General features: G+C 37.5%; 1 protein-coding gene and 1 long non-coding RNA gene across 3 annotated transcripts; one reads left to right on the top strand and one right to left on the bottom strand.

Moving 5' to 3' along the window:
* Positions 1-702: 702 nt before the first annotated feature.
* On the bottom strand, positions 703-6,683 carry LOC134537658 (uncharacterized). Its single transcript, XR_010076021.1, has 3 exons — positions 6,578-6,683; positions 4,774-5,530; positions 703-2,361 (listed from the first exon to the last, which is right to left on the bottom strand). It is a non-coding gene; the product is annotated as an uncharacterized LOC134537658 (long non-coding RNA).
* A 437-nt stretch (positions 6,684-7,120) lies between these two features.
* LOC134537660 (death domain-containing protein CRADD-like) lies at positions 7,121-21,803 on the top strand. 2 transcript variants are annotated; one of them, XM_063378341.1, is made up of 4 exons: positions 7,137-7,552; positions 10,449-10,792; positions 11,537-11,788; positions 15,236-21,803. In XM_063378341.1, exons 2-4 carry the CDS (start codon positions 10,462-10,464, stop codon positions 15,259-15,261), a joined length of 609 nt encoding a protein of 202 aa, XP_063234411.1. In that variant the 5' UTR covers positions 7,137-7,552; positions 10,449-10,461; the 3' UTR covers positions 15,262-21,803. The 2 variants fall into 2 exon arrangements, with proteins under 2 accessions (XP_063234410.1, XP_063234411.1); XM_063378340.1 differs by lacking the exon at positions 15,236-21,803 and having other exon boundaries at positions 7,121-7,552; positions 11,537-12,659.
* Positions 21,804-72,089: the final 50,286 nt, after the last annotated feature.

The raw sequence follows: 72,089 nt of genomic DNA on the forward strand, positions 1-72,089 counted from the left end.
TTTTTGACATTGTTTGACACTTGGAAGTTACTGTAGTAACGGGTGAAACGACTAGTGTAGTGTGGTAACGAAGGAACGGATTGGACGAGGCGATCGTGTGGAACGGTGGAACAATGAATACTGTAAGCGTGGGGACGTACATGTGTTTTGTAATAGTAGTGTGAAATAAAGAGATACAACAGTTACCAATACTAAAATTTTATTGACGTACATCTCAACCCTTTCAGTATATTCATCAACTGAAGTGGACAATTTACATCTTAATGATACGTGTATTAATTAAACTTTGAATGTGTGGATCATGGTGTAGCCTACATTCTGGTCATCATTTTTTAGGCCAATGAAAGAAAACAAATGTTAAGTTGTTAATACACAGAAAATGTTATATGTATTATTAGAGCTTTAGATTATTACTACATAACATATAAAAATAGTTTAAAAAATAATTAATACATCTTAGTGAATGACTGAAAAGGTTAATGTAAATTGTCTTTATACAAAATATCATATAACTGTAATAATACCAATTGAAATTATATAACTAGTTTTGGTTGCCTGAAATTAGATTGATAAACCAGAAAGCTTTTATCAGAAATTATTCTCCAATAGTTAAAAGCTAAATCCTGTGGTAATGTAGTAACCTCTACTTTTGAACCAACTGAACATTAAATTTTCATAATTATTTTTGTTTGAACCCTGAGAATTAAGAATGATATCAAGCATATAATGTTAATAAATTACTTAATTCATGAAATCTATTAACCAACCTTTGAACTTTTGAATACCAGCGTAATTTATTAGCATAGGAATCACTATTTTCTTGATTTTATTAATGTGGAAAGTATTGTTTTCTAACTATCAAAAAATACTAATAACTCAAGACCCCTAAACATATCTGATGTTTTCCACTCGCACATGTAACTTCGTTGTCTAATACAATAAAACATTTTTGCACAAATTTTATCAATTTTCCAATTTCAGAGTACACCTGCTACTCTAAGTAACTGTTCGATTTACACACTTTTTAAGTGCCAATGCCTGTATATTACTTGTGTTTTATAAACAACAGTGTCTGGAATTCATTCACAGGTTAAATAATCTTTCTTGTTAATAGAAAACTATCTTAGGGGTCGTCCATTAATCACGTGATGTTATTTTAGCAAATTTTTAACCCCCCCTCCCCCCTAGTGATTTGTGGTGAGGTTTTAGACTAACCCCCCCCCCCCCCCCCCCCCCAAATAAATCACGTGTAATTTTTTTGTACAAAATATTTTTAAAATTTCAGAATATTATTTTTAAATATAGGTATAGTTTAATTTAATTCTGGAAAATTAAGCACAGTGATAAAAATGTCCAGACACACATTAGGTCTTTTACAGATCTCCTAGTTTAGACATCGTCGCATTGTTTTAAAGCATAACATTCGTGGCAACGATTTACGCATGTATTCGGCGCCAAAATCACAGTCTTACTGGCGACTGGCAAGCTGAGCCGGGTGGTTCATGTTGTGGCGGGCGGGGATATTGTTGCCAGGCTACGGCAAGTCAAGGTCACGCGTCGCTTTTCGGTTTAGTAGAAATCGCGCGAAAAAATAAATACACGTGATATTTCTCTACACCCCCCTCCCCCCTTGTGATATTTCGTGATTTTTCCCGACACCCCCCCCCCCCCCCCCCCCCTTTTCGAGCCTCGCGTGATTAATGGACAATCCCTTAATAACATTATTTCGTAACTCAGAAATTGTGTTAGTACCTATTTAGACATGAAATAAATACTTAAAAAGAGCATGTATTGATTAAAATAGTAGTCAACATGCACACTTCTGTGATTGGAAACCAATAATTTTGATTAATTTTATGGTTAAAACATATTTGATAAGTGATTGGTTTTCCTGAAACAAATTAGGGCATTTCTTCGAGGGGCAGGTTTATTTTAAATGTGTCTGACCTAGCATCTGTATGAACCAGAATCTATGAGCTCACCGAGGCTAAAATACCACTTTCTGTCGGGAAGGTAGATAGTAGAGCAGTGTGAAGTGAAAATTGTCCGATTCATTTAATTAAGGTGGGGATGTTAAAGAACTTCAATCTGTCCACACAAACGTTTAGGCCATACAAGAATTGAATATCTGCGCAGACAAATAGCTCAGAAAATTTTAACATATTCCGGACTGTTCACAATTTTTCATGCCTACCTTCCTAGCAGCCTCTGCTACAGTGACGAAGGTTTTGCGTTCCGATGGGCATCACCATAGCAATCTTGCGTAGCAGGGCTCAGCGCTCAAGTTGGCACCCGATTTGTTGTCAGAGATGAGGTAGCAGTGATGGTGCCAATGGTTGCTCACCCTCAAGGTCATCTGTACTGCACAGGCACACCCGTTCACCATTACATCTTCAATCTGTTTCTTAAAGGGCTACCTTACCTTCTCTGCCAACAGTGACACATTACTGGGCAGTTTAAAACCATTTGGGCAGATTTCAGGCCAATTGCAAAATTTTTTAAAAAGCTAGTGCCTCACAACCAACTTACAAGCACACTCATAGAAAAACATAGTTATACATACAATAAAACATGTATAAAACTAACACGATAAAGTATACACCAAATGCTAAACCCTAAAATAAAATAAAATAAAAAAATTAGCACTCTCTCGTATACTGGTACATGAACAATCCAAAAAAAATATTTTAAAAATTACAGGTTTGCAAAAAAATTATATTATTCAAAAAGCTGATAAAGTTCTTCGGCTTATGTTTACTTGAGCTACTTTATAATTTGTTTACTTTCTTACTGAATGATCGAATTGAGCTAGTGATAGTTATTGAATGTATCATGTTCCTAGGTTTCTGTAATAAATAATGAATCGTAGTTCCACATTTGGATGTTTAATTCTGTAATAATTAACCATTTGAACTCCTATTTTGAGTCATGTTTGTCAATTTTTAAAATCCTGTTCCGATTCTTTGTTGAATGTAGTGCACCAATTCCTTAAATCATTTTAAAAATGGCTTTATGCAATGTATTTCAAGGAAGTGGAGAGCTAGACTCGACAAAGGATTGGATAAGGAAATTTAAGATGCCAAACCTGGCTCCACTTGGCAGTTCAAAGGTTTCAGGAAAATCTATAATACTTGTCAGCACCGCTAGTGGGTTAATGTTTCTAGCATCAACACCAAACCATTCCTCGCCAAACGTTACTGCATCAGTAAAATAACAGCAGGCAATTAATATAATTTTATAAAATTGTGATTGTTTGGTATCAATTTATCAGCCGAGTAATGATTTCCTGTCGATGTGTCGGCCACTGTTCGAGACTTGCGGGCCAAAAAGAGCCTGCGAGCCATTGGCTCCTGTAAATTTATTATGATACCTCTTGTGTGAAAAGTCACAAATTTTCTTACCAGATACGTATATAAGTACTTAATGTTATTTTTGAGCTTGCAAGTACATAATTATAATTTTAACACTTGCAAAACTTTTTCAAGTTTTTAGATAATGTTTAATGTGGCGTGGATAGCTTTTATAAGCACACATGTTCTGGACCATGGCCATATCGGATTATCAAATGGGAATATAGTTTGAATGAGAATACAAAGAAAAATGTTCATTCAGTATAATGGTATCTAAAACCAGATTGATTAACTATCAAAAGAAAATACACATATGAGTGTAATGTTTAAAAAAACTGATAACACATTGCAGCTATGATTCAGACCTCATCTTAAAAATTATTAGGGAAGAAAACCTAGAAACACTACCCTATTCATATGAAAACCAACAGTAACAATAAAATCAGTGTATAAACTCTGGGAGCCAGTCAACATCCGAAATCAACCTGAAAGCAAGCAATTCAATTGGTGCCAAATTACAAGCTATGTTGAACCATAGAATGTTGGATTAAAGACATGTAGAGCATATAATATACTAGGTTGTCGGCATCTTAAAATAGTATAGGATATTCAAATTAATAGTAGCTTACATTTTTTACAAAGCTATACATGTGCAATTTAATTTATATGAATATTTTTTAAACAATCAAAAAGTTAGAATAATTAAAAAATATTAAAAATAAGGCTTTCTTCAGGTTTTACAAGGGGAGGACATTGACTTCAGGGTTGCCGATTTTGACGTCCCTTAGTCAGAGTAAAGTACTTCCCAATATCAATCCACACTGTAAAAGAGAAAACCCAACTAACAATTTTTTTCAAGAAATAGCTAAAAGAAAAACGAGGCATCACTTTTATACCCATACATAAGTTTGCATACTCAATCACTAAGGTAGCATAGCCCAGCGGGTAGAGCGTCTGACTACCATGCTGACAAATCGGGTTGAATTCCACTTTGGATACTTATGGTAGCATTTTTCATCGATAACATGAAAATTCAAGTTTGTTTATTGAAAATACAAGAAATAAAGATTAATTTACCACAGTACGAACCATTAGTATGATATTTTATGCATTGTAAATTTTTCTATGTTATTTAAAACTGACATTTCTCTAAGTTCTCTTTGCATTTAATTGATATACTTGAAGTGCCTATTTTTCTCCCTTTTCTCCCTTTTACCCCCACCCTCTATGAAGACCCTTTTGTACCATGGGAAGCTACCTTGTTTCCGAGAACGGAGACTTTCCAGAATACTTCGAATCAACAATACAACATGACCCACGTCTGTGATAGTACATACGAGCAGTAAAAACTAATTTTCAACTGAAAGACGTCATGCTCATCTTTGTCTGCATTATTGCCTTCGATGGCAATGGCGTCTGGTACCTCCATGTAGGTAGTTGATTGTGGATGTCCATTGGGCGAAAAAAGTGGCGGATCTCCAAGCCTGTGGCCCGACGGCAGGCGTCCGGGTGTTGGGTGCGACCTGTTGCCATGGGTAGTCGGCAAACATTGCCCACATCACATCCAGGATATGGGGCTGCCACAGCTCGTCGAGCGTTGGCCACAGCATGTCCAGGACAGATGGTTGTGCGATCTGCAGGCCCAATGCCCTCAGATGGCCCTGGATGAATTCTTTCGTTGACATACCTGACCACATCGCAAGGAAGAATTACTTTAGACTGTGGTGGAATATGATGCGCTGCACAGTTACACAATAGGGTGCATCGTCGACAGATGATGTCCGCAAACGGTACCGAACTGGTAATGACTATGGTGAGTGTCATCACTTGTCTCTCTCCTAGTACTGGCTACCATCGGCTGCAGCCCTCGACTCTTCACAGAGCACTGGATTGATGTTGATATAATGCTAGTCATGAATGTGTCTGCAAGCTCCCGACACATGTTGTTTATAACTGCGCTGATGGCCATCACGGTGTGATGAACAATGTCCATGTCTATAGGTACCGTCGTACCCAGCCGCAATCTCGACGATATATTTGTTTAGTTGCTTAGGTGTCACTCAGTCCGGTGCTGGGAACTTGTATGTGACTCCTCGCTTCCCGGAGGCTTTCACATTTCCTACGGCGGAGTTTTGAACTTGTCACTCGGTAACAAACTAGTACTGGGCGGGAAACTGCTGCTGCAAACAGAAAGGTTCCAGGCCAGCGATCAGTATTTATGGCATAAACGAAGGGTGAGGTGGTGAGAAAAAAATTTGAAAATAGACAAAGGTATGGTCTCAAAGATGAAGGGGAGACCATAGCAATTAATAAAATGATAGCCAATAAGGAATAGGTATAGTAAGGGGTATAGTTGCGAGAATAAAGTAATTTCTGGAATTTCTGGGTAAGGAAGGGTAAGGAAGAGTGTAGGTGTTGGATGGAAGATGAAGGGGGGGGGGGGGGAAGAGTAAATAAAATAAAGTAATTTCTGGGGGGGAAAAAGGAAGGGGGTAATGTAAGTTCACATATGCATTGGAAAAAGTGGTGGTTATCTGTCTCCCAGTTGCCACCATGAGAGGAATTTTTTTTTTTACCCAGCTGGCTTCGAACCCAGGACTCCAAGCTCCATAATGTAAGTTTTGTTATTACAATTTTTTTACAAATTCAAACCTGTTTCTTAGTTTTTTTGGCATAATTATTACAGATTTTCTATATGGCAGACGTGATGTCGTGATTCAAAATGACAAAAGTTTTATAAAACAAAATGGCAGATTCCAAGATGGCGGACATCGTCTCCAGCTCCTCGCACCGGCACCAGGCACAGAAGCCCCGTATGTATTGTGTGGTGGTTTGTGTGTGTGTGTGTGTTTTTTTCGGGGGGGGGGGGGGGGGGCGTGGGGGAGGGTTAATATCTTTAATGTTGCTACCGTAACCTATCCAACCATTTACACCAATTTATAGTCTTTTAAATATAAATTACATAACATAACCAAACATTCACACTATTTTACAGAGTTTCAAATACGACTCTCCTAATCCAACCAGTCATCCATACGATCTAACAGTACTTTAAATACACTAAACAAACCTAACCAAACATTAAAATGATTTGAAGTATTGTAGCTAAACTAATGTAATTCAAAAATCTAATAAAAAAACTACTTGAAATACCTAAATGCCAATTTACAGAAACATCAAATATCATGGAGGAAACTCGTAAATACGATTTTCGAATCTTTGATTACCTTTATTTCCCTATGCCTTGCCCGGGACTCAAACCCAGAGCCCCTCGCACCTGTGCCGGTGTGCATCCAACTACGCCACGGAAATTGGCAAATTTCGTAATTTCAAACTAACATTAAAACTCGAGCTAGATTAGCGCCAATACCGTCTGCAGTATCTCCAACATGACGTGTGTGCGCAGAACAATAAAAAAAAAAATTCCCTTGGATCAGGCAGGCTGTATACTACTTATGCCATGTTGGAAATCGAATTGGCGCCGTGTAGACAACCGATTTGATTCAACTGGCAATTGAATTTGACACCTAATCAAACAATGTTTACATTGCCAATGAAATCGAGTCGTGTTGGATTCTGGACGTACTTGTTTGTAGATTCTCATTATTCATTAATAGCATCACTTCTGTAAATCGATTTTTTTTTTTATCAGTGGCTATTGTTAACTTTGCGAACACTTTATTTATTAAATGGCCGTACGTAATGGCCTTTGATAATTTAATGTGTGGTTTAAAAACTGTTTAAATTGTTATGGTTTATTTTGTTCCTATTTATAAGAAAATAAATTTTGGTTTATGTCAAATGTAGCTTGTAACCATATTGCAATCCATTTCTAAGTCTCGTGATAATGAGTTTGAAAAACATATGGCCTCCCCTTGTGGCCTCCTACTATGTTATAGCCTGACCTCTAGTAACAATATCCTCAACTGCGAAACGTCCTTGGCTGTCGCGCCAGTTGCCTGCCGTCATATTGTTTTTGTTTTGTGTGTGTTGCTTTCTTGAATGGGGATTGAAACAAGTTTATATTAAGTGAAAAAAGTTCGGGGAAGGTGAAAAGTGGAATTCAGTTGTAATTAATGTTCAGTACTTAAACGTGATTTTGAACAGATCATAACAAGCACGTGTCAACCTAACCTGACAGTATTTTGTAGCTTTCGACTTGCGACGTTTTTGGAATTTGTGGTACAAAAAATTAAATACAGGTAGGTGTCCCGACTAACATTTAGTGATTTTCAGTTGGTAAGGAAAGTAGTGGATCTGGGAATCTGTTAATATTTTGTATAGTGAATTTTGTTTCATTCAAATAATGTAAACACTGATTTTTTTTTATAATAGCTTCGGAATTCCCTATTATATGACAAATAAAAATTGTCTAATAAAAATGCAAGGAAAATCCACAAAACTAGAAAAAAAAATGTCACTTTCCATTTCTCACATTTTTGCTTGAATGTTCCACACTTACAATATTGGGAATTTTGGAAATTGTTTTTAAAATGCAAGGTTTTACTTATGGAAGGTAAAAGTTTTTATTAATGGTTATGATTTTCTTGTGTTACGCCCACGTACCATGATAGAGCCAGTTTTCAAGTAGTTGTAGTTTTTTTCTTTGTACTACCCTATTCTGTGATGTTTGACTCAACAGCATTTAATATATTTGTTTATTTACATTACAGAGTAGTTTTATTGTGATTGTTATTTTAATATATATTAACAGATCAAACAGTTATGAATCGGAAGAGTAAAAGAAAAAAAGAAAACCCTGTTCATACTAAAATATATATTTTATCGTGCTGGGCATCAAACACTTCAAAAGAGTTGATACAGAAAGTATGATGGGATACCCCCTCCTGCTGTAATTTACTTAAAATTTTTACAATTTTGTGCCTTATAAATCTTAAGAAATGTTTTGTCAAACTTAAATTATATTGACACCATATGTATTACTGTCTATAGATTGTCACTTCTTAGGCTTAACATGATCAATGCAATAATGTAATTAAAAAAACATACCCCCATAGTTTTCTTTTGTTTACAGTTTTTTTTTTTTTTTAATTCATTACCTTGACATTTATTTAATCAGTAAGGAAAATACCAAACCCTTTGGCCTACAGCCATCTGACTTACATTCCCACCTTGTGTAGGAAGTTTGCACACAACAATAGTGCAAATGGCCAGTGGTTTAGTAAAGCTTCCATAGTAAATTCCACACTAATAACCATGGGAGCTTGATTATGATCTCCAGAAAATAAATTTCTGCATCACTTTTTTAGTACCACATTCCACCTTGCACCTCTGGAAATTACAGTACATATCTAAACTAGGCCAAAGGCCTACTATCATAATATAATATAGTGGTAGCAGCATGTACCTATTGCTAGTGTTGGAGAGTTATTAATTTCAAGTAATTCATTTAGGCTACCTGAATTGATACTTTCCCATATTTTTAATTATTACTTATAATGTTTTGTTTTTTTTCGATTTGATTGATTGTTACCCTTGCGATTGGGATTTTTATGCTAAGAACTGCATTATAATAAACAAAATCTTAATATCCTCGTCAACTAATAAAATACTGGCCTTGGAGGAAAAACTTTCATTTGGTAACCAGCCATGAAATCACTGGAAAATTTTGCTGTTGTAAATTGAAAAAACCCATCCATAAGAGCAGTAGGGGTACATGCTTATTTGGAAAGTTAGAGCACCAGAAAGCACTTGACCAGAGCCAGATAATTTGTTAAAAAGCTGTCAACACTGTTGCAAATAAATTCTTTAGTTATGGGCAGTACGTGTTAGTATGTATGTCATTTTTGAAAACACCGGACACTTACGAGAATTTATGCTTGTTAAGTACTTTTTAACTTTGAATGATGCCAGATTAGTAGATCACATCCGTGCAAAGCCGGGATGGGTCGCTTTATCTGTATCAATATAGAATTGTAAGTGAATCGTTCTAAAAAAACCCAAGAATAATTTTTAGTTCCAGGCCTCAACTGTTTAAAAGGCCCTGAGTACATGGTTCAGTAGTTAGGGGGTGTGAAGAGGGCTCAAAAAAGATGCTTGTTTTTAAATTTCTTGTTTTGTTTTCTCTCCTAGATTGTTCGATAAAAATATAAATTTTAGTGTGTGTTAATTTTTGTTTATTTAATCTGTGATACATGTAATAGATAGGCCTACATCTTTAGTTTGCATTGTAATAGTTAACCATACATTTTATTTATCTACACAAGAAATATGCCCATAAGTTAGTTTCTTTTTCAGATGCACGATAAGCGTGCTAGTTTTCACAGAATTATTTCTCTATAACATGCTTTCTGTAAAGATTACAATCTGTGTAAATTGAGATGAGACTTTTTTGACAGGTTACGCAAGGAACATTCCGACTGACAGCTGAATATTAATACATAATAATAGTAACGTAAAATTTTACAAGTACAGTTAACTCCCTATTATCTGCAGGCGGATGATCCGCGGTGCGGTTTATCCGCACATGCTACGAAAAAATACAGCAAATATGTAAATCTGTATTTTATTACAAGTGAGCAAATTTGCACTCTACTGACGAGTGTATTGTGTGCAGTATACAGTAAAACACCATAGGCCTTCTCGGAACTCACATAGTAGGCTGGCATACATATGTAATTATTCAGTAAAATACAAAAATTTTAGCATCATTAAAAAAATTTTACTGTTAATTGTAACGTTTACTGTACATACATTTTTAGATTTTTAAGTTGAAATTAATGTTTCCTTTTTTGTTTCCCATTTTCGGCTCTTTGCGGATTTATCCGCGATTTTCACTATCAGCGGTGGCTCTGCCACTTAATTTCGCGGATAATCGGGAGTGTACTGTAGTATAAAACATAATGGAGGATGAATACTTTACATGTATAAAGACTACAACATGGAAATATTTTACTATTACTTATCTTATTATATTAACCTATCTTCAATTATGTATATCTGTATTGGTATTGCAAAAAAAAAAAAAAAAAAAAAAGGAACATTTCTGGATAAAACCTTGTTATACATTTGCTCAAAATTCTCCCTCTCGCATGTTTATGATAGCACCACTAAGGAAAGGCACTGACTTGATTGAAGGGTGTCGGTCGAGATGGACGCCACGCACGTCGCCAAGCTGCGGGCGGTGGGGCACGACCTCCGGAGCCAGCTGATCTTCGAGCACATCGCGACGCTGCTGCTGCAGGAGGAGCTGCTCAGCCGGGAGGAGTACCAGCGCGTCTCCGGCAAGGTGACCGACCCGGAGAGGATCGACGCGCTGCTGGAGCTGCTGCCGTCCAAGGGCCCCGACAGCTTCGACAAGTTTGTGTACGTGCTGGCGCAGGACTACCGCTGGCTGGCCGACAGGTTGCGGGCGGCCCAGCCGGAGCGGCTGGACAGTGGCACTCGGCCTGCGGTGCCCAACATCACCAGCTTAAATAAAGGTTAATAATAGTATGTACCTAACTTAACTTCTTATAGTTTTTAGGACACATGACAGGTAGGGACAAGATTTATGATTTTATTTTTAGGTCAATTTAGTTTTCAAATATTCCTTTGTTTTGGGACATAATATTTTTTTGATTTTTAAATAATACTAGTGTTCAGGCACCACCATTTCTTATCTAAAGTTCTTCACATCACCTTCCGCATATCCTTTCATGTCATGTCATGCCATGCTATCTTAATAGCTTCAGAATAGTGGTAAGTTGTGTGACAAGATGTGCTGCTGAACACGATTTCCTTTTTTCTTGGTGTGTTGCATATCATAATCTTTGTGCTTTGAATTATTTTAAGAATTTTTCTTTAATTTACTGAACCTTCAGTAGGCAATTTTTCGGTCATTGAATTTCTTAAACGTAAATTTGTGCCCACCATGTACACACACACACACACAAACACACACACGTGTTTAACATTTATAAAGGTATATCATACATGTATAATATATACATGAATATCTAATATGTCCATTATAAACAGTGGCGGATCCAGGATTTTGTTTTGGGAGGGGCTTGACCCAGCCGAGGCTAGGCTTCATCGAGGCAAACACTAAAACAATAGTGGACCCAGATGCTTTTGCAGAGGGCTTGAGCCCCTTAGCCCCCCTCTCTGGATCCGCTACTGATTACAAACATGGTTGTTGTGAAGCTGTGACAGAAGGGTCAAACGGGGCGGGCGGGTTGCAGTGGTGACCCCGGAGATGATGGCCGCGGTGCGGGAGAACCACCGGGTGGTGAGGAGCTGGACCACGCTGGCCCACGCCCTGGGCATGTCGTGCAAGGTGCACGGCATCCGCACCAAGGTGCTGGTGTACGGGGAGGACCTGGAGCTGTGCGTGGTGTACCTGCTGCAGGAGTGGGTGGGCAGCGCTGCCGGCGAGGCCACCCTCAGCAGCCTGCTAGACGCCCTCCGGCGCGAGCACTACAACGACGTGGCAGGTCCGTTCCCCCTCCGCGGCGGGGGCGAACCAGGGGGAATCCTGGAACTGTCAGATGTTTTTTTTTTGGAAAATCAGGAGATAGTCAGGGAAATGCATGTTAAGGGCTCCACCTATCTGGGCAATATCAATATAACAGATGGGTGTCTGTTAATGGAAAAATGGATGAGTAGTTCGGGTGCCATATTTTGTTATTAAACTGAATACTCAGAAGAGTGAAAATGGCTAAAACGCATGTTTAAAATTATTATTATTAACAAGGGAAACCTGGAACTGTCAAATAATTTTATTTTTTTTGGAAAATCAGGAAATAGGGAAATGTATGTTAAGGGCTCCACCTATCTGGGCAATTTCAATATAAATGATTGGTGTCTGTTAATGAAAAAAATGGATGAGTAGTTCTGATTCCATATTTTGTTGTTAAACTGAATACTCAGAAGATTGAAAAATGGCTAAAACGCGTGTTTCAAAATATTATTTGTATGCCCGGTGCTGATTCTTGAAAGCACTCGAGGTACACTCGTCATGGAAAACTTCTCCCCTCGATTACTCCTGAACGAGGGTCTGCCAGGATGAGCAAGCTGCAGGGTGTTACACTCGGGACCCAACCCTACAAGTCTGTATAGGTCTCGTCAAAAAAGTCCATCCCGACGTTTAGAGACCTCCCCTTGTCAAGAGGCGATACAGTGCTTGAAGCACCAGCGAGCGTCACACATACCGTCAGTTGGGGTGAAGGTGACCAGATTTCATCTTCATAATGAATTTTTGCTAACAAATTTTAATATGTTTATTTATCTAACTATGTACGTGTATAGATCTATGCTTGTTTTCTGAAATGCTGTCATTGAAATAAAAAATTACTAATATTTTAATGATGTTTTTAATTTTTTTATGTAATTGGTCATGTTCACCCCCAGTGGGGTGAATGTGACCATTAAGTTTATTTTTATTGTAATTTTCACCTTGCTAGTATTAGGGTTAAGTTGACTACATTATATGTAAGAGAAACACCAAAAAAAATATTTTGAGAAAAAAAAAATCTTATTTTGAATTTTTACTCTTTAATAAAAAATATATAAACAATTTAGAACAAAATAAAGTGTTATTTATTTAGACTGCCAATAATGAAAACTCAAGTGAACAGATTTATTTACCAACCTATCAATAGTTAAGGTGACTTCACTTAAACTACTTGTGCGCAAAACTGGAAAATAATTGAATTGATATTTTACAAACATTATCATTTAGGCTATCCCAGAATATGACTGATGGTTATTTCCTAAAATAGAGGAACCTACAAGTTATGAAAACAGCCAATAACCAAAAAATATATTTTTATTAGTATAATAAAACATTTAACTGATATGTGAAGTAAACCTTCAATAATAGAAAAAATAGACCTAACGACAGGTAAGCTACTGGAAATAATTGAAACTATATGTTAGTAAACATTGAACTGCATTTCCATTCTAGTTCATTCTGCTATCACTTTTTCTTGGAACACATAATGGCCTCTTTTGTTTAGTTTATAAGGAGGCAGAACTGTTTTCTGAATTAGACACTTCTCAACATAAATTACTAGACATTGGGGTGAACATGACCATGTGGTCATCTTCACCCCAAAATGCTAAATAAACTGCACAGTTTCAATAAAATTAGTTTACCTTAGACATTTTAATTTATTTGGCAATTTTTATTATTTACTTACTCTTCTATCCTCTCAAATCAGCAAACATAGCAATTTTATTTGCAATTATTTTTTTATTATACCCGGCAGCAATAAAGTATTAACAACATTATTAATCATAACAAATAGTTTTTGGTTTTTATTTGTTTCTAAATTTCTGTCTAAAATTGTAATTTCAGTCCCAAAATCACTTCTTTTAAGAGAAACTCTCCTAGATTTTAAAACATAACCACATAATTCTTTATCTTCATTGCCTGGATTGTGTCAGGCCAACAAAACAAATTTCATAAAAATGGTCAACTTCACCCCACTGGTCAACTTCACCCCAACTGACGGTACCCATCCTGCCTCGCTAACACAATACACTCCTGGGTAGATGGACTCCTTTAAATCAGGGAATCTAAATTAAAAAATGTTATACAAAGGCTTATTCTGTCTCGCTAATTCATCAGCTGTGCCATGTGTATTGTAATTTGGTTCCAGTCCTTGTTGCAATGCTGCTATATTTCTGAGAGCAGTGGTTTATGTTTATTGGCATGTGAGGCTGAATTCCATCTGTGATGTTGTCGCCAAGCGTGATGTAAGAATTATCACTTTTATGTAGTTTTCATCCAAATTTTATGTTACTGTGTAAGCATTGCTTTGAGGAACTAGAATCACAAGTACATATTTGGTCAGTGAAAAATTATAAAAGACCTGGAGAAGTCAAAGAATTCTGTTAGTGGGTTTGATGGACATCCTGTTGGCCAGCATATCAATGTAAAAAGTAAGAATGTTCCGATTTTTTGCCTTCCGTACAGGTCTTATGCATTTTTTAAAATTACTTGACCAAAATTAAGAGAAAATTTACTGTTAAGTTTTTTTAAATTTAAAACTTATGTAAACAAAACTACGTAGTAAAAATGGTTGTCATGTTTTCAATACAAATCTATAACAACATATTTAAGTGTAGTTAAGAGCTGGATATTATACAAGTATTATACCCTGTTAACATAACAAAAAATTGTAAGTTCCCTTGGGAAATACCTAGACCCTGTGAAACATTCTTAAGCATACAACACTTCAGCTCCTTGTTATGAGATTTATTCTCTTCCACTCACCCTCACTCACAATATTTTTTTTCCCAATAAAGGTTATTGATACTTGGATAGTAGGAAACAGAAAAATTGTGTGTGCATCAATTGTTGTTCAGGCTATTTTTCTTTTATCAACATAATTAAATTTTAAAATAAGGAGCTAAAATATTATTTAATGTTTTCAACATTTACATAAGGTAATAAACTACATTAATTTCAGTTGCAATAAAGTTGACATCCAGTATATGACTGTAGTATGTGGTTAGGTTGCTTAATGTACATGCAATATGAAAAACTTGCATCACAAATAGTAGGATGGTTTATATTTATTTACACACAATATATTTGTTTGAATCCATCTTAATATTCAGTTACTTGGAAATTTTACTTCAGTTTGCTTCTATGTAAGGTTCCAGGTTCAAATTCTTGGCAAGCCATTAATGAGTGTATTATTTATTTTTTAAAATTTGTGCTTTGGCTAATAGCATAAAAAAATTAAGGGTGGTAATATACACTGCAGTATAGCTAATTTTTTTTGTTGTGCTCTTTAGTGAAAATGTTGTGGAATTAAATGTTCCACATCCTTTCATGTCATGTCATGCTATCTTAATAGCTTCAGAATAGTGGTAAGTTGCATGACACACGTGCTGCTAAATACAATTTCTTTGCTCTTGGTGTGTTGCAGACGAGTTGGAAGCCAAATTTGCATAAATGCATCACCTGGGCAGTTGATGCACTCATTTGCAAGCATTTTAAGTCTCTAGAGCTTTGTTCTTCATGTACAATCTTACCGTGTAAGATTGCTAAAAACAATCGGAACAGAAGCTCACAAGCAGCAGTTTAACTGCTGAAACACTATTTTTTTACAAGTATTATTTTATGTGAGTATTTGATGTTTTAGAGTTTAGTTAGTAAGTGTCTGGGAATTCTCTTTTTTTATTGACAAACGTGTCGGTAGGTTCAAGCTTGGCACAATAATAGTTTCACTTTGTAGTTACAGTGTTTGACTTAAGCCAAATGTAATAATTAATAAATAATTAAGTTCTGTAGTATAAGTTTTTACATAGATTAATGTCTTAAATTTTATATTAAACAATAAAGTGATCAAAGCACAAAATTAACATTTTTCTCAAAAATGTTTGAGATTAATTAGATATGATATTTTTCCCACTAAGAAACAGAAATTGTTATATTTTCATCCAATTGTTCTCTAAATAAAGTTATTATAGCTAGAATGAACTGTTTTCCCAGACATTTACAGACTATTTGATTAAGGTTTGACATTTTATGTTGTTAAACATTGTCTCTATTTTTAGTGATTAGTACTTACACTTTATGAATAAAGTAAAATAGTTTTAATGTGTTACAAGACAGTTAAGTATTTTTACATAGTTACTAGTACAAAACTTGGTTTAACTTCAGACTTACTTTACTTCATTTGACAATGACACTTGGTTCAAAATAACTCTTCCAGTTTACAATTTTTTCCCAATTTACCATCATTTATGCTCTTCATTTCTGTTATGTTTGAACTTGCCATGTTAAATGTTATGGTGTAATTTATTCTAAAACTCAAACAGTTAAAAATTAACTGTTTGTATTTTGACCGATTACAAGTTATATGTTTACAAACAAATTGTTTTTGACATCAAATATGCTTATGTGATATGAAAGTACTGTAAATGCAGTTATTACAATGCTAACACTATCTTTTTTTTTAATATGACAAAATGATTTTTGTTTAGTTGAAATATCTCTATTCTGCATCACACACCTTAATACAAGAATTTTAACAGACATCACTTTAGATAGTAAGTGATTTTGATCTTCAAATTAATTAGGTGATTCTTTACTGGAAAATAATGAAAATATTTATATTTCAGTTTAAGCTCTTGTGGCATAAGTATATTTTTAAGGAGTGGTACATTCACATTAAATTGTAGCTAAGAAAAGAGTAAAGTTTCTATTAGCATTACAAAATTTTTACAGATATTATTTTACTTGTCTGTGCTTTGTTTTAATGTAAGAGACTGTTTTAATGTAAGAGACTGTGTTCACGTTCTGGAAAGTCAGGGAAGTCAAAATTGGTCAGGGAATTTACTTTAAAACCTAGCAAAGTCATGAAAATTCCTCAGTGATAGTAATAATCAACTCTGGTATGTCCTCACCCAGACTTTGAACACCTTTTTTTTCCAGATGATGTTGAGCGCATAGTCATACACATTGCAGCAAAATGATGTATGTAAGGTTCTTTTTGAAGTAGTATGACTTTTGGGATGATGGAGGCGGAATTGTCTTCAATTCTTTCCAGAAGATTGCAAAATAGGTCAATTATAAGTAATTTTGGTCATAGAAAAGTCAGGGAAATTTTTCTGCTGAGTCCTGTTGACATACTGTATGTGCTGAACAAGCAGTGACTATCATCCCCATTCATTGGAACAATAGAGGTAACCACTGTATTTTTTCTTCTGAAATGTGTTGTCAGTGTGTATTTTTCAGTATTAGAAAAAAAGCACGTACCTTTTATTAATTTTTTAAGGAAAATAATGCTTTAGAAGCACACACGCCGCATCACACTGACCACTTTAACATCATCCATTTCAAACTACGTTTTCCCCATACAAAATACCGCTACATTTCTAACTTTGAATGTAACCTTTTTATACTTATCCGTAAGTAAATGCAGAGAGTATCTGTACAAACTTTGTTTTATTTCTAATACATGTACATTTTGTCTGAAAAATATTTTATGCCAGCTTTATTTCTGTGCTTCTTGTTAGAAGCTTTCTTTCTACTTAAACTACGTTTTATTTTGAGGGTCTTATTTAACAAGTTTGTATTTGTTAAGTACCTGCAGCAAGGTGTTTTATGAGCACATTATTTAGCCTGACATTGTCTTTAGTTGGCTATATTGACTGCTGCTAGTGAAATGTTAATTGTAAGGATGTGTGTAAATACTACTGATTGTACCTTTTCTAGTTTTTGTTTAAGTATCACAGTGAGAGTTCTCTATGTAAGCACGGTACATTATTAGCTAATGTAACTGTATATTCCATTAGAAACGTTAACAAGTAGTAACAGTAAGCTAATAGAACACTATATTTGTTTTGTACACACAGACTACATTGATAGTGTGTGATCAATAGCTATACAATGTAGCTTGGGTACAAGTTTATGTTCAAGCAGTATAGTTTATAAATTAATTACTGCAGGTGTTTTATTTGGTTTATCTATGATAGTTGATAAACTAATAAGTAGTGTATTATATTCCCTGAGGAAATTTTTACTCTTACCTTAAAATTATTTGTGATATTTAAACTACAATGTGGAGCTAAAAGCATAGTATATGACATATGGTTAAATTAATAACTTTTGTTGTTTCCAGAGCTATTGTAAAGCATTGAAGAGTACAAGTTGATGTTGCAGTTGGAGTATGCTATTAATATGCTTGGGATTGTTCTTAGGTAAAAGAAAAAAGTTATACATTCCAAAAAATAGTATTTTCTATCTACCTTTTTCATTAGCTGTGTAAATGACAAAGCTGTTATTTTATAAAAAATTTATTTGCAGTTTGCTGAAGAGGTTTGATGGAATTTTTAACACTAACATTCCCAAAGAGAAATTAATTGTAGCCCATCACATGAATGAGTACACTTTTGACAGATTCATGCCAGTTTTGAAGGTACTATTCCATTAATTTAGTAAATTACTTTGTTTGCCCAAGAATTAGGCTAGCCAACCACATTTACCAGTATTGTTCTCAAAAATGTTGAAAGAACATTTAGCTTTCAAGCTACAAACGTTGATAGTAACCTGTCAGATAACTGTACTTATTCATGGGATGCAGTATAGCATTCTGAGCAATAACAGTTCTGCCTGATAGTATAGGGCAGATTGTGCAATAATTGAGGTGCTGTAACATGAAGTGACTTGCCATTTATTCCCAGAGTAAAAATGTATTGATAATGTGGAATTGTTCATAGGTATTGATACTTTAAAAATATGTGAAACAAAATATTTCATCTTCATTATTATAATTTGTGTTTATCATATTAACAGTAGTTGTCTTAAATTAATCTACCATTCTTTAATTTATCACATTTCTGTGAGATTAGAATGGAAACTGTTCCATGGTATACTGTTGTAATATACTGTGGCATTCATTTCAAGTAATTCCAAAATCTATCTCTATCAGTCACTCTAAAATGTTAATTGAAATATTTAGTTCCATGTGCAAGTTAGACTTGGAAAAGAATAAGGGAATGCAATACATTTTATTTGCGCTCATTGTAAAATAGGTTCGCTCTGAACATTTATATTTACACTGTTTTGAAATAATAAATTGGAATGTATGTGTATAAAATTATTACTATTTATGTTAGTAGGGTAGATGAAAATATTATGTTAACAAGTTGTTTGCTTCACTTTAATTGGTGCTAGCGTATGAAAAGGGACCAGTGGCAGATGAAGGAAATTATTTGGGGAGGAGATTTGAAAAAAATAATAAAATACAAATTTTTGGATTCAAAAAACTTGGAAAGGGGTATAGACATATAAATTATCATTCTCAATATGCATTATTGCCTTTGTAGTTTGTGATTCCAGGTGTTGTAACAGCTCATTTTGTATCACCCAAAATTACATGTTGCCTTTGCCAAAATCTCTGATATTTTTTTCATAACTTCAAATGGGTTTATATATCTCTCCCCCTCTCCTCTCCTCACCCCATTTACCCCTTCTCTTGTGTCTGCCACTGAAATGAACCTTTCAATTGCCATCTTGGTTCTTCTAACAACCAAAAATCACAACATATCAGTAAAGTCAAGCTACTTACTGCTTTCTATGTGCAGTCTAGTATTACTAGATGATGGATGGGCAAGAAGTTTACCTCGTTTGTTTTCGCACTTTAAAGTATGTTGCATTATCATATCGTCAAGATTTTTGCCATTATAGACCTTCCATTAGCCATTACAGGTTCCCTATGTTTTTGGTGGAATACCTACAATTGTTTTTAAAATGTTTTCTAAAATTTACATTTTGTTAACTTAAGTGCTATGTTGTGTGTTGACACTATGTGAAAATGTAAATGATGTAACTTGCCAATGAAATGGCAGTTAGAAAATATTTTTATTTGCCGAAAATATTTTTTTTTAATTAGTGTATTGTTTGCTAATTTTTTTTAAAAATGTCAGGATCAGCCATTTGTATTGTATGTACATATTTCTTCCTGCATCACTACTTTTGTGTGTGTGTTTTTTGAAGAAAGTAAATATTTTATTAATTTTGACTAGTTATCTGTGCATAATTGCATAATTATTATGCATTTGTTTGTTTTAACCTCAGGGAATCTTTTTCTTTAGCATTATCACATAGAATCTCATTAAAATAGCCATATGCAGCCTTTTTTGGTATATTTCGAAGAATGACTGCATATTGTAGTTGTTACTATAGTTCAACTGCCAGAAAATTTTTACATATTGTTTATTTTTTATTTTATGGTCCATAGTCATCTCAAAAGTTATCTTTTGTATGAGAATGATAACTGCTGTAATTATGCACAAATGATTTCTAAACTTATACATAAAATATAGATAGGGAAAATTTCAGTAAAGTTTGTCAATGAACAAAATCTGATAAAGGCTAAAAATGTGGAAGGGTTTTTTAATATTTTTTTTGGAAAACAAACATATTTTTAACTCTTTTAATTTAACAAATATCTCATCCATTTCAGCTATTATACTTTGTGAGAGTGGTACCAAAATATTGTTTCCAAATCAGTAGATATACCTAACCATTACTGCAATAAATGGAAAATAAAAGGATTAAAGAGTAAAAAAAAATGCATAATGCTCTTCATATATACACTATTAAATCAGTTAATTATAGTAATTGATTGTAAGCCTTCTAAATATTATCGAAAAATTTTGTTAAGACAAACCATTTCTGCAAGGGGTGGAAAAATGAGGTTTTGTATGTCCTAGATACACTATCAAAACCATTAACATTAATTGTAAACCTTCTGAATATGATCTTAAACTTTTGTTTAAACAATCTTTTTATACAATCATTCATTACTGCAATGAGTAAAATATAGTTGAGGGGGGGGGGGGGGTTAATTCTTATATCACTAGTATAAAATTAAGTTTAAGGTATTGTAAAAGTTTTTTTAGTGTCTGATTTTTTTTAAAAACATGTTTTGATAAAATGAACCATTACTGAATAGGTGGAGATAGGGTTTGAAGGCAAAATATTTGTAGGCACATTATTAAAAAAACTATATGTTAAAAAAAATAATCAACTAAACAAAATACTATTACCAAAATTTTGTTTGAAAACTTTCTTGATAACTTCAACCCTTAATGCAAGGGGCAAATATTTTTTGTTTGAAGCTTAGCTTATGGGGCAAAATGGGTATGTTAACTTTATAGGAGTTTTCAGTACAGAACCTATCTTCCTGCACCAGGCCAGTTTTAAACTCATTGTCATGTCATTAGGTACTATTATTGCGCATGAACTAAAAATATTACAAAAATGCTGGATGCATTGAATAGAAAACATTCCAAATATGTAATAAACTAAATAGGAACTTCAAATTCTACCTGTGCCTGTAGGCTGTGCTGAAAGGGGTTTTTGAAATCAAAGGAAAAATATTTCTTAACCATTTTCAATTTTCCATGGTTTCATTTTGTATTTTTAGAAATAGTGTGTTAAAAATTACTATTGTCAAAATGGAGGTTTTTTTTCTTGTCATTTAAAGAGGTTATTGTTCAGTCCTTTACAGAAAGTAGGAAAAAAAATAGCTTACGGAGAATATTTTAAATTGCATTTTTTTAAAATCTAAACTATTAAATTTTACAGATTGTATAATTTTTATTCAAAAAATCATTACATGTATTTTTTGTTAACTCTATCACCACCTTAGTAGAAGTTTAACTTGATTGTGTAATTTTAGCAATGATCCCAACAATCCAGAAAAAATATTTAATGCTTTGTTATCTTTGTCAATAAAACTTTAATGATATAATTTATTTTCAGTTTAATAAACAATTATTCTTGAATCAGTGTGAATATTTTTAAGTGTAGTTCTTTATAGTTTATAAATGTTAAGATAGCATTTGAAATTGTATCTGTATACATCACGTTCAACTAGTGCAAGTAATGATGTTAAGGATTGTTGTGTGTTGTAAGATTTTTTGTTAAGTGTTTTGAAAGTGAGTTTTTTTTACTTATAAATGTGATTTCAATGTTGCAAATCCTGCCTGTTTTTACACTTTTTTAAAATAAATAATCTACTTAAATATATATATTTTTTAAAGTCTTGTAAGATGTTTTGAAAAGCATTGCTAAATACAAGTATAAATTTTAATGCTAACCATTTTTAAGATAAAGGGTATGGATTATGTTTTACAGTTATACACAAATAGGTATGTTCATAAATTATTGTCTGTTGTGCTGGGGTTTTGTAAAGTGATTTTTTTTTATGAAAATTAATGTTCCGTTATACTATTACGTTAAAAATAATTTTCTCAATTCATTCACAAAGTGTTGATCCATCAGCTTGTGAAGGGGAGAGGGTCGTGAAACTAGCGTTTTTCCCAGGTAATGTCATTTTAGTAACCCCTCAAACATCTTCTTGGTTTTCACCTCTACATTCATATTCTTATAAGCTTACAAGGTATCCACTACTAAACTCAACTAATGGCCAGATGCACCATTCTGCTCTTCAATCAGAGGTCCTTTGATCTTTGGATCATTCCTCTAAACGTACCAATATATACAGAGACAATGCCATCTTCACTCGCATGAACAGAAGTTCATACATTTCCAGTTCTGTGACAACGGGAAGCAGCAGTGTTGAAGAAATGTTAGGTGCATTGCTATTGGTGGGCTGGGACAATATGAAGTCACTACATTTGATTGTGACACGCAAGTCAATGATTGATTACTGTTGTGGCCAAAGGATAACAGCACATGTGGCTCTGTCTCGTCTGTTGAACTTTAATAACAACTGAAAATGCATGGTATTTAAAAGTGATTAATATTTTGAACTACTTTTATTTGTAATAAATTTTTAATGAAAAAAGAGCTATTTAATATGGTAAGTAATTATAATTAAATAAAAAGCCATATTAAAGCGTTAAACAAAATAACAAGTATTTGAAACGCTTAAAATATGGATATTTCAGGTGAAAAGTGGTTGTAATATTAGAATAAGTAGGTAGCAGTTTTGATACACTTATTATGATCAGAAATTTTGTAAATAATGCTCTAATATTTACGTCTTGACTAAAGTCACCTTTATTAAGTCCGTGAAAATTCTGGACATGTCTGCTCTCGCAGTGTCAATCTGAAATCATTGTCCACGAACCACCCAAGCATCTGTTCACATCAAAGTTTCCAATGATCTTCATTCAGCGCTTAAAAAACAACAGTATAACAGAAAATGTCGTTGAACCATTATCAAACCAGAGTCTGACATTACGTCACACTTGAACTCTACTGGTGTATCTGGCCATAAGAAAAACAAACCAAGCAACAGGAACCATTATTGTATACTCAGTACTTTTTATATTGATATCTTACTTCACAGTGGGCAACAGTCAAAGGAATACGTCCATGCAAAATGTTTGTGGAGACCTCCAGTCATGCATATTATCATGTTAAAAGTAGTTTACAGGTAGAAGCTAAACATTTTAAAAGTATGTAGTAAAAACTTTACAAATAGTAAAATACAAAAGGATGGGTGTGGTTTGTTGCCTGCTAGTTAAAAATTTTAATCACATGGCATGATTAAGTAAAAGACATTCCTGGGATCCTTCACCAGAACCTGAGTAAACTCCAAGAATCTACCACCGCGAAACATTTCACAATACTTAATAATTTTAATTTGGGGGGGGGGGGGGAAATCATTAATTTATGAGGAAACAGTATTGCAAATTTTAATTTGTGAAACCTTTTGCTCTTAGTTAATACAGTGTTCGTTAAAACTAATTTCTTTATAACCTGAATCAAACTATGAAAATACTACCTATTGACTTCATATGGTAGCTTAAAACCATCATTTATAGCAACTTTGTAGCGTAAAGTTCAGTAGATATGAACTAACATAATGAAGCAATACTTAAAAGTGATTTCTGTATACAATTCTAATCTTTGAACCCTAAATCACAAGCTTTTACACAAGTTGAGGGTCATTGAGTCTCAATTCTGACGAGCCCTCTTTACTATGTACAGTGCGGCAAGCCGCCGCTCCAACCTCCGATGAGCTGTTAGAATATTCTGCGCCTAAAACTCTGTAGCGCACTTCCAGCTGTGACGAGTAAAAGTTTTATCCGTACCACTTCGGCCATTTTCGCCCCGCTTAAGGAATTATAGTTTACTCTTTCAAGGCATGCCCACCAAGTATTCAGACCTATAGTAGAGACTTTAAAGATCATTAGTCATCCTGTTTGGAGACTTAAATATTTATGCAACTGGATTTGCTTTTAATTACGTGTACAGCAATACAAGGTCAAAGTTTTGCCAAGTTAATCAAATCAAGCAACTCATTATTACTATTTGCAAGTCAATTTTGATAGGCTGTTGAATTATTTGTAAGGGTATTTAAACTGTATCTACCTGAGGATACTGCGACCCCCAACTTTTTGATTGAGTGTCCAGGAAAAAGAATGTTTGGAGGGGAAGTCATGGTTAAAATACATAATATGGAGAGGAAATCACAGTTAAAAGACAAACAACTTAATTTTTTAAAATTAAGTATATAATAAAATGTAAATAGTTACGTCTTAAAATACTGGAAAAAATTGATACTGAAATCAATCAAATGGTTAGTATTTACAACACTTTTGATACTTAAAAATATAGGTTTTATAACTAGTATAAAAATAAAAAAAATAAAAATTATCTTGAAAACTAAATGTGTATTCCAATGTTATTTTGGATATATATAGATGTCTCATGATCTGCACTGTTCACAAAATGTTCATGAAATGATAACTATAAATATAAAAAAACTAGTATAATTTTATTTTAAATAAGCTCTGTGGTTAAACTTTTTTTAGGCACTGTTATATGGACAGCTATATCTAAAATATTGATATTTTCAGGCCGGTATTTAATCGATATTGATATAATCCAAGCGATGTATCGAAAGATCGATATATCGTTGTGTTGAAAAGTTTTGAGATCCCTACCACCCAGGGGCGCAACAACGGGAGGGGGGGGCAGGGGTATTTTGCCCCTCCTCTAAAACCTTGAAGTGGGGGCAAACGGGGGCAAAGAAAGTGCTGTGTAATCAATTTTTAGATAATAAAACTGCTTAAATAGCACCATTTTCCACCTTGAAATACAAATTTTCCCGGGGGAGGACCCCCGGACCCCCCGCTTCAATAGGGGGGGATCCATGATTCTTTATAAAAAGGTATATCGCCCCCCCCCCCCCCCCCTCCTTTTGGAAATTTAGTTTTTGCGCCCCTGCTACCACCGGCACTACTATTGAGAACTAAGTATTTCAAAATTGAAGACAAGCTGCGTGACGCAGACTATAGAGCATGCACTGTAGGGTAGTTGTGGTGTATTGGGAAGGTGGGCGGGAAGGAGGGGAGGTCTCGACGCGCTAACAGGATAAGTGCCGGCTTGAGGAAGCCCTTGGCGGCTCTTGCCAGTCTTCCCGCCGCTGTGCCCACGGTCTCGCCAAGCACAGCGGCGGGCCAAAAATCACGTAGTTCATATAATCGACTTTTTCAATCGATTAGTTGTTGACAAAATCGTATGAAACATTCAAAGAACGGAAGAAGAAAAAAACTTTTTTTCATGTCACAAAAATGTAAATTTTTATTCCAGTTCATAAGGAGTGCGTGTGTGTTCAATTCGTTATAATTTAAATAAAAATAACGTGAACGGCTCTTCCCCCCCCCCTTTTTTTTTTAATCTGGCGAGCAAAAATCTTTTTTTTTTTTTTGTAAAGCAATCAATCAAGTTTAACGCTCCTTTCAAGTACTCGTCTTTACACAGCGAAGGTTTGGTTTCCTAACGAGAAGAGTGGCTTCGACTTTATTTAGAACATACATGCATGGTTCATTCTTTATGCCTACCGGTACTTATCTTTGATCACTATTAATCCATGATTGGCGTGCACAGTTTATTTTACTACCATAGTTGAAGTACACGGCTTAGCTCGGACTCCATGCAGAGTTAAAAGAGGATTCATTTAGAACATCGTGATTTAAGGATATAATGGAAATTTTTTTTTTTATCTCAGGGGGACTATGATTTCCCTCTTCAATGTTATGTTAAAATTTACTAATTTCAGCTAGACATTGTTGAGCTGACTAAATACCGTTTGAACCCGTCCGAATTTGACAAGAAATCAAAAATCTCAAGTAAACTGGGCACTTGAACTCAGACACGGCCATTATATGGGGGCTAAATTGAGATAAAGGTGCACTATAAGTCCCTTGAGTGCTTTCAAGAATATGTGCCGGTTATTTCAAGCCTAAAAATTATTCTGAAACACGCGCTTTAGCTATTTTTACTCTTCTAAAAATACGAAATTCTGAAACAGAACTACTCATCCACCCTGAGAGTATAACGCGCGCCCCTCCCCCCCCCCCCCCCCCCCCCCCCTCCTGTGAACATTCACCTCTCGGATACCTTCAGCAGTTTTTTTCAAATCGCGTGGATTTTTTTTCTGAAGCTCTGCGCACCGTGTGTATTGCCTGGCAGGCGGGCCCCTTGAGTGTTTTTTCACTCGAGGAATTAATACTACATACTAGATACGCCACGGCATGACCCAAAACCTTTCGACACACGACGGAAGTATATGCACCGGATATACATGTCAGGTGAGTCTCCTCCCCCTCACATCCTCTTTTACCCACACCTGGTCGCATCCCTGCGGGGTAGCGGATGTCGAAATGGGTACGCGGGGTGGGGGAGGGGGGGGGGTTTAGGATGGGGGCAGCGGGCAGGTATCGAGCGAGCCATTTGACTAATTAAGAGCGCAGTCTGGTTCAGCTGCGGGAAGGGGGCGATGAAATGTACACACAGCACACGAAACACGCGAACAGGTTCAATTAACGTGATTTTTTTTATATACCGGTGAAAGCTTATGTTTCAATGACTAGGTTTGCTCTTCTTGAAATAACTGCACTGATACACTAGTACAGAGTACTGCCCAACAGTATTTAATTATGTTTATTTCACCTAGCTACCATCAATTAAAATATTTTGTTCGTTCACATGTTTATAAACGTTTATTTCGAACATTATTTTGGACCATATTTTATGTTATTTTTGAAGTCTGTGAGACCAATTTCTATATTTGCGTAACGAGTGTTTATGTAATTATAAACAGTTTGTGTGTCATGGCAAACATGTGATTGACCGCCGCTTCGGCGGTGCGACGGTTCAAAATTTCGAACAATTGCATTGTTTTGAAATTTTGGACGCGTCCGGCCCGTTGCATGCTGGGATTTGGAACACCGCAATAATGTCGTTTGGTCCAGCTCTGTGTGGGAAGCTGTCTCACACGACAGTGAGGCATTTCTCGACTCAATTTAACGCTAAACAGTTGTGCAGCAACACAAAATTGGTGATTATAATTGCGGTAACCACCGAGTGCTACGTGAATGACATTTAGGACTAAGTGCGTCAAAACTTGCGTGGTAAACTATAATCTGTGATTAAAAGTGAACTCCGGTGCAGCGGCTGTCAAGGTAGGCCATGTTGGAATGACCGTTAACACATGAACTACTCATGCCACCAGGGAATCCTTTTCACAGACGAGAGAGCCAAACGCAAGATCGTGCATCTTCGGGTTTTTTTTGTTCAATGTAAATAAATATGGCGGTGTTGATAAAATGATACTAATGGTCAATTAGGTTAGGTTAGCTACATTATAAATAATTTAAAACATTGTGGACGGTTGATTTGGTTAGGATAGCTACATAAAAGATACGGAAAAAAAGCATGAACTTCGGGTTTTGGCTCTCTCGTCTGTGAAAAGAAGGCTTCCCACGCCACCATGTTTTAAGATGTTTGTCACGTCCCGAGACGAGTTTTTGGTCTCTGAAGATGCTACAAACAACATTGGACGTTTTGATATTCAGTTTGGCTGTATATTTAAATTATTTTGTTATTAAATGCACACTCATAAATTCACGCACGGAACTTCCAAGGCCAGAAGTCTGAGTCAGCTTCTTGTGTGAACACCGAACTGAACTAGTCTGAAACTAAGTTTTTTAAAACGAACATTATTTTTAATATATTCAAAGATATTTTCTTTAAAATCCTGAGTTTACCCCGTGAAGATAATAAAATTTTGTATTCGAGTGTGCCCCGTATTATATATGCCAGATTCGCACACAATTGGTATTTGATTACTGGAATCTATCTGTAACTGATTTTGTCAGTGTTAATTTTATGTTAAAAATACTATAATATAAATAAATCAGTTTATTTTGAGTATACAACTGTTGGTTTTCAATTGGAAAGCAAAGAGCATTGACCCCTCACACGTTATATGTTTGTTGTTTTGTTAATAATTTTCAAGAGCTCAGTAGAAAATATTAGGCGCCTAAAACTAAACCCAACGTGTGTACAATTCTTACGTTTATTTTATAGTACTATATTATTACTGGTTCTGTTACATCGTAGTAAAGGTTTTACACTGTGTTTCACCACACAAATTAAAATTTATTTGACTAAGCATATAATTGTATTTAAACTTTGGGTTTAAAACTATGTATAATCAAGTTATAGCTAAAATATAAGTCCAATCACTTCTGTTTAACGCCAGAGACATCACCGTATAAAATGAGGCATACTGAAGCACATTCACGTGGAATAACGTATTTGCGAACGTGCTCACGGTTCACTGCTTATATGTTCTGGGCGCAGTCAGTCGTGAACATTGCTGATTTGGAATTCCACCTAACATGGATCCAGTGTATCTCGTCACGCACGGTAACGGCTTTAGCGATGAACAGAAGCAATTTCGGAACTATTTTCATCCGGAACTATTTTCATCGACATTATCTCTGCCTCCCCATACATGCCCTGCATAATGTACCCCCAGTTTGTACTAGCAGTATTTAGGCCTATCAATTGCAACTCGAACATACAAAGTGCTGCAGAATGTTGTGAAATAGACGATGATGTCTGCGTACGCCATGACACGTGTTTTTAGCAATTCATTATGGCAAACAATTCGTTCAATGCTGCCTCCTGAATGGCCTGGCCAGATAGGGCAATAGCTTCTCCTGCAGACGGTCGCCAATCACAAGAAAACAATTGCTAGCGCAATATTGCGGACTATGAACGATCATACTATTTCGTGAAAAATACACGCCCCTACTAATATCTCCATGGTAACACACTGTAACCTCCTTGACGTCTTCGAAAGGCGCCACGGAGGAAGCATGTGGTGGCTACGTCTGTCAAATTACATTTTAACGTAAATTTGTTTTTAAAAAAAAGGGCATTCCATAACGAAGTCCCGCCAGAGTAAGCTATGAAACGTTTTTTATGTCGCAAAAAAAAATTATATATCTCGTGACTCAAGGGTTGTATCGCCAATTGTTGTATACATTCTGAAAATAGACCACTCAACGTTGCCTGTTAGTGCACTCACGCCATCGTGCGCCTACGTCATTGGGCGGGGGAGGAAGGGAGGTTGAAAAAAGCCTCGAAATTCACTCTGCGCGACCGAAGAATTAGTCGTAACTCCGCAACGGAAATGGTCGAGCGAGTTATGTGTGCGTTGTCGTGTGGATGTTGAAGTGCTCTGAAAGGTTAGCTAAGTAGGAAAAAAAAAAGGTTGTGCCGGGTGACAGTTTACAGCTCGCTTCAGGCGATGCCGCGCAGTTACAGAAGTGTTCGGCCGGAGGCGGCGGGACAGGGCTAGAGCACTCAGACCGGATCGCGCCGAGCCAAAGGAGCGCCAGGACTTACCAACAGAGCGAGTGAGGCACCTGGTGAGCGCCGCAGACTTGAAGCGCTGGGCGCTGTCGCAGGGCCACCGACTGCGTCGACAGTACAGAGGCTAGCGTGGCTGAAATCAACTCCGACCATGAAGACCCGGCAGGCTTGAGCGTAAGAACGATCCACGTGAACAGACCTGTCTGGATCTGACCTACGCGCGCGACATGCTTTTTATTTGAAAACCATGCGTGTCGTATTCATCGTTTCACTATCCCATTTTAAGTGTATTAAATGTAAAGTAAATATTTATTTACACTTGATAAATGTTAGATATCGTTTTAAGATGAACCGAAAAATACATTCATAAAAAGGTGAATTTCATTTCTTTCCTCTTAAATTATACCTGATGGTCCACGAGAGAAGTTTCCACGCAAAAAAAATCGGTAATACCCATGCTGATTTTTCCCCCTTCAGTTGATTGTTACGCCATACTGGTTAGACGCCCAAATCTTTGGCTGGTAGTATTTGCATTTTAAATTAATTTTTATGAAAGTGGCTTTTTAAACGGCGTAGTTTCTAATTAATACTTACTAGCCATCATCAGACGTTATCAAGCGTCATTCCAGCTACATCTGGTGGAACAGTACGGCGATGGCGAGGTTAAACAGCGACTTAAAATACGTCACAGTAAGCCGACTCCTGACGATCCTTAACTTAGCGTGTTGAAGATGCGTGTTCGTGTTCGTCCTCCACCCGCGCCGTTCCATGCTCCACGGAACACCCCACCCCTTCCCCCCTCCCAATGTTTCTTCCGCCATGCCCTTTGACAGCCTTCCCTGCTGGCAAAGGCCCAGTGTCTTATCTTACGCTTCCGTCGGATTCCTCAGCGCGCCTTTCAAGTTCTTCGCCGAGCCGGCTGAAACCGGGTGCTCCTCAAGCCATGCTCCCTAGGTCCCAGGTAGGGAAATATAGGAGTATTCCGGCTGCAGTATGTTAAAAAAGAGGACGCACCACAACGCCGAAATACCACAACGCCGAACGCCAAATTGACTACAACGCCGACAGCTAGAAAACTGCTGTGTACCACAACGCCGAATTACCACAACGCCGAAATACATGAACGCCGAAAAATGTCATTGCAGGACTGCCACAAAGGTTAGGTTAGGTTAGGTAAGGTTAGCACACAAATTCATTCAGTTGTTTTTTTTCATTTTGCTCCTGTGCCCCCCCCCCCTTCCCCCTCCCCAAAGCAACATTTTTTGGCGTTGTGGTACACAGCAGTTTTCTAGCTGTCGGTGTTGCGGTCAATTTGGCATTCGGCGTTATGGTATTCGGCGTTATTGTACGTTCGGCGTTGTGGTAACGACCCGTTAAAAAACACACACACAATGTGATCTAGTCTTCCAGTAGTCGCCAGAGATGTGTTAACATCTAACCTCGGTAACGAGCATTTTTGTATGTTCGCGCGTTTAAATACACTTATAATACGAAATTCCGACACGATATTTAACGTAGAATTCTTTAAAACAATGCATAGTGTGATAAATACACGCAAATTGTGTTCTTGAATACATTTCTGGATGTGAATCTGACGTAGTTTCCGCAACCACCAGTGCCGGCTGCCCAAGCAGATACGTCGAATTTAAATCATTCCACTTGCAGACCGAAATGTTAAACTATATAATAAAAAAGGCTCCAATAAAAGCAAAAAAAAAACTTGAAAAAATACTAAAACCCGGCTTTGGACCTGATTTTCGACAAGGAATTTTATTAAAATACTGCCCAGCTTGTTATAATTAACTAAACAGCTAATAACATTAATTTTACCTTTGACTTTGTGAACTTTGGTTCGCACTGTCCGCCACAGATAGCAGTACCGTAGTTACACATTTTCGTCCAATGCTTCTTCCGTTCCTTTCACAAAATTACTCTTACTAAGTGTCGTATACGAGAGCTAAGATGTTGCAAATTATAAATTTTACGTAAGAAAAATGTGTAACTTCATATTTTTTATAGAGCTAGTACAGTTACTCGAATTATTATAGCTCTGCTTCTTTTCTGATGGCGCGTAAGAATGTTTCTGTGTCTTTCTCCCGTCTCTTTTGGCTGCCCTTTCCCCCCTGACTCTTGGTAACACTGACGTCGCTTGTCGAAGCCACTGAAAGGAACGGGAAATTGAGATGTCGCCGGAAGTGAGAACCCCTAGAACTTGAGGGGGGGGGGGGGGGGGGGGAAATGAAGGAAAAAAAAAGGAAGAATCGTCTTTCGTGGCTTTTATCGTCTGAATTTTATCTTCGTGGTGTTCACCACTTACCAAAAATCTTATTAATAAATACTAGATATAGGATTTGTAAGAATTATGTAGGTATAATTATACGAATTAAGTCTATATGATGAAAACTTAATTACAATATAAAAACTTTTTGCTATAATGTTGATCATTGTATTCTTAAATTAAGCTTTACAGCCAGAAAATTTGTTTTGTTATTATATATGACAATTTCAACACTTATTATCGGGAGGATGATTAAATTTAAAAATTGAATGCTATAACGTATATGCTTATATAATATTTGTTTTCAGGTTAAATTTTTAACTATATTTATTTAATCCTACTTTATTGGAAAAAAAAGTTGCTATTTCGAACCTATCTCATCACCTTTCTCTCTTTGAAACACACTCTTTCCTTCTCTCTCTCGCTCTCTCTGTCTCTCTGTCTCACATAGAGACAGAGAAGCAAGGACACATACACCTTGACACACAAACACAGATACACAGAGACGAACATAATTTGAACGAATTTAATAGTGTGCATACTAAGGGAGTTATGATTTATTTGTCCTTCAATCACATTTCCACCCCTTTGGTCGGATTTTGCCCATTAACGAACTAGACCAAGATTTTCTATTACTATATTTTATATATCAGTTCGGAAGTGATTTATGTAAAATTACGGTAGTTATCGTGTTCATATAAAAGTGATACTATATATGTCAACTTTTGAGTTGACGATTTTGGGGTCTATGAACCATGAAACGAAAAATTATAAGAAAAATTTCCGAAAGTCGTACCATGGTAACGGGTACAATAGGTAGTCTTTCTTCGAAATCAACCTAAAACACACACGAACATTAGTGTCTATATATATATATATATATATATATATATATATATATACACACACACACACACTAAAGTTCGTGTATACCTATGGAGCCTGTTTCACAAAAGGTACAAGTCGTATTAACAACTGTAAAAAATAAGCTTTTTTAATCACAATTGTCACAAACAGGCGTTTTACTTACATTTTTAAAAAATATCACGCATAAATTTTTACTTGTTAGTGGTAAATGAATTTGGTACTCTGTGTAAATAACAGACTTTGGCAACATAGCCACACTTATTTCGAAAATTATTTGGCAACATAACCTCGTTAAAGTAATGTACCGGTAACAGTTAATATTGTTTAGTTGCAGCATAGATTTATGATTCTAGTTTACTACTGTATTTTTATTATTTGAAATCTTTAGAGAAAGAACTAGACCACATTTTTCTAGGATGATAATAATAATAATAATTATTATTAAACTTGTAAATGTAACCTATCTAATATGTGATCTAAAGAAAATTAGAAATAAACAAGTGTCAGCTACAAGTTTATAAGCTACTGTTTAAAAAAACAATTTTTTTAGTAGCTTACAAGTAAATTACTTGTATCTCGTGAAAATTCACTTGTCATTACAAATTTACGAGGGTGCTTTTTTGAAACGCTTGTAACTTGATATATTTCCAAAACTTGTAAAATTTTATTTGTTAGATAAAAACTTAAAATTTTTGTGAAATAGACGCCCGATATCACGGATAGTAGGATCTGCTGGAACGCCAAATCCATCCGAAAAAAGTTTTTTAAAGCTAACGGTCAATTGGTACCGGATTACAGAATGTACCAAACCGAAGAATGCCGTATTATGGGGGTAGTATCCTAAATTACTTAGCTTCTAATATTTAGCGTTTTTTTGCACATACATAACCAGACTTAATTTTTTTATAAAAATACTTTTCTACTAAAAGTACCCTTTTTAATTTTTTTTTATGAAAAAAGGCAAATTTTTATGTGCATGTACTGTGAAAGCATGAAAATCATGTGGTTTCGTGTGTAGCCTTTGTCTTCAAACTCTTTATTTTTAGTATATCAATCATAAATCAATTAAAACTTTTCCCCATTGATTAAAAAAAATTATATACTAAAAATAAAGAATTTAAGAGACGGAAATACAAACGAACGGTTAATCCAAAACTGAATGCCACATAATTTCACGTCTTCATGTATGCTTCGTATGAGCGACAAACATTTGTCCGTAAGTTCATAAAAAAAAAATTACATTAGGGTTTTTTGACGTGACAACGTCTAATAAATCGATGAACACCGGCTGCACGCACGAAAAAAGTGTCCCGTTACGCAGATTGTTCCGTTACGATGTGTCCCGTTACGCACATTGTTCCGTTACACTGTGTCCCGTTACGTTCATTGTACGCTTGCGCCGCATCTATCTCTCTTCCACTCGATTGGCCTATGCGTTCGAGGAGAAGAAAGACAGCGGCAGCACCGAACTTACATCTACACGTGAACTGTTTCGTCGACTGTTCATAAAGTGAAGTGAAAAGTTAATGTGGTTTTCATTGCTTATTACAACAACAATTTTGGCAATAAAGGTTAATTATTCTTGCATTTTAAAAATCTGATTACTAGTATAATTTCAAGTATTTATTCTTTTATTTTTAAAATTAAACTGATTCAATTTTATTCATAAAAGTATGAAATCATTTCATCAATGTTTTGTTATGACGTTGTCACGTTAAACTATCGTCCGTAAACCGACTTTACAGACAACCAATTTTTTTTTTTTTTTTAATCATGAGCGAAAACATGAAAATATAGAAGCGAAATAATTAAGATAGTACCTAACTACCCCTTTGAAAGAGTCACTCACTCGTGCGCGGGGGGGATTGTATGAGATCGATGGTACAGTCAGGTAGAAAGAACAAGGAGCAGGCAGGCTGGCTGGGCTGTATGTATAAGCAGCTCGCATGTATGAGAGAGGTGGTTGGTTGAATGAGCGAGAGAGTGGCTGGTAGATGACAAAGAGTATAAAGAGGAAGGGGCGGTGGGGGGGGGGGGGTTGTTGCGTGAGGGCGACATGCACACATGTGAGGAGAAGGAAGGAGGGGGGGGGGGACGAGCGCGTGCGTGTGCGTAACGGGAGATATACGGGACGCCTTGCGTGCATACAGCTCACGAGTACGGCAGCGCTCGTATCCGGAGAACATGAACAGGCAGGAGGTCGGTATCTCGCTCGCTGACTCTTAGACCGTTCTTCATCTACCACGGAAGTCGATGCACGCACAGATAAAATATTTCTTGGCGACTGTTTTTCAAAGGAATCATTGAACATTGTTCGTAATATTACAATAAGTATATTGTAAATTTGTACAACAGCTATGGTTATTTTTTGCATATATGAAATACGTTTTAGAGATAATATTAAGTATTTTTTTTTTTTTTTTAGAAAATTGGCGCATAATTTTATATTTCATTCAAGCAAAAAAAAATTAAAATTATCCAAACGATAATCGAACATCCAATAATTTGACTATTTTATTATGCTTATTAATGTGCGCAGTGAATACTTGGAAGCTATTCAGGGAACGGTTTACAAGTAACTTTAACTATTGGAGGTGCCCGGGTAAGAATCCGAACCCAGTATTACTGCGAACACTATTTTGTAGTGATACAGTTGTTTCCAAGTAAATGTACTAATTAACAAATATGTGTAATTTTTAATTAACAATACTTTTCCAATTACAAAAAAAAAATATAGTGCGATGGAAGGTCTTACACCCAACATTCTATTGTTTTAGCACATTTTGAAAGCGTTCGGTTTTTTTTTTCTTTACCAGGTGTATTGCGATTGTTGACCTTGGTCGCATTACTGTGCTGCCAGCTTTTTTTTTAATTCGCTCTGAGTTTACACTTACTGTATTTTTTTATTACCACACTTTCTTTAGCTTCACCTGGACTATGTAATAAAATATTTTCATTCAATTTTCACCCACTTTTCGACGTACTTAGTGTTAAGGAGGAGTGGGAGCTCAGAGGGCCAAAAAAAAAAAAAAAAAAATTACTGATTTCGAGTTGTGGGTAATAAGCATGTGTATCCATGAAGACAGGGCATGGCGGGAATTTTCCCCGGGGTCGACTGTCAGCCTGGGGAGGGAAGGGGGAATTAAAAAGAGGACCACGTGAGGCCAAGTATCAAATACTAGTATATTCCTGCATATATCGCACCCTGAGTACAAGACTATCGTAACTCAAAAAAATCAGTCCAATACTATCACAACTCAGATGCCATAGTATTGCACATATTCTTATATAATATTTTCCAGAGTGCAACACTACATTATTTGCCACAAGTTCCGTAAAAGTAAATATAATATTGCGATAGTCTTGCAGTGCCTAGATAATGACATTTTCCTGCTTATGGTAAAAATATCTCATAAACTCAATTTTTTGAGTTACGATAGTCTTGTACTCAGGGTGCGATATGAGGAATCACGACCATACGGTTGTTTTCACAAAAAAAAAAAGATAATGTTGGAGAATGCATGAAACTATGATTTTTTTTTTTCAATTCTAGGTGCAAATTTTAAGTGAGTTTCAGATTATTTACTTGACAATTAAAAGTGCCGCTAATAAAATCCCTTTGTAGTTATGTACTTAATATATTAAAGCTTTTTTATTTAATAGCTGTTTGCAAGCAGGTTTTTTTTTTTACTTCTTTTCCTTGGCATTCCTCAATTAATTTATTTCTCTTGGCTTTGAAGTAATGTACTTTATTTTTCGGAGGTGCTCTCGACACACAAGAATTTTGAAGAACCTCTTAACAACCTAACTCAATTATTCATTTCACGTCCAACTGTTTTTCCACCGACGAAGACGGCGCGGTTACAACTCATTTGCTCGTTAAGAGGACGAATTACGCCGTTAAACTCAATTTCGAGCTCCATTTTCACAAATAATTGACAGCGCACTCGACAGGTCTCGCTCGTCTGTCCTGCGCCACGTCGATTGTTCTCGTCTCTCATTCTCCGCCGGTTTACGGCGGTGAGCGTTCGCCACACCAACATTCGCTTCTGCTACGTTAACGACTACTCTTCGAAAAGGTTTTTTTTACGTGACAACGTCTAATAAATCGATGAACGCCGGCTGCACGCACGAAAAAGTGTCCCGTTACGCACATCGTTACGTTACTCTGTGTCCCGTTACGCTGTGTCCCGTTGCGCTCATTGTACGCTTGCGCCGCATCTTTCTTCCACTCGACTGTTTATGAAGTGAAGTGAAAAGTTAATGTGGTTTTCATTGCTTATTACAACAACAATTTCGGCAATTAAAGGTTAATTACTCATGCATTTTAAAAATCTGATTACTAGTATAATTTCAAGTATTTATTATTTTATTATTAAAATAAAAATGATTCAATTTTATTCATAGAGTATGCAATCATTTCATCAATGTTTTTTTATGACGTCACGTTAAACTATCGTCCGTAAAACCGAACTTTACAGACAACCAAATTTTTATGCACTACTCGATGATCAAGCAGAGGGAAATTTTAACATGCTCGGGTGTCGTCTGCAGAGGAATCCTCGATGCCTACATTTACATCGACTTTGGCGGGTTCATTGACGATGTTCAACGGGGAGGTTCATCGGCATCTTCCGACGCATCTATGCCGCCATTGCGGAAAGACGTTATCGAACATGAGTGCTCGACGATATGAGAAGAGAGGTTGTGCGAAGAATCCGTCTCACAAGAAGTTTGGCTGCGAGAAATGGTCGCAAGAAATGTGCAACATAAATGATAAGTAGAGACCTGTAAAATTCGCGATTTCAAATCCCTAAAGGATGGACTCCGTGATCCTATACGCACTCGTGCAAATTACATCTGCTGATTGGTTACCGACTCGTAACACCTGTTGACTGGAATTATCGTGATTCGCTAATTCTTCTGTTAAAGATTTTTCATTGGCCCAGATTCCTTCACAGGGGCGTAGCCAAGGGGGGGGGGGGGTTTGGGGTTCAACCCCCCCCCCCCCCCCCCTTAGCACCAAATCTTTAATTAATTTCTTATTCATCACTCAAACAAATTTCATATTAATATTAATAAAATTTCTACCATTACAATATTTAAATTTAATAACCGAAAACTGTTAAAATAGCACTATTTTACACCTTAAAATCCAAATTTTCCCGGGGGAGAACCCCCGGGGACCCCCCCCCCCCCCCCCACCGTTTTAATACGAGGGGCCATGCTTCTTAACACCCCCCATACACTAATTCTGGCTACGCCATTGCCTTCAGATAAACTGTGGCCCAATCACTGAAGCAAAATAATGTCAAAAGTATTTGGACTCTATCCCATCGCGAAATGAATACGCGGATTTTACAGGTCTCTAACGATAAGTTAAAAAGACACACACACACATGACGCTCATCACAGTCTAACTGACTGTAACGCTGTGAGATAGCGCCTGCCTGCAGAATGCCAACGTGCGACGGTAAGTCGCCCACCAGGAATCCGAGGCCGGCACTTTGCAGGTAGCCGCACTTGCTGTTTTACACACCTATACACTTTCATAAATTTGTTATGTGTGTTAAGAAGTGCACTTGTATTTTTCACCAAAAGATGACGCTAGAAGTTAAAGAAAATATTTTTTTTTATTTGTAAGTTTTTAATTATTCTTTTACTTTTCGAATTTGATTAATTAACTGCGAAAAGCAAGTAAATATTAAACAAATATTAAGTAAATATTCCTTCCTCATTTTGGATAGGCAGCCAGAATGTTAAAAATGATACAATGACAGCTGAATGCGACTGACAATTCTATATATTATTAAATAAATCATCAAGGTTAAAACACAAAACTGTAATAATATTCACCTGAGTTTTACTCGACAAAAATTTCAAATATCCCTGACTAATCTCGTTTTGAAAATAATTTACCTATGTTGCAATTTTCTGAAAGAAAATCCCCATAGCTGGCCAAGTTATCTCACCACCACTTTCTTAAGTTTCAAACAGAACTTTCAAGACACAATTTTACAGTGTATATGACTATGCACTAGAACACCATCTGAAAAAAAAATTGCTTTCAGTCTGAATAATGGAAGACTGGAGCATGACATCCCCCCCCCCCCCCCCAAGATTATAACAACTAGGGAATTTCCAGGGCTTTTCTAGGCTTTAATAAAAATACCTGACCAATTTCCACTTCTCTGACTTTTCCCTGACGTTCCATAATTTGGAAAGTAATATGACGTCATTAAAAAATCTATTGGCAGAGCAATGTTTCGCGTAATTATAAAATAGTTGACAGGAGGCTAGGACAGTGGCGTTCCTATGGGAGGGGCGCTGAAGGCGATTCTGCACCTCAAGAAATAAATAACACTGGATGGATAACATGAAATAATCCACTCCAATACGTATCTTCCTTGTCAGCACACCAATCACAGTAATTCAGAGCTGAAGCAAACGCGTCCTGAGTGGCTCGGTCAAATAGGGCAATGGTTTCTCTTGCAGACAGCCGCCAATTACAAACAGTTACCGCTAACGCCGGCATATCATATCGCAGTCTAATGGGAGTTCAGATTTTTTTCACGAAAAATGCCTGACTATACACATTACCATAAAACCAAATTCTCCGATCATCCGCCATTCCCAAAATTCGAAGGTCCGTTCTGCAATGGCCCGGAAACGGATATCCTGAAACATTTCGCTATCGCGTCTGCTGCTTCCACGCTTCATTGAACAGCCATTCTGAGAGCTTTGCCGAGCTAATCCGTACGGGTCAGTTTCCGTCTGTGCGCTATTGTAGAAACTCTGTTCCGTGAGATCCGTTTCCGTTTACGTGATCCGTGACCATTTCCATGTCATTGTTTAACGGGCCTAAGGCTGGGTTCACAATTAAAAAAATTAAGCGAGTGCATAGCAAGCCATGCACACGACCTGTGCACACGACCTGTGCGAACTGCGAAATTGGTTCACAATTGAATTCTTACTGTTAATTTCAGCCAATGAAATTTCGCGAACTATGCGACATCTGTTATCAGTGTTAGTAAATAAACATATAAACTTTCAAAATAACGATAATACTATTATTATCTCGACATTTTCTTACCACAATATGGTTAGTAAATATATACATATTTCTAGTCCCGCCAAAAAAGCACCCTGCTCTTCTCTCATTGGCTGTTGTGCCATGCGTACGCGAACGAAATAAAATATATTCATTTCACTCCTATGCGCACGACCTCGCTCCCATGCACACGACCAACTTTCTGCTATTGTGAATCGTTAGGTTAGGAAACATGGCGTTCATATCCTATGCACACGACCTACTGTTACTGTTACTGTTATTTTTTAAATTGTGAACCCAGCGTAAGTCGCAGAACAGCAGACGTTGAGGTGCCCGGTGCGCTTGCGAAAAAATAACGGAGTGTCGGTGGTTCCAGCCGCCGCCGCCCGGAGCGCCAGCTGTGCCGCTGGAAGAGGCGTGGCCTCCCCCCGCCGCCCGGCAGGAGAGTTTCCCCGGCCCGCCGCACCGACTGCGCAGGCGCTGCGGGCGGAGCAGCCTTCCTCCCCCGGTCGCGACCCGACAGCCAAGCCTCGGCTCCCCAGTGTGCTCGCAACCATGGATAAGGACGCGTTGAAGAAGCAGATCGAGAACATGAAGTACCAAGCCACCATGGAGCGCTGGCCGCTGTCCAAGAGCATAGCAGCGTGAGTACTGTCGCACCGGCCGCCACCCATGCCCTTATCTATCAGCAGGAACACTAATTTTTTCCGCTCATCGGACTGCAAAAAAAAATATGCCTGTACTAGCGATTGTTTTCTTGTATTTTGCGGCCGCCTGAAAGAGAAGCCATTGCCCTATTTGGATGCGTTTGCTTCCGCACTGGATGGCTAAGATTGGTGTGCTGTCAGTAGACGTGTACCTGAAAAAAAAAAAACCTCAGCCAACCACGAAACACAGAAATTGCTACTATCCATACAGAGCTGGTCTGTAATTCCTTTCGTGAAAAATACTAGGCCTTATCTATCAGTACTTTTTTTTTTCTCTGTGTGACATGTCACAGAACGTATGCGTGAAATTTCAGTAGTTTGTCCTCGTAGTGTTTTTATTTTCGCAAGAAAATGTACCTAGCTAAAAAGTCTAAAAAAAAATTCCCATTGCCCTTTTTTTCACGTTCATTAACCTAGAAAATATTACGTTTCGCCATACAAAAAAACACCCAGCGCACGTAATTTTATGGGAAAATAAAAATAATTATTTTTTATATAAACGTAAAATTTCAAAGAAGGATATATATATATATATATATATATAAATTTACTTTTGGTGGAATCTACATTCCACCGTTATAATAGCGTACAATTACGTAGATTATTTGCAATATTCTGTTTGATACAACTAATTACATTTCTTATGAACATGAATGAATAATGTATCAAATTTCGAGATATTTTGCCACAAAAAGGTGTGTGTGTGCATATTCATCAAAGGAGTAGTGATATTTGAACATATTCGTAACATGGTTACCCGAATTAAGGGAGACGGTAAGAAAAAAAAAATATGTACGTTGTTTGAGTATTTTTTCTTTCCGTGCGCGTTGTGCGTATTTAACATCTGATGAGTTGAGCAGGTTGTACCGGCGTAGAAAAAAAAATTTCCCTCCGCCACGCACCTGCCTCGCTGCTCATCGATACTTCCTGCCGTGTATAAGCTGGGTCTGCCCGCCAGGGAGGATGGAGCCATGGAGGAGGGACTGTGCGGGGAGGATTGGAGGGGTGGGGTTGGCCGTAGAGGGGTAACATCGCGAAACAAGGAGGGGAAGGAAGTTGGCAGGGGGAAGAAACCCTGCACAGCGCGGCAAACGTGAAACGGCAGCTACGAAAAAAATTTTTTTTGAAAAATAACGGACAGAAAGCACACTAGAGACTAATCCCGGAAAATTTTATACTAACAACACGGCGGAGAGTGTGTAAAATAAGAAATCTGGGATCAAACATGATAAACTTCTTTTTAAAGGGATTTGAAGCACTGGAGGTTATTTTTCCTACATAGATCGGTAGAATGATTTTTAAAAGTTTTTTTTCAACAGAAAAAATATATTTTTGTTGTCATAATGTTGGTACTATATGCATTAAACAGATAGATTGTTCATACCATGGAGGTAAGAGGTAATCCTAACAGATCAATACCTCCATGGTTCATACTGGGCATATCGTTTGCTATCTATCAGACTGCCGTGACGACGTCAGGTAAAAAAAAAAAAAAAAAAAAAGATCCTTTAGCTGTCCGGTATTAGCAAATACTATATTAGGATAAAATAGGAAAGTCGTCGAAAATCCCCGAGACAAGTGATTGCAGCGATCCTGGTGGTCTGAGCTGTACTTAAACATTGTAAACAATGTTGTTACTACGAGATTTTTGAGTTTTTGTTTAACTTTTATTGCTATTTAATGCGTAAAAAGATTTTAAACTAATGCGTTAGACGTATGTGGAATTTTGTCTACAAATAATATGCATTTTGTATGGCTTATACTACAAATTCCATCTGACAATCCATGGATGTGGCAATTGGTAGAAGCATACGTACACAAATATAAATTTCGCACGTATGCTTACAGCTCACGCCGCTAGAATCGCTGTAATAATGTGTATTGTGCCTTGGCCATGTTAACGGGCTTGAGTTTCATGTATTCTCTTCTACAATATTTGGTATTTGTCTCTAGTGTATTTTCGGACAGTGTTGTCAGATTGGGCTATTAAAAAAAATGCTGATTTGCAAAAAAAAATTCATCCAAGGCTATAATTGAAATATTCAGATCATTTTTACTGATTATATCATTTTGACTGATAATATCTCGTGTATTGTAAACTGCATTCGTTTGGGCGGCTTACGAATAGGGGCATGTATTTTTCGCGAAATAATCTGATCGTTTATTTGACTGCAGTAAATATGTACTGGAAAAAATGCGCGGGTTCAGTGACCTCTATGATAGACTTCGTAATCCCATACATACTCAGGCAAATGCCACCTGCTCATTGGCTACTGACTTGTGAGCCCTGTCAATTGGGATGCTTGAGATTCGATACTCTTTGGTTGAAAGATTTTTTTTACTTGCTCAAAAGGCTTTAGATAAATTGTGAGCCAATCACAGAAGAAATGTTAATGTACATGTGTTTGGATGCTAGCATAACGTGGAATGTATCCGCGTGTATTTCCAGTCTCTATAGCAATAAAGTATGCTAACGCCCGCAAGAGAAACCGTTGCCCTATTTTACCGGGCCGTTCAGGACACGTTTGGTATTGTGATTTGTGCTGACATGTACCTGAAAGATACTCGGCCAATCACGAAATACAAGACGACGCTACAGTGTTTTTAAATCTCAGCTACAGTCTCGTAATCTTTTCGCGAAAAAATGCATGCCCCTATTTATGAATAATTTGACTAAGGAGTTTGTCAGCATGGGCATCCACTGCATTATATTTAAAGTCAATTGATCGTTGAAAGTGTATCCAATGTCTAGAGACCTGCAAAATTCGCGGTTTCGATGGCATTCAGGATAGACTGCACATACCCCTGTACACTCGGGCAAATAACGCAAGTTCATTGGCTGCCGACTTGTAAGTCGTCTCAGCTGGTTTGTCTGTGATTCGATCCTTCTTTGGTTGAGGGTTTATAACTGGTTGAGATTCGTCCAGATGAACAGTAAGCCAATAGCAAAATTATCTAAGAGGTATATGTGTTTGAATTCTAGCCTATCACCGAATGAATCCGCGAATTTTGCAGGTCTCTACCAATGACAAAAGACCTGCAAAACGCGTGTAATTTTCGGTCACCAGGATGAACACCATTGTCTTTACGTAAATAAGTAGATGCCTATTGTCTACTGGCTACTCCCACATTTTACTTTCCGGTCGGATAGCATGTGATTGGGTCATTTGAATTTGGTTTCTTGTCGTTCGGGGTGTGGTACAATGAGAACGCAATTAAAGCGTAATTGTAAGAATTCCAATCACTCCCTGAAAAAAAAAAAAAAAAAAAATATATATATATATATATATATATATATATATATACAAAATTTTCAGGTCACGAATAAAGATCATCTCCCAAGTTTTTGTTAGGTCTAGGATCTTTCGACATACTAAATTAAAACAGCAAGCATCATGTACATGATCAATGTATACATGATCATGCATTCAGGATCAAGGGATAAACTGGGATGTGTGATACGTAACTTAACTTATATATCCTGTGTGCATATACCCCAATAATTTACTACTATTGTGTTTGCAAGATTTATTTTTATTAGATGTATATACTAACTAAACCAGGTGACGGAGCTGTGCTTATAAAGTTATTATACAATTAATTAATTACATAACAATAATGTAATTTTGTTAAATTAGAGAAAAATGTATAACAGTAAGTGGTATAAATTAAAAAATAAACTCTTGCCAGTGATGGGATTCGAACCGCGTAAGCTGAGGTTCTTATACCATACACTTATCATTTTAGCCATCAGACACTATAATATTTTTAAAGAATATTTGATTATTCATCGCGTAATCCAAGGATTACAACTTTTTTCATTTGTGATTATTTATTTTTGTGACCATTAGCGTTTATAAAATGGGTTACAGGATAGTTTTGCTATCATGAGGATTTATTTGGCACACCGATACGCTTGGTACGTCTCCCGATGTTCGTGAAAGCGAATATGTACAGGTTTCGCGACGTTGCCCCTCCAGTACTCCCCGCACAGTTCTTCCTCCATGGTTGCTTCCTCCCTGGCGGGCAGACCCAGCTTATACACGGCACGAACTATCGATGAGCAGCGAGGCAGGAAGGAAAAGTTTGACAGAGCTCAGACCAAAAATAAACTTTGATAGTGTGACATGATTCAAAACATATTTGAGGTTATCAGTCCAAATTTATTTGATGGAGAATATTGGAAGCCATTTTACATCCACCATCCAATACTATCCCTCCAACTTTGTTGTCAAATATATTGGATTCAGATATTTGACAGCGTGACAGGGCGTCAAGATTGCCTCTCTGCGCCAGGCATCAAACACATACCCTGTTAAATATAATGTCGAGTTTTTTTTAAAGATTCTTCATGGCACATGCAGACACTGACAGTATTGTTTCGTAATAAACAAAGTTAAACCAAAATCACATAGCACCGATTCAGGTAACCAGTTAATCGTGTAATAATAACTATTTTGTTTGGTATCATAAGAATATTAAGCTGTCAAAACTCTTAATGAATCATGCCGTATGTATTTAAAAAATCTCACCTTATCTTAAACAGAATGTAATGCATTACATGACTTGTAAATATAATGAATTAAAACTAGTACCTTTGATTCTACCGTAATATAAAATAAATATAAATAAATAAATAAATATATAATATATATAATAAAATATATATTATATATTATATATATAATAAATAAATCTAAATAAAAATAATATAAAATAATCTTGCGATGTATAAGCGTTTTTTATATTTTCTGCCAATCAGGAAAATACTTGATTATTTTATACTCGTCGGTTTAAAATCTGTGACCACGCAGTTTGCTGGCAAACATTGGCATGATCACAAGCATCAAATACGATTTTTTTTTAATGCACCGAAGGCACGCGCGGAAAAACACTACCATATGTGATAAATTAAAATTTTTGTTTACAGAGTGAGACAGAAACACCAAAGGTCAGAAGGAAAACTGCTGGTATTCCCTCCCCCCCTCCCCAAACCCAACCCGGCAATGAAACGCGATGTATTTATTTAGCACAAACCCGTATAATTAATTAGCAACGAATCGTGGAAATATCAACTAAAGCTTTGACGTGTTGGGTCACGAACAAACACAGTGCTCTAAAGTAGAGGGGAAAATATATTTTAGCTCTACATCAGCGAGTCCCTAGTTTGACGCGTATATTAGTAATTCTAGTTCAATGAACTGAAAAATTTCCCCAAAACTTTAATGTTGAATTAATTAATACCTCTTTCTTTATCATAACTCCCTGGTAGAATGAGGATGAAATGGCTAGTTTTTAGCAAAGTGCTGTCATCTGTTGAGTATTTTAGAAATGAGAACTCTTTTTTACAAAGCTCAAACAGCTAGGATACGTGTATCCACATGGAAAACAACGATATTATTGGTACTGGAAATATAAATACATATGAACCGAAAAATACTCTGTGCATTTATTTGTATTCAGAGTAGAAATTTCACTTGTACGTGAAACTGTCAAACATTTGATTTAAAACAGTTATTTTATTTTACGGTGCGAAAGTTTAACAAGTGAAAACGTGATGTAGGCCTATATAATAAAAACAACATCGTTACACATATCTTCCGCGCCTTTAAGAGTTTTCGGAACACTTCACTTCTCATATGGAAGGCGAAAACGCAAGCCGAAACGCAAGAAGTTGAAAGTTAGCCGATGCTTGCGTTACGTTTTTGCGCCGATCGTAGTTTATAAACGGGAATTTGAAAACGTCGTCTTTGCGTCTTGCGTTTCTTACGTAGTTTATAAACCCAGAAATAATCGTGTAAGCTTACAGATATTAGTAAATTTGTACATTTACATGAAAACAACTGTATCAATACAAAATAGTGTTCCCCAGTAATACTGAGTTCGGATTCTTACCCGGTAATTTATGCTGTTTTATTGCCAGTACCTCCAATAAAGTTATTTGTAAACCGTTTCCTGAATAACTTTCCAGTATTATCTGCGCAAATTAATAAGCGCACTAAAACAAAACAAAGTGCAATTATTGAATATTACATTATCTTTTCCACTTTTTTTTTTAATTATGCTTGAACGAAACATCTATTAAAATATGAAATTATGCGGCAATTTTCGTAAGAAATTCTCAGTGCCATGTGTTGTACAAACTATTATTTGGCAACTGGTTTCCAAAATGAATCTTTTGTAAAAAAAATACAGAAAACTTTATTCTGTGTACTCATGGTCTGCTATCTAGTGACCAAAGAAGCCAATGCTTTTTTTTTTTCGTGGGAAAAAGGGGAAAGGGGGGGGGGTAGATCCACAGCAAAGATGGCGCAGAAAAACCGGGCGAAAAGGCAGCAATGCCTCGCTCTGGGTTTGGCCGGAGGTAACGGAACAGGGGAACAGCGTTCGGACTTTGGCGAGTTGAGCCAGCTGCCGGCGATCGCGAATGCATAATGTGAAGTCCCCATCCTCCCTCTAATGGGAGGTAGCAGAACCAACCAACCCCCCCCCCACCTCCCCCCCGTGTACGTGCCAGCTCTCTCCTCTCCTTCCAGCCGGCGCTCTCGGACACCCTCCGCAAGGGTTGGGCTGTTCCCCGACTTCATTGACATTCCGCCGGCGACCCGTGTCTCCCCGGAGCGGAGCCAACTTCGGCGACACTGAAGCGAGCACGCGCGGCGAAAACTAATGGGGGGGGGGGGGGGGGGGGGGGTTTGTACACACATGGCGGTCTGAGTTCCACCCGGTCAACTTCGGCTGCAGGTGCAACACGATGAAAACACATACAACCTGCGGTCTTAAGCGCTTCCCGAGGCTGGAAGCTGAGCAACATTTGTATCTATAGAAATAAAAATTGTAAATGTTCGTTCAGAATCTTTAGTCTCCGAAAGTTTCTTCACTGATTGCTTTGAAATTTCGATACAAAGTTGCATTTCGAATACGCGCTTGTTTTGATATACCTATGTCACACCCTAACCGGTAAAAAAAAAAAAAAAAGATAAAAATATAGCTAGGTAAAAAATTATTTTAAATATTTTCATTGCTATAGAGTGACATATAGAGATAAATAAATATATATATATGCATAGAGAGAAAAAGAGAGAGGTAGATAGGTATATACAGATAGAAATATACATTGAGATATAGAGATATACATAGAGTGATAGATATATACACAGAGAGAAATAGGTTTATATATAATATATATAATATTTATATATATAATATTTATATATAAGATTTATATATATATATAGAGAGAGAGAGAGAGAGAGAGAAAATTAGAGAGCGAGAGAGATAGACGCTTTGTATGTGTGTACCTACTCTAAACAAATTTGAAACAAATTGATTGAGGTGTTACGTTCCGACTGGTAAGTCCGGACTGATCGTGTGTGTGTGTGTGTTTTGTGGGGGGGGGGGGGGGGGGTGTGGCTTTTAGAAAAATCGACAGGAGACGTTTCACCGCGAGCGGTTCGCGAGCAGTCGGTTGGGCACTACAAGTCCCGTCCCGATCATGAGAACTAACAGTTCGCGAGCGGTTCGGCTCGCAAAAATACGTTTCTTTAAATTAAACAAAGCTGTACAACCTCCAAAGAACTGGTGGTTGTAAATTATTTATTTTAGGGTGTACAGAATTATTATTTTTTATTCCTTTTAATCCGAAAGAAGAAATTTACTAGTGGTTAAAAAAATTGGTTGTCTGTAAAGTCGGTTTACGGACGATAGTTTAACGTGACGTCATAACAAAACATTGATGAAATTATTGCATACTTTTATGAATAAAATTGAATCATTTTTATTCAATTATCACTTTTTTGTATGGATACAAAGAAGGAGTGAAATGAAATCTACAATTTAATTGATAAATTTACTTTTATTTGCACTTAATTCAAATATGTTTATTACTTTAACTATAACTTTTATTCATGTTTGCTATTTAACTTCTTCCAATCTGTGTTATTCTGTTAAGGATAGGACGATGATAGGAAAAGTAGGAAACGAATGGGAGTGTTTCAAGTTTTAATGTGCCTCGAAAAAGTCAAATCGATGGTTTGTTCCAATCGAGTGGAAGAGAGATAGATGCGGCGCAAGCGTACAATGAGCGTAACGGGACACAGCGTAACGGGGCAATATGCGTAACGGGACACTTTTTCGTGCGTGCAGCCGACGTTCATCGATTTATTAGACGTTGTCACGTCAAAATGACGTTTGGGTTACCAACCAGAAGTTCTCACCTCTGTACCAAACGGCTGGACATTTCCTCTCGACACGCTTGTTAAAAATCTAAAGAATAAGAATGCCGAGTCTTGTTTGTGCCTAATGAATGACAGGAGCAGATGTCGGTTCCCGAAACGTCGCAACTGTTTCGCCGCAGGAAGCCAAGCCGTGTTCTTCAGTGGTGTCGTCTTCGTGTTGTGCAGGATATCTGTTTGGTTACAATGCTGAGTTCGTCTCTGCGTCGCTGTGTCGTCAGAGGTGGTTGTTTTGTGTTTGTGGTTCTTGTCGGAACTGTCTCGTCGTTGTCAGCCAACTGTGTTAGTCTGTTCTGCAGTTTTTTCCTTCGATTAAATTCCTCCCAAGGAACCAACCCCCTGACCTTTCTAGGCATTCAACAATTGACATAAGCTGATACCGGCTTGTTCTTCGTATGTTCATGTTATCCGTTACTGAGTTTTTGACGTGACAACGTCTAATAAATCGATGAACGCCGGCTGCACGCACGAAAAAGTGTCCCGTTACGCACATTGTCCCGTTACGCTGTGTCCCGTTACGCTCATTGTACGCTTCCCCCCGCATCTATCTCGCTTCCACTCGATTGGAACAACCTTCGATTTGACTTTTTCGAGGCACATTAAACTTGAAACACTCCCATTCGTTTCCTACTTTTCCTATCATCGTCCTGTCCTTAACAGAATAACACAGATTGGAAGAAGTTAAATAGCAAACATGTATTAAAGTTATAGTTAAAATAACCTCTTCGTTAAAGTAATAAACATATTTGAATTAATGAGTGCAAATAAAAGTAAATTTATCAATTAAATTGTAGATTTCATTTCACTCATTCTTTGTATCCATACAAAATAGTGATAATTCAATAAAACTGATTCAATTTTATTCATAAAAGAATGCAATCATTTCATCAATGTTTTGTTATGACGTTGTCACGTTAAACTACTGTCCGTAAACCGATTTTTTTTTCTATGACAACTAGTGTAAATCAGGGGAGGCCTACAGTTCACAGGGATGAGAGCCACACCCGAACAGTTTCGAAGTTCACCAAAGTTTGATGTCCGTTCGTGGGAAAAAAAAAAAAAAAAAAAAAAAAAAAAACTGCAATACTGTCATAGAGTATTTTAAATAACGCCAAATTGACCTAACCAATATTTCTTTTCAGTTATGATAACCTTACCTACCCTACCAACCCTCCCGGAAAAAAAATTACACTAACAGTAACATAACCTAACATTATTTACTTCGGGTAGATTCCGGAACTGTTCGGATTTTTCGGTTGTGGCTTTCGTTAAGTGTTGAACTGTGCGGGCTGTCCGTGAAATTAAATTTAAGTCGAGAATGCCCGAGATGCGCAGGAGATTAGGGATGCCGAGCCTCGGGGCGCAATGCTGCACCATTTTCCTTTCCCTCCCCTCCGGGGCTGGTACGGGACCGACGTGCGGTCGATCGACGGGAAGTGTTTCCCCTGCCCCCCCCCCCCCTGCAGCCACGCTTCCCACGGGTTTGCAACCACGTGGCGTCGGAACTCACCCCCCCCCCCCCGGGACGTCTTTCAACCACGCCTCGAGACTCCCAAGTTCTTTCCGACGTCACACTCCTTTAAAAAAATTTGATGAGAATTAAATTTCTACGATGCAACGAAATTTTTCACAGGAAGATATGGCGGATTCACGTTTCATGAACATAAACCCTCTCATATAAGTCAGTTTCACGCAAATTATGCGACATACCAAACATAACTTGTGTGCCAAAATTAAATTTCACGATAGTGAAACTATACCCTGGAATATATTTGGTAAACTAAATTAGTCATGGTAAAGAGTAATTTAGAGTTTTGAAAAACGTAAGTATCCTGATATTACAACAATTATTATATGTATATTTATTTATTTATTTATTTATTTATTTATTGTCCTACAGTTTTCTGTCCGGCTTCGTAGCGCTGTGGTTGAAAATTCGGTGGTGGAATGTGTTTTTAAATTACAGATTACTGGATTATACAAATTGTGCTACAAAAATACATTTAAATTTTTTTATCGTGTTACTGTAATATTATTAAATACATAGCTCAGTCAATTAGATTTTATACTAGGAAGGCCTATATCCTCTATAAATTAATAATGTTGGTTAGGAAATTAACTTCCATATATTCGCATAGTTAATAAAAACTAAAACTTTATGATAGTACAACTATCCTTTAATACTTAATCATTTATAGTCATCTAATGTGTGCGGAAACTACATAGTATTAACTTTTTTATGAATTTTAACAAGTTGGGGATTATTTTAATAAAACTCCTTGTCAAAAATCAGGTCCAGGTCGGGGTTTAGTATTTCTTCCAAATCTTTTTCGCGGCGCGTGTGGTGCTACGTGTGAGTCGCGTTCAGAAATTTAGTGGTTGATATTGAAGACTGGTCCATATAATTAAAAACTCTTTTATTGTGAATACTAGAAATTGTGTTTATAAATTTTTTCAAATGTATATTCAAGTGTATTTATGTCAGAGAGGTTATGTTTCCGTATGTATAATTTATTTTCATTAAAATTATTGCATGTTTTATTAAATAATTAAAATTAATATATTAAAATAAACATTTAGCATAATTATGAATTTTCATTATTAATTAATATTTACCTTAATTATTTTACTAAATTAAATAATTAATTTTATACACATGTGTGTATTCATATTTAATACTGAGTATTAAATTAATTTTTGTTACAATAAATTTCAAAATAGTTCAGTGTCTTAAACTAAAAAAGAATTATAACTTCTAAAGCGCGTACATAAGTACATACACTTTTTTTTCGTTTAAGTCTCGACGACAGTGTCATTACAACGCATACCAGCGAATATAAACCATTTGAAGTTTTACTGATAATTTTATTCATGTCAACAAGATTTTAAAATACTTAAAACTTTGAAGCATTTCCTTTATCTGGCTGGGTTTCTCTCAGGTATGTGTCTACTGTTAGCACACCAATCACAGTCATCCAATGCGGAAGCAAATGCGTTCTGAATGGCCAGGCCAAATAGGGCAATAGCTTCTCTTGCAGACGGCCGCCAATCGCAAGGGAAAAAAAAAAAATCTCTAGCGCTGGCATATTTTACTTTAGTCTAATGAGTAGGGGCAGGCATTTTTCGCGAATAAATCTGAACGACTGTAAGACTGTAACAATGTGTACCCGCACCAGCGGTTTCATCCTTGTGATTGGCGGCTGTTTGCGAAAGAAGTCGTTGCCTTATTTCACTGAGCCACTCAGAACGTTTTTGCTTCCGCACTCAACAACTATTGTTGGTGTTGTAACAATCGACGTGAAACTGAAATAAACTCACCCAACCACGAAACTCAGATAATGCTAACAGTGTTTAAACTTTCAGCTAGTTGCGGAATCTTTTCGCGAAATATGCATGCCCCTACTAATGAGCGATCCAATTTTTTTTTTTTTTTTTTTTTTTTCGTGAAAAATACATGTTCCTAACAATATGTATATTCCATGTGCAGACACTAGTCCATTACAGTTTCGTCGCGCTTGTGATAACGACATGGAAATGCAACGGCCCGACACGTCTCTCGGGCGACAGAGACTGTCGCGTCCCGACGAGTGTGTGCTCACGGCCGCGCCGACAGCCGTGATGATAAACACAGGTGCCAAACTGTAGTACACACACACCGACTCAAGGTCACACAGGCTCGCAAACACCGTCGATAGCAGCCTTCAGGTCACGCGAGCTCTTAACTTTTCCCATCCTTGGTTTTGCAACGTGCGTTTAAATGGGCGCTGTCTCTCTCTCTCTCTCTCTTTCGAACGCACGATTTCTGCCATTAGTGCTGTCCTTGTTTTGGTGTGCTCTGTTGCCAGATATGCACCATTGAGCACTAACGTCTTTTTTTTTTTAATTTTTTTAATGTACCTGAATCATTGCGCCCCCTCCCCCCCCCCCCCCCCAAATTTATTTTTTATTTTATTTTTTTATTTTTAGAAAATTTGAAATGAGAATTTTGCAATTCATTTTTCTTGTTTTATTTCATCATGAGCATCATCTGATAAATTTAAATTTTCACTTCAAAGGAAATGTAACTAAAAAAAAATCATCTTGGTTTCTGCCATTTTTGTAATTTATGTTTTATATAATTTAATACTAAGAATTTTTTGCCTCTGTTTAAGCATATCACATTATTCAACGGAATTCGTTGTTATTAATACTGACTGACTAGTACAAATAGTTTCTCCTGTAAAATAATAATTGATGTTTAGCATTGAATTATTTTATGGACTTAGAAAAATCAACAAATAGTAAAATCAAAAAAGTTATAATTTATTATGGTGTTAAGAATTAAGGTTTTTGATGTTAACAAACAGGGTAGTATCAACCAGGCATCAATGTGCGTCATTTACTCTTGCGGTAATGACAAAAGGGGAGTATGTAGTTATGAAGCATTTGTGTGTTTCTTGGCTAGGCAAAGGGCATGGGGAGTAAACTGTATTAAGTGCAGTTTTAATTTTTTTTAAAAATCCTAAAATTATGTTTGTGAGCACTACTGATGTTCCTTGATTTTTCTATGGAAAGGGAGATTTCAAATTCATACTGGATTCTGAAATGCCCTGTAGTGCGTTGACTATCTAGAAAGGGGACACATTACGTAAGACAATTACTACTCGCCAGTTGCACGTTCGTAAGAGGATATGATTTCCGCAATGTCAAGTTTCTGAAACAAAAGGTTCGCATGTTGCCGCGTAACCAAACGTTCCGGCCGTTTTACACGTCCGTTTGTTTGGTGTAGCCTACGGTTCACAAAGATGAAAGCCACAATTACAACCCAAACTGTTCCGAAGTTTACCGAAGTAAAAGGCTAGGTTAGGTTAGGTCAATGAAATAGATAAATTTTTTTTTCGGGAGGGTAAGTTAGGTCAGATTATCGTAACTAAAATGAAACGTTGGTTAGTTAGGTTAGTATTAGATATTTAAAATAATCTACGACCGTAGAATACATAATTCCTTGCAATATGGTGGTTAGTATTTTTTTCACGAGCGATCGGCAAACTTCGGAGAATTTCGGAACTATTTGGTGAACTGTAGGCTTCACGTTTGTTTGAATCTGTATCAGCTGTTCTGGCTGCAGTTCGTTAAGATTGTGTTTCGGGCTGGGCCATGGGGATTTTGAGCCATGAAATGTAAAAACAAAAATATTGGGAAACACATTATGTGCCAATTTACATGTAAACGCATATTTTACTAACTTGTTACAAAAGGGACCGCGATTAAACCAGTTACGTCCTAGTAATTTTACTATTTAAGCCTTGATGGCTCGGTCTCACACTCGTGATAGAATTTTTTTTTTTTAATTTTCTCGTCTATTTCTGATATTTTCAACGAGATATTTACCAAGTGTAATATAATGAGTGTAATAAAGAGCGCAATTGATAGTCACGACCACTTGCGTGACCTTTTTTACACCCATGATATTACACTAAGTGAATATTTGTTGAAAATATTCGTGACAGAACAACAAATGCAAGGGGGAGGCATCGAGTTAGAAATTTAAAAACAGCCATCAAATAACAATCACGAATAGGGGAGAAAAAAAAAGCACGCGACGTTAAGTGCATGGGATATTCAACCAAAATGTCTTTTAACCCTATCAATCACACTTGGTCATTTCCTAAGATCTTTTTATTTTTTTTATTTTAACTAAATCTTTTTTGATATATTATGTATTAATAATCTTAAGCAAAAAGTATAAAAAAATATATAATTTTTATATTATAGCGTGGTCGGATGCACACCGGCTTACGGTGCGAGGGGTCCTGGGTTCGAGTCTCGGGTAAGGCATGGGTGTGAAATTTACATTCTGATAATTGATTACCTACGAATTGAAAACGATGTTTGCACTGAAACACTATGACCCTTTGGCCAATTGGCGTAACCGCTGTAGGCCACGCATAACGTAGAAAAAATATATATATATATATAACTTAAAGTTTTTTTTTCTTCATAGCCCTAAAGATTGAAGTCGGCTAGAATGTAGGCTACACCATGACCCACACAATCAAATTTTTGTTAAACCACGTATCATTAAGATATAAATTGTCCAGTTGACGAGTAGGCTGGAAGGGTTAATGAACCCTAGAGCCATCGATTCCCGGAATAAGACAATCTCTTTCACAGTTCTCGCAGATGCAACACTAAGGTAAATTTCTCAGAATCGCGCCTGCGATGGGGACAATTCTGTTTCCCTTTCGGGATTCGCGCCCCTTCTTGCAAGACCCGCGGAGAATGTACCAGCGTGGAAGTAGGGGGGGGGGGGGGTCTCGTAATCACATCGGCAGGCTGTTGTAGGTTTCCCTTCGCCAGCAGGCAGATTAAGGCCCTCCCCCCCATCTCTAACCCCCCCCCCCCCCCCCGAAGGCACCTGCATGGCTGCCTATCGCCCGAGGGGTCGCAAGGGAAGGGAAGGGGTAACCAACCCTACTCCACCCTTCCTCGCGCCGCTGCACAATCGATTGCAAATCTGCTCAGCCAACCCCTCCCTTTACCACCATCCCTTCCCTTCCCCCCCCCCCCCCCCCCGAACACTAATTCGTCACACGCTGGGTTTACAACCAACTCAAGAAGCGCAATATGAAAAAAAAAACACCAGCAACAACCAATTTTCAGCTTCTTGCATTCCGGCCCTACTCTCTTGAAGTGAAGTGTTCCGAAAACTTTCCAAGATGCAGACGTCGTGTACATAAAACACTATGATTTTCTTTGTCACACACGCCACGTATTTAACTATCTCAAAAAAAATTATAAATTTTTATATTTTCAAAATATTGGTTAAAGGATTAAAATTATGAAATAAATTTTCCTCGGAGGCTTAAATTTTTTTTTTTTTTTTTCCCTGCGTGTTTAGGATGTTGTAGTAATTATAGCTTTTTTCCTTGAAAAATTCGTCGTCGAAGTAGAGTTGCCACAAAAACTCATTTTATGCTTTTTTTTCATACAAATATTTAGGTCATGTTCATTTTAACACCAAAAATTTGTTGTTTTTTTTTTTCAGTTTGGAGGAAACATTTCCTTTTAGTTCGTAAATATTTACTTTCAGATTGGAAATATTCACGTGGGGACAATTTCATTCGTGGGTGGTGTGGCAATATAACAGATGTGCTTCCTTTCCTAACCCCTCATGCTATCTTATCACTTTGATTTCCGTACCTGTTCGGGGGAAAAAAAAGATTATGAGGTATCGATATCTTCGTTATTTATGACTTAAGGCATCTTCGGCCAATCAGCTTTATAGCTTTTAACGATAAAAATCCTTGCTGAAAAAAGGCTTTGGGTGCACTTTATCAGTCACGTGTGACACCATTTTTATTGTATTTTACTGAGAGAGCATTTTTCGTAGTAAAAGTTCTATAAGACTGGGCGACTCTAATATTTACACATGGAAAGTTACAGCTTTAAGCACTAACACAACATACAACAAGTACAGCGATATACTTTCCACTCCTTTGTTTATTTGGTTGTTCAAGTTTGCTACAAATTATTCCTGGTGTAGTTGGTGGTGTGTAATCATAAAGAAAAATATATAGTATTTACGGAATAAAATATATAATAGCGCAAGAATATCAAAAGTTAATGTAGAAATAAATCCCCCCTCCCTTTTTCGAAAAGTTAACTGTGATGTGCATAGCATAACTATTGTGCAAACATAAAAAAATAGTTGGAACAATTTAGTCAGCATACGCTCATAAATAAGGCCATATATTTTTCGTGAAAAAAAACTGAACCTCATTAGAATGCAATAAGGTAAGCCATTGAAGTGGTTTGTTCCTTATATTAGTAACCGTCTGCAAATGCCTGTGATTTGTGTACCAACCGTGAACATGTACCTGAAAGAAATGGAACCAATCACGAAACCCAGACAATGCTTCAGTGTTTTAACCCTCAACTATTCTCGAAAGATAAAGTTCTCAAAATTCAACATTATACCACATTATGAGCCTCTGATTGTCTGTTTGAGTAATAAGGTTTCAGTAATAACACAGTATTATGCAAGAATTAAACTTGTAGCAGACTTTACCGCATTTACCCACATATGGGTCGCAGATTTTATGCCGATTTTTTGTTTACTAAAATGTACTGCAACCCATACGTATTGGGCAATCGGGCCAATTGGCCAAACCAACCAGCCAACCAGGAAGAAGGAAGGCTCTGATTGGCCCACAGCTGCAGCCAATCCGTAAAAACTTCCATCTCAGGCGAGATTATTAAAAGACTGAATAATTTCAAAGAACCTTAGTAGGTAACCACTACCCTGATGATGGCGATTGCAACGTCAACCGAAACGTCGGTGACATCTTCGCCTTAGACGCGGCTACAACCCAGAAGCCAAGCAAATCCTCTGGTACTACTATCTTTGAATATATATACAGTATATATATTCAAAGCTACTATTGAGAACTGTGATATTCGATACAAGTAGATACCGGAAAAATTCGCGGGTTCAATGAACTTCAGGATAGACTCCAATATCCTCTACACACTCGGGCAAATGCCAACTGTTCATTGGCTGCTGACTTGTGAGTCGTCTCGACTGGGTGGCCTGTGATTCGACACTTCTATGAGTGAGGGTTTCTAATTGGCCCTCAGTCCTCCAGATTAACAGTGAACCAATGACAGAAGCAGCACTAAGGTATAATTATTTGAATTTTAGCATAACACGAAATGAACCCACGAATTTTTCAGGTCTCTAGATACAAGTTATACGAGGGAGACTATAATTTTCTTTAAATAAAGGCTGTTCAGTTTTCGTAACATATATCCATCGTATTTCAACAGCTTTACGCCTTGCTTCGTGAAATATATGCAGTCCGGATTCTTGCGTTTAAGATGAACATAATAGCTCTAAAAATTTTCGCTGTCATAACCGAGGGGATGTTTAGAATATCAAATACATTCAGGACGTTTAAACACGCACACTTCATGAAGCGATGAAATGAATTTCACTGACTAGCTGCCAAGGCACGTCACACATCCGTTGATATCCAACATCGAATCAGATTTTCTTTTTTCTTCTTCTTTCTTTCTGCTTTGATTTTTCTCGGCACAAAAATTTGTGACTTGATTCGAGATTCTGTACCGTTTGAAAACGTGGCGTAATCAATTGCGCGTGCTGATTTCGTTAGCAATAAAAGCGGAAAGCGAGCTGTACGCTGCTGCAGGAACTGGAGGGAGCAAGCGATAAAAAAAGAAAGAAAGAAAATCTTATAAAAGCTGGAGCTGAAATTGATTTACGTGAATTTCCTAAGGAACTTGGTACAAGTCGGAGAGAGTAACTTTTATGCCAGTGCTCAACTAGTACAGCAGTGCATGTACAGAGTTAAAATAAAAAAAGTTCACTTCACGTTTGCCAAACATTAAAATAAAACGATCTCTGATACAGAGAGAGAATATGTGCCCATATTCTGAAAATATTGTAGTTTAAAATAGAATTACAAATCTTTAAGTACATAAAATGCCTAAATCAGGGCCACGTTAAAGAACCGCGCCGTGCCGAAACAGCGAATTTATTTACTCGGAGAATCAGAGGTCAATATAGTTTTAACGGGAATAGTAAAGAAAATGTTAAGTAGAGTACAGTGATACTTAATACACGTTAAAAATGAGCTGCTTTACGGCAAGCTCTAACATATAAACGAGCGTCACGGTTTGTAAACAGTCTCTTCTACCACACTGCGTCTGTTGGACGCCCAAAATAATCTGGAAAAAAACTTACGCAAGTGGTTTAATCGGTGCCGAATTAAAGGACAACGACGTTTTACGATGCCACGTTTTTTTATATGCGCTCTAATAGTCGTGTTAGATTTAGTTTCGAAAACCTGCAGCGAGTACATTCACGGTGGTTTCTATAACGTTTTAATAACAATAAAGCTGTGATATAAGCTTTCCTGATAATTTTGACTCTGTAAAACCTGAAACGAAATGAATTAGGGCTTAACGCCCCGCTTACCAGGCCACGGTGTGCTGAGCTCTAGGAAAGAAAAAGAAGCTATTTTAAATCTGCTCAAGATATCAGAGTGTGGTCTGGTAACGAAAAAGCATTTAAGGATACGATGAGGGCTGATGAGTAGTTCTGTTTTCGTAATTTCCTTTTAACGTGACGTCTAATAAATCGATGAACGCCGGCTGCACGCACGAAAAAAGACGACTTTTTGTCCGGTTACGCTCATTGTACGCTTGCGCCGCATCTATCTCTCTTCCACTCGATTGGAACAACCATCGATTCGACTTTTTCGAGGCACATTAAACTTGAAACACTCCCATTCGTTTCCTAATTTTCCTATCATCGTCCTATCCTTAACAGAATAACACAGATGGGAAGAAGTTAAATAGCAAACATGTGTAAAAGTTATAGTTAAAATAATCTTTTCGTTAAAGTAATAAACATATTTGAATTAATGAGTGAAAATAAAAGTAAATTTATCAATTCAATTGTAGATTTCATTTCACTCCTTCTTTGTATCCATACAAAATAGTGATAATTCAATAAAAATGATTCAATTTTATTCATTTAAGTATGCAATCATTTCATCAATGTTTTGTTATGACGTTGTCACGTTAAACTATCGTCCGTAAACCGACTTTACAGACAACCAATTTTTTTAAACTGTATTTTCAGAAGAGTGAAAATAACTAAAACTCATGTTTCCTGAATAACGTTTAGTCACGAAACACCTGGTACAGATTTATGACACACTCAAGGGACTTGCACTACACTTTAAAAAGTCATATATCCGCTATGTAATGTAATGGTGACCTCTCAAACCTCATGGTTGCCCTATTAACGACGAGAATACTGCACGCCAGTCACAACCTTGCGCTTAGAGGCGACACCGGTGCGGAAGCACCAGCGAGCGTCGCACTAATCGTCCTGCCCATCTAACACAGATACACCCCTGACCAGGTGGAAATCGCGGGCGTTAGGAGGCGACGAAGGGAGGCTATGTGCTAATGGAGCACTGACGGGAGGAATGAAGTGGGGGACGGGAGAACCCCGATAAACACCACCGACTCACGGCAACGTTCACCAACAGCGAAGAAATACCCGGGTCGCCTTGGCAGGATGCCAACCACTGTGAACCCACGAGTCGTCATGCCTATAAGCAATCGTGAACACACACATTTTAGCCATTTATACTAACAATTATTACAATGTCATGACGAAATAGGATAACTTTTATAGCTAGAGACATGCAAAATTCCCGGATTCAATTCGCGATATGCTAGCATCAAAACAACTATACCTTCGTACCGCTTCCGCGATTGGCCCACATTTTATCCGGGGAACTGTGAGCCAATGGGAAACACTAAACCAAGAAAGTGCCGAATTACGGACAGCCTAGTTGAGACGTCTCACGCGTCAGTAGTCATTTCCGCGAGTATTTAAAGGACTGTGGAGTCTATCCTATAGAGCAGTGGTTCCCAAACTTTTTCAGCTGGCGACCCCCTTTCCTTATAGGAATACCTTCTCGGTCTATCGGTCCATGGTGGAGTAAAAAACCATATTTGTATCGTATCCCTTCCTTATGTATATATAATTTACCATCAAATATTGCAAATATATGTATATACATATACATGTTTTTTTAAATACCGATTGATTATTGATAAACGATTTGTGTTCTGATTTGAAAATGGTTGACAAAATGTAAGCACTTTGTAGCAAAACAGTTATTTATTTAACAACAGATGTGTTTGCACACAATTCGATTTCTTTCTATTTTTCTTATATTTTATGATGGCTTATTCGATGGTTTCTGATAGTTTTAGGATCGAGTCGCGACCCACCTGCAACCCTTCCGCGACCCACTAGTGGGTCGCGACCCACCGTTTGGGAACCGCTGCTATAGAGGTCTATGAATACGCGAATTTTGCAGGTCTCTAGTTATAGCATTCCGAACATAAGTGAATCCATTACGGGGGAAGGAGGTAGCCTTGGGATTCTTAGTTTTTTTTTCCTTTGTAGTCCTAACTTCCACTGAATAAAATTAGGTTTCCTCAGGGGTGGGGATATTTTGAACACAAGCAACCTCCTTCCTCCCCTTTTCCCAATATTTTGGATCGCTCATTAAAAAATTCACAGCTTGTCAAATTTTGCCATCCGCAGACATATATTCCCCTTACCACTGCAAAAGTATGTTTTTTTTTGTCTGGTGAAGTAGTGACCCCGGAGGGGGGGGGGGGGGGATAAATAGAAAGAAGAGAAGGCGTGAACTCTGCTCAAGTTATTTTCCAGCTGCACATATCACATGGTTGAGTAACGCATTTTCTGGTGCCTAAAACTGTAATTACAATAGCCCGGGTCACTAGTCACCAATCACCAACCATTAGTCAGTCATCCGTTCATAACATTCAATCAGTCCGTACGTCAAAAAGACGGATGGAATTATATCCGTGGTTGGTTGCGCCAGTCAGTTGTTATCAGAACGCAAGCCTATGGAGTTTGTTTATGTTCGTTCAGCTGTTCGGTGTTTACATTTTGCACAATAACATTGCAGGCTGTTGAAACTCACGCCCAAACAATTCAATCACGACCCTGAGAATTTGCTAATACAATACGACGTAAATAGCAAACAACATCAGGATGAATCCTTGAGAAAGAAAACATGGGGTGTCGGCTGCACTGATTCAGAGGAATGTTTTGACGGACGGATGAAGTAGTGTTGTTGATCGCTTGGCTAGCAGCGTGACGATGACGGACGAAAGTGTGACGGACGGACGGACGTCAAACGAAGGTGATAGGATATTTTTATTCCGGCTTGAGTCATCGATCACCCTTATGAGTCACACAAAAATGAGTTCAGTACTGAGTAAGAGACTCTCACTTGCCGTCATCATAAAAAAATAATCCCCCCTCCCTCCCTCAGAATTCCTGCGAGAAAATTATGACATAATATTTGGCTCCCAGCTGGAGACTCATTTTGCGGCATCGATTTTTTTTGTATCATTTTTAACCACCCCTCCTTTTCCCCGTCCCCAAAAATACGTTAGGTATTTATAGAAGGTTTTTACGGGTTTCTGAAAAGAAAATGTTTCGTCTGCCAACTGCAAATTTTTTAGACCGTCTGCTCCGCTATTTTTTTTCCAAGAGAAATAAATACGCCTTTACAATGTGCGTAGCTTACGGCAGATGGCTGTTAAAACACTTTATAGCGAATGGAATAGAGCCTTTTTAGAGCACGCCAGCTTCGTAAAAAAACCAAACTTTTTTTTGTTTGAAAGAAAATGGCTTCATAAAGTCATATTTTATACTTAAAAAAACTATAGAACTTCGAAACGTTTACAATTTTCACAATTTTTGTAACTTTAAAAGTTGTTTAGTTATTTTTTAATTGAAGTCTTTATAACTGGTTTTTTTATGACAATCTACAGGGCATCTTGCGTTTCGCTAAGCTGAGGGGCTTTACTTACGGGGTTAATATGCTAAATTCTTTTGCTCCTATAATTTCGTACCCTCATTATTAAAAAAAACATAATTTAGTAATGGCCACATGTTTTCAAATGATTATATAAATCTGATGTGTTTATTTTGTGGCTTCTAGAAAATTAAAAGCTAAATTATATTTCAGTGCTAGAATGAACTGTGATCATGTAATCTAGTGATTAGCAGTTTTGAACTAACCGCTCTAGCTTTTGTCAAAACTCTTATTTATAGATATCATACCTAAATAAATAAACATTGGTTTCACTCGCAGAAGTCAATAATCATTAGTAAAGACCTGCGAAATTCATGATACTATTTCCAAACAGACTAGAATGCGTACCGTTATACATTTTATTGACGTTCTTAATGGATCATGGGTAGAGACCTGAAAAATTCACGCATTCATTTCAAGATAGGCTAGAATCCAAAACGTTTGCATTTTTGCTGCTTCGGTGATTGGGCCACAGTATATCTAAAGGACTTTGGGCCAATGAAAAAATGTAAACAAAAGAAGTAGCGAATCACGAGCATCCCGGTTAACAGGTTCTACGAGTCCGTAACCAATGAGCAGATGCAATTCGCCCGAGTGCATAGAGGATCATGGAGTCCATCCTATAGGTAATTGAAATCGCGAATTTTTCCGGGCTCTAATCATGGGTAGTTCGACCTATGGAGGGAGGTAAGAAGGTAGGGAGTTAGTGTATATTACCCATGGAGGTATTAGCCTATCTATGGAGTGGGTATCTGTTCGGGAGACCTAATATGCACATAAAGTTCTGCCATTCCCGATTACACCCGAACAATTCATCTTCGGCCAACTTCGGGATTTGTTTTGTTTTTGCGCAGGAAAAATGAATTCAAATATTAAAAGTGGTCGGTTAGGTTAGCTACATTAAAACACTTAAAAACACTATGGACGGTTAGTTAGGTTAGTATAGCTACATTAAAATAAACAGAGAAATATAAATATATATAAATAAACCTGAGGTTGGCCGAAGGTGAATTGTTCGGGTGTAATCGGGAATGGCAGAACTTTATGTGCATCTTAAGCTTCCCTATCTGTTCTGAATTGGCTAGCAAAAAAAAAAAAAAATCGTATATGTATAAAGGCTAATATGCCATACATTTTTTTAGTAGCTTGAAAAGAATTTGCTAGGAAGAATCGCAAAGATGCCATCATGTAGTGAACATTGAAAAACAAACATAATACCAACACATCTGTGTGAAATTAACTTTAAACTTCATTTGCTACGAAGATACGAAATGTGTGTGGGAGGTGTGTGTGTGTGTGTGTTCTTGTTTTGACTTGTAGTATTAACATTGCAAAGATTGTATACACCAACTCATTTACTTTCCTTACCTCCGTCGTGGGTGCGATAAATACCGTCCAAAACGTGTGTTCATCCTATAAAAAGATTACGGTACATGCCGTCACAACGTCATAAAACAGTCTTTTTGAGTTTTAAGGGGAAATTTTTGTGTTCGTAATCACGCAGCTTCTTCCTGCGCTAATCTACACGACCTTCGTTGTTTCCGTTGTCTTGTGTCGCAGAATGTGTCCATGACCACCCACCCCGCTGGCGTCGACTGGTGCCGGGTCCAAAACGACGGATGAGCGAGCCAGCTAGCCAGCCAGCCAGCCAGCGGTGGGTTATGCCGGGGGAACCTATTGATTTTCACAAACAGGGTCTCGCCACCCCCCCCCCCCCCCCCCCGTCACCCTTCGCAGTTCGCCCTTCCTCGCGTTGTCGGTCGACCAAGGGCCGTGGGGACGCGAGGTCATGACAAGAGGAAGAGAATGGGGCGACTTCCCCCCCCCCCCAAACCCCGCCTACTGCAGAGGTTGAACGTCGAAAGGGGAAGGTAGAGATATACAGCGCCACGGTGTGATACCTTTTGTGCAATATGACTGTTTCCATGACGCACAAGTTCAGACGGGGCAGGGTGGGAGGGACTAAGGCATTGAGAGTTTATCCGCGTTTACGAGAGAGATATAGAGAGAGACGGCCCTTGTTTGATTATTACTACATACCCTACGCCCCATTGCATTGCTAAAACTTTTCGCACGCGTCTAAAGGGAGTTTTTTGTTCTTCAAGGAATACTTCTCGATAAAAGGCACGAAATATTCATAACGTCGGAAGGCACAAATCTTGTACGCAATAAAGAGTCGCTACCTATTATTTTGATGGATTAATGAATTTATTCGAAGTTTGTTATATGAAGAACTCTGTAGCATAAAACAGCATACACGAACACAAGGTCTAATGCCATTCTTGTGAACTGAGATAGACGGTAAATTGGCTTGCATATTTTCTACCTCAAATCTCCGTTAGGGATCACATCCCAAATTTCTGTGGGGTGAGTTTCAGACCAAACTTCTACAAGTAGCTTACAATTTTTTCGCTAGATGTACGCTGCATTTTATTTGCTATTTGTAAAACGTTAGGTATCACATTCGTAATTTAAGGGCTTTATATTTTACAAATGAAGTAATTATCACTCACTTTAAGTAAATTTTCTGTTTTTCCGTAGTTGAATTATACATAAACCTTCTCAATTTATAAATACTTATTCTTGATAATCTTGAATAAACACGCAAAAAAAAAAACGTGACAGCTGTGACCATGAACACAAATTTTTTTTAACGTAATTACTAACGGGATACTAACATGAAAGTACTTAATTCATTTAATACTTTTCATGCTATTATAAAAAATTACAAATAGGGTCATGTAAGTTTTTCAATGAAAATGTTAATTTTGGCATGCAGCGGAAAGAAATATGTTTTGAAAACAACAGGAAGCTTAAGGAAATACTGTTAAATCGTGCAAGAAAATAAGTTTTGCCAATAAAGTGTTCATGTAACATAGTAACAATTAATTTATCATAGTAATTTATTACCAAATCATGCCTTACAAAGGGCCCCAGATCGGCTGTCAGTAAGTCACCCTGGTCAGGAGTAGGATGCGGCCCAAGGGACTGACACCAGATAGGCGCTACCGCAAGGACATCACAAGAAAATCTGTTCCAAAAAAAAACAAACAAATGCAACGTAAAATTAACAGTTTAAAGTGGTCAGTAAGCTGGTTTGTTTGTTGGAGAAGCCGCTGGAAAACGGGTCGTTACCACAACGCCGAAATACCATAACGCCGAATGTCAAAATTGACCACAACGCCGACAGCTGGAGAACTGCTGTGTACCTACGCCGAAATACCACAATCAAACCTAACCTTACCTAACCTAGCATAATATAACCTAACCTAACTTAACCTAGCCTAGCCTAACCTAACATAGTCTAACCTAACCTAACCTTTGTGGCAGTCCTGCAATGACATTTTTCGGCGTTAGTGTATTTCGGCGTTGTGGTACACAGCAGTTTTATATCTGTCGGCGTGGTGGCATTTCGGTGTTGTGGTATTTCGGCGTTGTGGTCAGGGGCGTAGGAACCGGGGTGACAGGGGGGACAGGGGGGACGTGTCCCCCTGAACTTTTTGGGTGGAGGGGACTGTCCCCCCCCCCAACTTTCTAGACCGTGATATTTTTATTTTATATTATTATTCTGCCCAACTTTATTTGTAATTTCTTCACTCTCAAATTTTATCCTAAGGAAACAATAATAATTTTAACATCGATGTATTCAATGGTTAGATACAAAAACTGCTTAAAAAGCGCTATTTTGCACTTTTAAAATCAAAATTTTCCGGTGGAGGAAACACCCCCCCCCCTCCCCACCGTTCTTAGTAAGAGGGGAATGGGTTTACATGACATCAAAATCATTATTTGTCCCCCCCTCAACTTTACGAACACAGCTACGCCAATGGTTGTGGTGCGTCCCCTTGGGAAACAATCCGCGCGTCTGAGCAGCAGTCGCTTGACTCGCGACTGGAAGCGTCCCGTGAGCCACTCTGTGGCGCCACCCAGACCCGGGGACCCGCGTCAGCCCGCCACAGACGCGCCACAGACGCGCCACAGACGCGCCACAGACGCGTCCCGGCCGCGTGAACAATGGCAGCTTTTATGGGGGATCTCCCGACTCGCCGCTCCGAGGCGCCACGCAGTCGCGCGACCTAGCGGTCCGCGTGGAAGGGCCGCTCCATGCCAGTCGCCAAACCCCACAATTCAAACACACGTAATTCAGATATCATCCCCGTCCAGCGCGATGGAAATTCATGAAACAAACCCAAAATAAAGCCCACACACATCTATTTTTTTTATTATCATAACAAAATGTTCACACGTTCTCTAAAATATTTTTTTTTCAAACATTTGTCGGGCACAGAAAAAAAAAATCAAGGACAAAACTTTAGTACGGTCCAATTTTTTTTTTCCATCTTGTGCTATGTCAATTACACACATCTGTAATATTGTTTTGAATCCGACTTGAGAAAAAAAAAAACTCAGTCGTGAACGGGAATTGGAAATAATATTTGAACCCTGAGTGTCAGATATGCGAAGGAGGTTTCCTTACTGTGGTCCTACCATCGATTTCTTCCTCCTCAAACATCGGTTCGTTTTGTGCGTCCATTACTAATGAGCTCGCTTTCTTAACAGATTTACATAATTAACAAGGTATCTAAAAGGCTGGAGAGTTGTGAATCCATAGTTGAATAAGGGCAGCGAAAATATGTTCATATCAGTCAAAGCTTGTATTTCCCATTCAAAAGCTATGCAACTCCAAACATCTCAAAAATAGATATTTGTACATAAATCTTAAGCTAACATCTTGTATTTGTCCAAGAGCAGATTCTTTGTTGGACATGCTTTCAGATACTTTGTTTTATTGTTTTGGATCTACATAGGACGCAAACTGTTGCCTTTGAGCAACATAAATAATTCATCTAATCCATGCCATGTATTAAAAAAAAAAACATACTTTGAATGCATTTTGGATTTTAAACATTTTTTGCAGGGCATGAATAATATTTTCCTCAGGTTTCAGTCTGTAACCGCGAATGACAAAAACTGTGATGGATACTTAATCATTCCGCGAATGCTGACTTCAACAAAAGAGTACAAAAATATATGTTTGTGTCCTATCGAGCCATAAAACTCGATACAGAAATAATTGTATTACGAGCTGTAGGAAAGCGTTTGAAAAAAATGCAAGATGGCGGGACATTGAAATAACTGTTGCTGAACGCACATAAAAAAGTGTGTTTAGGTGTACGGATTATTTTCAAAGAGGACGAGCGCCTAAGTAGTCTATATCGCCGCGCCAAGTGTACATTCTTCCCTAGGCATCGTTGCCGGCAGCTTTATTTATTATTTATTTATTTATTTATTTTTCGTCTTTATTGGTGGCGAAGTTAAGGCGGTACGCCTTTTCTTACACTTAACTACTTTTCTGCAATTACATCAAATAGTGGAATATTAAAAATTAAGGATGATATAAGCAGATGTTGACTAAATATTAAGAGAACAAATTAAAATTTTAACTTAATGTTCAAATATTAACTATTAAAAAAGATTTAGGAGCGCGCGCGTGCCTTTGTTTCCCGTCATCGCTCCGGTCTGACCCGGGAAGCTCTCCATACCAGGGGTGCTGTTATAACTCAGATACACACAACTAGGAAACACATAACAGAGAATTTTCTAAGTTATGACAGTTCTAAGTTGTGTTTCTAAGTTATAACCGTTCTAAGCTGTGTGTTTCTTCTACATTATGATAGAAATAAGTTATGACTTTATAACTTATGGTGATTCCTAGTTGGTTTTCGGCGTTGTTTTTTTTCTTCTAAGTTACGTTTTTCTAAGTAACTTTTTTTAAGTTATGGCAGTTATGAGTTTTGTGTTTCTAAGTTGTGTGATCGCTGTGATCATTTCGGACACTTTTCAAATGTAAACGAATAAATTTCTTCTTATTTGTCCTTTATTTCGTCCTGTTAGCTAATAGCTCGCCAACACACAACTTCGCGATTCCGTAAACGCCTACACGTCAAGGTTTGGCCTCAATGCTCGAGTTGGATGTGTGCATTTTCTTGCATAATATATAATTCGTTCTAAGCTATTCAATTTTGGATACATTCATAAAATTTTCGCTGCATGGGAAATCAGAAAATGTTTAATTGATCATTTTGTAATATTGGAAAACATAAAATATGTACATTCAGTTCTTAAAATGTTCCTAAAATATTTCCAGAAGAAATAAGTACTTCGAAATATACTTACGCCTGTAGGCTGTGCCGAAAGAGATTTTTTATTATTGGCCTCGTTTCTTTTTTTTTTCTTTTTTTTTTCCGTTTCTGACTCAAGATTTTGCGCGGAATTTTCAACTTGGCGTTTTCACGTATTGTTTTGACAATTCTTCTCTTGGCCTGTTTTCCCTGCCTGAGCCCGGCAATACTGTCGGAACTTTTAACTTCCTGCGACATCAAACTGGCTCTCGGTAAACTGCGAATCCGTTCCAAGTTGCTCAAAGCAAATGTTTACCCGGCTGGAAGAGATATAAAGCTCGTCGGGGAATCAAGAATAAAAAAAAAAGGAGGACGCGGATGTTTCATTGGCAACGGGAAGCGCGCGCGCGCGCGCTTGTTTGGGAAAAGGGGAAGGGAGGTGAAGGAAAGGGGATCCTGCCGAAAGGGATTCCTCCATAGTCCGCAATTCCCTCCCCCCCCCCCCCCCACACGCCCCCCGGGCAGAAAGCTTGAAAAACCCGGAGCAGCCTGGCTTTCGCGGTCCACCGAAGCCTGCCGGGGTTTATCGCTGCGCGCAGCCCTGCCAGACGTACCAGAATACCGGTACTCTTGCTGTTTATCGAGCCTTGTGTACCATAAACCACGGAGTTATTGTTTCGGTACGCAAATGTGTGGTTCGGAGACCACGGCCATTTTTATTTATTTATTTATTTATTTATTTATTTATTTTCTTAGCACCCAATAGACTCAGTTGATGAGCAGTGGCTCTCGGAATATAGGGCTAGTCAACATGGTTACAAAATTTATTAAATACATGTATATTATTACATACACTATTTCTAATATATGTACAATATATACATTAGCTAGCATAAAAGTTATATTACAAATTTCTAACAATGCGGATTATCGAACGTCAGTATAGTTTTAACAGAAATACCAAAGAAAATTAATATGAGTACAAGCGTATTTAAAACTATTTGAGTAAGCTGATTCATTGAAATAAAATAAAATATATATAAATGTTACTGTTTGAAAAAGTCTGTGTAACGTGGTCTTCGTTCATTAGAGAAATGTAACCAGGCTAGAAAACAACACAAGAATGTACAGAAATGAAAACCGACAGGAACGATAAACTCTGAGCAATTGGTACCGGATTATGGAATGCGATATTTCATACTTAGGTAGTATTTTCCCTTTGTTTGAGGTGTAAACCAATTAGGTCTAATATTTATGTCCAGAAATACGGACATGATCTTTCTTATAACTAGATTGTAGGAGGTCGATGCCAAAGCCGAGTCTTTGCTTCTGGGTTAAGGCCGGTCCGTGGAAAGGACGGTCTGTCCGACGTTTCGGCAAGCTTTGTTGCAACCATCTACAAATATATAATGGATACTCGTAGTTTCCTATTTAAACTACATTTATTGTAGACTTAATATAGAATAAAAAGTACAATGAGTTATTGTGCCTAAAAAATGTTCAGCTAACCTGAACTTATTTGGAATCGTATTATGAACTTCTGCTAACAATTGCGTGAAATTCAACCCAAAAACTTAGCCTGTCTTGCATATGTTTTAACCGTACATAAGTATTGGGCAAAGGAGTTTCATATTTTAACTCTTATTGTCTTCAAATAAATATACGCAATATATCCATGAAGTCCAGATTAGCTGGAATCCATTGTAATGATCTACCACGATCCATTATTTTTTATAATTTGTGCATTACTTTTGATTGTGCATGCTATGTTTCTGGCGCGCGTACCGTTACTTTGGCTCGCGTGCCATTAAATCGGCGCGTGCATCATTACTTCGGGTGCGCGTACCATTACTTCGGCGCGCGTGCCGTTGTTTCGTGTTGCCTCGTACCATGATAAAACAAAACTATCTGCCGTCCCTGGACTTTTCAGGGCTGCGCCGGTCGCCGAACTTTCCGGCGCCAAGGGGGCAATAAAGACGCGATGAACGGCTCTGGAGTCGGCGCCGCGCCGTGCTGAAATATCACCAGTCGAGTTCCAACCCATAGAAACACTCCCTTGCCGCCGCGAACGAGACTCGCGTTGGTTTTTGAGCCGGAATTACTAAAGTTCGTCGCCTCCGTCCGTCCGTCCGTCATCCATCCGTGAATCACACGACCTGCAGCCAATCACTAGAGACCTGTAAAATTCGCGGATTCGTTTCGCGATAGGATAGAGTCCAAATACTTTTGACATTATTTTGCTTCAGTGATTGGGCCACAGTTTATCTGAAGGGACTCTGGGCGAATGAAAAATCTTTAACAGAAGAATTAGCGAATCACGATCATTCCAGTCAACAGGTGTTACGAGTCGGTAACCAATCAGCAGATGTAATTTACATGAGTGCATAGAGGATCATGGAGTCTATCATTTAGGGATTTGAAATCGCGAATTTTACAGGTCTCTACCAATCACGTGACCTGCAGCCAATCATATCACTCGTCCGTCTAAAGGTTGGTGACTTCGTGCTTTTGACCTGCGGACAGATGAAATTTATAACCTCCAAATATCGGCAAGGTTTTTGCGTGGTAAATCTTTGTAACTATATTAGAAGGGGGTTGAAGTTTGTTTTGTTGTTTAGCTGCTTTCATAATCACCCCAGTCACAGAAGTGAAGTTAATTATGAATGGAAACAGGAAATGTTTAAATAAATAAACAAGTGAAAAATATAAATTAGGTACAAGCGCACAGCTTACTCGATTGTCTAACTCATCTAATAAGACAAAATAAATTTTATCCAAAATTTAAGTTTACTCAACAGTTGGTAGCGTTTAAATGAAAAAAAAAAATATATTATGACGGACGAACGAAGTGTTAAACCCTCATAAGTCAGAAAGAAGTCCATAGATTACCTAGGAGTTACTTCCACTTTCCGAGCATTTTAAACTTCCATTTTGCAGTCAAATTTCCAACACTAGTACGACAGTTTTTTTTTTTTTGAAACTCTGCCATCTGTGTTTGGCGGTGACTAGGTTATTTTGAAAAGTTGTATTTTAACTTTTGGGAAGTGAGCCATTTCACGCTTTACAAAGCTTCAGAAGATGGCGGTAACTTACAGGAACGTTACGTTCGCATGTTGCCACGGCCGATTTATTTACGTACATTTTGATTTTTTTAAAAAGTTCTGCACCAACTGTATTTCTCTGCAAGCGTGCGCTCGACAGTTTACTGTGAACATCTCGCAGGGCTCCTGCAGACAGGGAAAATAGGAAAAAAAAAAATGCAGGGAATTGAAGACGTGTCTTAAAAACCTAGGAAACACAAGGGATATGGACGAAAATTTTAGCTACAAAAACAGACTCGGTAATTTTTTTGTGCTTGCAGTATCCTAATGTCTTAAACTGTCCAGTCTGTTCGTCCACAGAAGACATTACCGCTCCCCGCGTCTAGATCCTTTTCCACAAAGCCGCAGCGTCCCGATAGTCACCACCAGGGGCGCAACAACAGGGGGGGAGGGTATTTTGCCCCCCCCCCTCTGAAACCTTGAAGTGGGGGCAAACGGGGGCAAAGAAAGTGCTGTGTAATCAATTTTTAGATAATAAAACTGCTTAAATAGCACCATTTTCCACCTTGAAATACAAATTTTCCCGGGGGAGGGCCCCCGGACCCCCCGCTTCAATAGGGGGGATCCATGATTCTTTATAAAAAGGTATATTGCCCCTCCCCCCTTTTGTAAATTTAGTTGTTGCGCCCCTGGTCGCCACGTGTTCTAAACACGGGTTCTTCGTGGTCTTGTTTCCTCGCCCATCGCTCTTCTCCCCCTTGTGACTGCTTCTGTTGCTCGTTAAACTGGCAAAGCGAAGCCTCGCGCACAATCTCGCGGCAACTTCGCTAACTACATACACTGTGCATCACTACTCGGCGGGCGTTCCGCGCGCC

Source organism: Bacillus rossius, chromosome 12 (genome assembly GCF_032445375.1).
Source record: "Bacillus rossius redtenbacheri isolate Brsri chromosome 12, Brsri_v3, whole genome shotgun sequence".
Lineage (NCBI taxonomy): Eukaryota > Metazoa > Arthropoda > Insecta > Phasmatodea > Bacillidae > Bacillus > Bacillus rossius.

Bases quoted from the DNA above. Each gene is read 5' to 3' on its own strand.
- LOC134537660 (XM_063378340.1), top strand. From the start codon at position 10,462: ATGGACGCCACGCACGTCGCCAAGCTGCGGGCGGTGGGGCACGACCTC. The intron at 10,793-11,536 runs GTTAATAATAGT...GGCGGGTTGCAG, and splicing joins CATCACCAGCTTAAATAAAG to TGGTGACCCCGGAGATGATG.